Source organism: Leptidea sinapis, chromosome 12 (genome assembly GCF_905404315.1).
Source record: "Leptidea sinapis chromosome 12, ilLepSina1.1, whole genome shotgun sequence".
Classification (NCBI taxonomy): Eukaryota; Metazoa; Arthropoda; class Insecta; order Lepidoptera; family Pieridae; genus Leptidea; species Leptidea sinapis.
Window position 1 is genome coordinate 9931880 of NC_066276.1, and position 68121 is coordinate 10000000.

A 68121-nucleotide genomic window follows, 5' to 3' on the forward strand; every position below is an offset into this window, starting at 1 on the left:
AAACTTTACCATTAAAGTTTGGCATTAGGGAGTCAACAATACAGTTATTAATTTGTTAAAATTATAGGTATTTAAAGTGAAATGCAATGCACTTTTTACTAGTCAAGTAAAGAGTGCATTGCATTTCATTGCATGAATATACTTATTGTGTAAATCTAGAGGAAAGAAGTGGGTTGGAAAATGAGATTGTTAGTAGGATAAACTTAAACACAGACAATACTGATACTGCTAAAATTAGGAGATGTAACAAACATAAAATGCGATTTAACACACAGGTTTGTAAGATGTAAAAGAATATAAAATGCGATATAGCACACAGATCTGTAAGATGTAAAAGAATAAAAATGCGATATAGCACACAGATTTGTAAGATGTAAAAGAACATAAAATGCGATATAGCCGATTTATACAGATTAGTAAGAATACAAGGCTAACAACATACCTGCCTCAGTCCATGATAAAGCGCAAGCCACGACAGCATGACACACGCCAGGAATGTCGTCTGGAAGGTCGTGTCGACGAGCGAAGCGAAACATCCTCCCGATACCAGCCGCAGAGGGAAAATTGGATCTAATACAGAAATCATGTACAAAGTGAAGGGAATCTGTCCACTACACTGTTTTAAAGAAATATGCCATCGTCTACTACACCGATACTAGAGCATATCATTCATAGTTTTGTCGTGCCTAACAAGCAACTGTGTTATTTGGTGATGGAACGGCTTAGTAGATGTCAGTCTCATACTTTTAAAAAGAAATAATCTTGGATTAAAGATTGGTCTCCGCTGCAGTCCAACTAGATACCGCAGGCGTACTCGAGCTAGTCTCAAATAATGTGTGACGTTGTCGTTCCACATGTTCTGTTAAACTTTGCTAATAATTGAAACTAAAATGCCGGGTTGCGAGGTAAAACTTTGTTAAAACAATACTACAAGAAATAAGAAAGACACCGTGATCGCATATCGTCAGTAAGTATTTTGTATTTAAATCATTTCAATGTAAAATAACATGAACCGTATGTTACAAAATTTGAAAGATGCAATTGAGTGTCAAGATGCCACGATGCATCTAATAGTAGCCGTAATAAAAAAGCTGTTGTTCTCAGGCAGTGCGGTAGATTGTTGTAGCACAGCGGAGACCAATCCGTAATCTAAGGAAATAGTATTGTTGATCGAAGCTGAGCGGAACTCCCACCGGGATCATATTTTAATGTTCATGATCTTTAAGCATCAGTTTTTGTACAGACTTAGTTTTCCTCGCTTCGCTCAAATATACGCCGCAGCGAAGCGATACGACGAGCGACTGCGGCATCCTAGTTTACTTATTTTCCTTACACAATCATGGATAGAGGGCAGATACCTTCAAATGTTACTTTTAAACAGCTTTCTTACGCTTTTTGTTTGAAGTAAATATCCAAAATAGGTATATATAGATATTTTATACAAAAACTAACTATTCGTTTTGTAAATAGGTATCAAGGAAATATATTACTTATATAGATATACAATTTGAAACTAAAATTATATAATGCTTAAAATTATTTTTATTTTTACGAATAGGTAGGTGTACTACATATACTTATATATACACTTTTACAACAATGGATTGCAAATATAGTAAGGTACCTACTGTAAGTACTAATTACGCATATAGGTATATTACAAACAGAGGTCCTTAAAAGACAAGATCTAAACAATATTTTTAATAAAGCTTGTTAATCTCATGTCTGAACTACTTCTTTCGATCAGACAGTCGTTACATACTAAGCATATTGTTTGGTATCTCAGATTTTTATAGTACTGCCTAGAAAAAAAAATGCTACATGTCAATAAACCATAGACTAACATCTTAACACCTTAGAATATAGCGATAATACTCTAAGCTTAACACTAATTTGTAAGTCAGATCAAGTTAACATTTAACAAAGAGTAGTTGTAGTATCAAATATGGCCGCTCGGCGTCGTATTGCGTGATGCGTCGCGTCATATTAGGTATGCCACTTGTGATTGGCTATTGATACGGAATCAAAATACCGTTGGATTGTCTTAGAAGAAGCACAGATTACTAAGTTGTCTTACGTCACATATTATTACGTAGAGTTGGTGTTTTTATTTTGTGTTAATCATTACTTTCTCAAAACCTTCAAAAATGTTTGAGTGTAATATATTATACATACCTATGTATTAAGATTTGTTGTTGAAAAAATTGACGGTTGTATATTGGGTATGGTGCAACACTAACAGGGAACAAGTATTATGGCACTTTGATTAATTTGAGACGTTAGTATTTTTAGATTTTGTCGTTATTGTCTGCATGTATTCAAATACAAATACTTTTGTTGAATATTTAATCTATCTTATTATTTAAATAAAACACTTTTAAAGGATTAAAACGCGGGTAATTGTAACGGTTTTACATTAGATGTTTGCGTAAAAAGTTACATTTTTATTTTAGTTAACCCGACGTTTCAAGACCTTTCCAGATCTCGATTTCAGGGGGACTGCAGATGAAGTGAGGCAAAGATAGTATTTGTCATAGTTGTCTTGTTAACTAAAATAAAAATGTAACTTTTTACGCAAACATCTAATGTAAAACCGTTACAATTACACGAGTTTTAATCCTTTAAAAGTGTTTTATTTAAATGTGTAACACTCGCGTTAATCAAAGAAAATACTATCTTATTATTATCAATAAAAGTACCTATAGTTATACCAACCGTTATATAACAGAAGCAGCGGTAATAGTATAGACAGCCACTTTTGTTCAATTGCCCAATCTTGTGTAGAATACTTCCGTAGTGTGTGAGCGAACCAACACTGAAAATGTGTAATAATAATAATAACAGAAATATGACTAATATCGATAAAAATATAAGATTACGTTGCAGGTGCGTTATGTAACAGCCTGGCCACGACCTTGCCGCCAACAGCGGCAGCTAACCGCGGGGCGGTAAGCGGTATGAACAAATCATAGACCAAGTATAGTAACTACACATTGGTTTGGCTTGGCCAACATGAGACAGATAATATCCTATACATATAGGTACAATAGATACATAACATAAAACAAGAGTTCTTTCACTATCACTTTTACATCGTAAAACACAACATCGCACCTTATTTCCTTCGATTCTACTCAGTGGCGGATTTACAGATTTGCCGCCCGCAGGCCATTAAATTTTTGCCGCCTAAAAGTTTTGATATCTTCTGTCCACAAAATCATATCAATTTTCTATCAATAAAATTCCAACTTTATGGTTTATGCTCCATCATTCTCGTTACATCAACTTTTCTCGTATGGTTAGTATCATTGACAACTATGGTACCGTGTTAGACCATTGATTTTTAGAATAACGCAATAGCGATTCGACATTATTTCAGGGTTAACACATTTCTCGTTATCATAGATAGACTCATATCGGATTTAACGAGAAATTGTTATTTTAATTATTAAAGCGTTTAGTAATTGTTTATGTAGAGATATTTATTATTTAGCATTGTTTATAGGAATATATTTCGATTTTTGTGATATATTTTAATTTCTCTCCAATTTTCGAAAATCGTGTTTTGTGTGTGTATAATTTTTTTTTACAATTTGTAAATCGAAATAAAAAATTTATGAACTAAATTTGCCGCTCCTTAAAATTTGCCGCCCTAGGCTCGAGCCTACTCAGCCTGCTGGTAAATCCGCCACTGATTCTACTTAAAATTGTCACTGATTTTGAATAAATAGTGAACACAACAATAATAGCTATTTTTATAGACGCAAATAAAACTAAACAAAATATCTGTGCAGCGCTGTCAAGTTTGATTAGCACACCGAGTGTGCTGACCTTGAAAAAACCGGCACGCATGGCGAAACAGAAAATCTGATCACTCTATCTCATTTCTTTACATAAGACTCGCATAAGTTTTTCTTTTTCTCGTGTGAGTGAGACGGAAGCTATCAATTAGTCTAGTTACTATACTTGGTCTATGCAACAAATGAACTAAAATCACATGAGTAACTAACAGCTCATGAGTACATAAAACAGGTACAGAGGGAAAGCTACCTAAGAGCGGACAAAATTGTAAAGTACCTATTTAGGAAGGGTTGTCACAAAAAGTTAGGAGATATTAAAAAAAGCATTCAGCAGCATAAAGCATAAGCAGTCAATTTTGAATGACGCCTTTCTGCCAGGATAAATTTCTACAAAAACTCTGCGCAAGCGCCGACTAACTGCCCTTTGGTTTCCATGATACTTATATTACCAAATAAATACAAATTGGCCATTAATTCACATCTACATCCCAATTAAGCATACGCAAAAAATCATCTTTAGCCGTAGGAGAAAAACGAGAGTTCATTTAAGAACACACGTATGTACAAAACAATTATAGTTGTATATAAATAAAATTTAATAAAGGTACTTACGGCAACTGAGAATGTTGTCAGCAGGAATATGAATCTGAACCATGTTTCCATTTGTGTGAAAGCAGGATTGTATGTCTTGAACTAAAACAATATTTAAGAAACATAACTACGAATGGCGATTGATTTGTCCAAGAAAATAATGACAATGGCTATAAAACAACCAGCCCTGTCGATTTACGCATTTAAGAAAATAATGACAAGTGTTTCTAATGTTAAAATTTATTATTTTAAATATTTTCGAAGCATTCAATCAATAGGTACGTATCTGTCACAGCCACAGATCTCAGAAACTAACAATGATCCCAGCTTAGCTAAAAAAGCAACCAACCCTGTCTTTTACGCATTAAATTAATTAGACATTTAATTGGACGTAATTCCAGAAAAAAATCCAAACCACAATTATGTCGAAATTGAGTTAAGAACACAAAACAGGTCACGCGACACTTTTTAAATGACATCATGATTTAGTAGCCCAACCCACATGTATGGAATACACAAATATTTATTAAACTTTAAACACTAATTCCTTAAAATGTGATGTTTGGGGCTTGGAACGTTTTTCAGGAACTACGTCCAATTAAAAGTTCATATTGATGAATTTGTAATATTTGGTTGTATTTGCTCAGGTTACTTAAGTTAGTTAGCTAGTTCATGTAATGTTAACAACATTATGTTAGTTAATTCAATCAACAACACAAAATAACATAAAACATTAATTGAATGCTGACATTTAATTTAATGAAGTTTACTGGGTGATCTCACCAGATGGCTATGGCATAAGAGAGGTTCTGAATTGAATAGGTTATTTACAAATGATAATGAAATATGTGAGATTGTATCAAAGTATTTAGCAAAATATCTACAGTATTTCTTAAAATGAAAAACTCACATAGAACACAATTTCCCGGATGAAGTACCGCTTGTGAAACTCATGCAGGCCGTAGAAATGTATGTTGAGCATGTAGTGAGTATATTCCAAAGAACCCAAGTGTAGGATCATTACTTCTTCGCACACCTGTTCTTCGCATTTAAGGTGATGTGTTCTGTAATAGATTTAAATTATTCTAACACAATACTTTTAAAATATCAAAACGATTTGTCCACCTGAAAACGTGAGCCTGCAAATATCATGAAACGTCGGGCTAACTAAATAACAATAAAAATGTTACCTTTAACCTAAAAATGAAAAATCCTTTCAAAAGTATTTTAGATAAAATTGTAACACTCGCCTTAATAAAGAAAATACTACTTAGATTGTGGCGCGTTGCTTTAGTAGCTTTAAAATGCCGAAAAGTAAAAAAGCCATAAAACTCATTTTTTTTTCTTTAAATTTAAAATTGGGTCTATTTAGAATCATTTTTATGTCAGGTACATAGCTATCGCTGCAGAAACAAATGGAGCAAAAGAGAATGGTTTGAGACAGAAGAAATGGCGCATGAATATCTCCCAGTACTCTTATGCACTCCTATAAAAATACTATCTATATTATATTCGCTTCGACTTCGCCTCCGCAATAATTATTTGAGCGATCTGGGGGCATGATTGTAGTGTTTTTAAAGTTCGCTGGTGTTGTTATCCTTAGATACCATCGCATTAATCTAAGCTTAATAGCACTTCTGCTTTAGGCAATAGACCATTTGCAGGAGCGGTAAAAAAAAGGTTGTGACCTGACCCCGATAGGCACCGAGGAAGATGGAATGAAGAATTCCATACCTTGCATTACCAAAACAGCAAGAACTTAAGAAGCGGCATCTGGATTGTCCAACAAAAACCAACACAGCACGATCCCAGAGTAAGGTAAAGGAAACTAGTACGTAGCAAATAAATATTATACAATATTATTACTACTATTTTGGATTTTAGATGTATGACCCGTTCTATTTTTGGGAAGACTAATGTGGCTTCTTTGGAGTGTACACCAGATATAGCCAAAATATGACCGTTTTACACTTGATTATTGCCTTTAATGACGTATAACTAGACCGAAATACCTGTGCACCTGTCAAGTATTATATACATAATATGTCAATAAATCAGAGCACCGGTACAGTTACCGACACAATCAGAATAATTTATGAACGCATTTTTTTTTGATTATTTTCCTGTTATTTATTTATAAATGGATTGTCGACGCCAGATTTCCTATCGTCGACTGGATTAAATTAAATTTTATTATTATATCGAGCCATACACCTAAACCTATCAAACAATTACTCTAATATTACTCCATTTACCCACTCTGCCAATCACACTTCATCTATATGTCAAATACAAAATTCATTCATTCACTCTTCTACTTCGACTACTTGCACACGACACCTCAACTACACAAGAACTATTTTATCTAATCCTGTTAAGACAGACGAAATATAAATCTTTAAGAAGATATTAATCTTTCTTTTGTTCATCGCGAACATGGATAATTAGGATTTTAAGGGTATGACCTATTTTTGTTATGGTTTTGTTTCAATGGTCCAAAATATGTGTAAATAGTAATCATATGTTGTACGAAGTAGTAGAATTGATTGTTTTATTATTTTACTAGGTTGCTCTTATCGAACAGAGCTATATTCGCAAATTTTCCTGCCTTCATTCATGGTCGATTGGGAATAGCGACAACATCTCTTTGAATGGCAAAATGTCTTTCATGTGTATGAGAATCACGTTTCGTTCTTATACTATGTAAAGTTTTAGACAAAAACGAAACAGTAAACAAGAATAAACTTTAACAACTTCAAAACGAATTAGCGGTACGTGTGCTTAAGTGCTTGTGTTGGCGACTGTACTAAAGGATGTGCGTGGGAGTAGTTGTAACATGGGGGAGGGGAGCAGGGAATCCCATCGAGGTCCACAGATATTTCCGACATGTAATACTTAAATAAAACGCGAGGATGTTAGCAAAGGTTTATAGTTGTGTCGATTTTATGTGCTGACTCAGAAAGCCATGAAATGGATACCTAATAAAAAGTTATTTGTACCTGTAACTAATAATCCAAAATATTATTGTTATACCTTCTTAAAAATAAATTAATCACATACCTTAATACTTGAATGACCATAAAGCCAGCGAGATATTTTTCTACCTGTCTATTTCATTACTATGTTTTTTTTTATGATGATGAGGGACGAGACGAAGAAGACGTGCTGATGGCAATTGATACGCCCTGCCCATTACAATGCAGTGCCGCTTAGAAATCTCGAAAAACCCAAAAATTCTGAGCGGCACTACAATTGCGCTCGTCACCTTGAGACAAAATGTTAAGTCTCATTTGCCCAGTTTGCCAGTAATTTCACTAGCCACGGCGCCCTTCTGAATAAAATACAGTAATGCTTACTTATCACTGCTTCACGGCAGAAATGGGGGCAGAGACAGTGGGGGGCTTCTTTGCACAGGAAGCCGGCTAGATTATGGGTACCACAACGGCACCTATTACTATCGTGAAGCAGTAATTTTTTTTTTATGGAATAGTATGACAAACGAGCATACGGGTCACCTGGTGTTAAGTGATCACCGCCGCCCACACTCTCCTGCAACACCAGAGGAATCACAAGAGCGTTGCCGGCCTTTAAGGAAGGTGTACGCGCTTTTCTTGAACGTACCCATGTCGTATCGTCCCGGAAACACCGCAAAAGGAAGCTCATTCCACAGCTTCGTGGTACGAGGAAGAAAGCTCCTTGAAAACCGCACTGTGGAGGACCGCCACACATCCAGATGGTGGGGATGATATCGTAACTTGTGGCGTGTCGTGCGAAGGTGAAATTCGGCGGCAGGAATCAGGTTGAACAGCTCTTCGGAACACTCCCCGTGATAAATGCGGTAGAAGATACACAATGAAGCGACGTCTCTACGCAACGCCAAGTGATCCAGCCGTTCACAGAGTACTGGGTCCCCGACAATTCGAGCTGCTCTGCGTTGCACGCGGTCAAATGGATCGAGCTGATACTGGGGTGCGCCAGACCATAGATGACAGCAATACTCCATGTGAGGCCGGACCTGCGCTTTGTAGAGCGCTAGAATGTGGGCCGGCTTGAAGTATTGCCGTGCTCTATTTATGACGCCCAGTTTCTTTGAAGCCAGTTTGGCTTTGCCCTCCAGATGGCCATGGAATTGGCAATCGCTCGAGATTTCGAGACCCAGTATTCCGATACTAGGCGTAGCTTTAAGGGAAGTGTTCTCGAAGAGCGGTGATACGGCAAATGGGGTTTTTTTAGTGGTAAACGCACAAACTTGAGTTTTCTGGGAGTTAAATTGGACAAGGTTCAACTTACCCCATTCCGTGACCTTCTCGAGAGAGGACTCGATAGAAGACACAAGTTTCTCCCGGCACTGGTCGACGTTTTCCCGGGAGAGACCTGCATGGCCCGTGTATACGGCATCACCAGTGCTGTCGTCTGCATAGCAATGCATGTTGGCGGTGTCCAACATATCATTGATATGCAGAAGAAACAGCGTGGGAGATAGCACACAGCCTTGGGGCACTCCAGCGTTCATGGGCTTGGGATTCGAGCAATAACCGTCGATAACGACCTGTATGCTGCGCCCAGTGAGGAAGCTGGAGGTCCACTTGCGTAATGTGTAAACATTACTGTGTTTCGGTCTGAAGGGCGCCATAGCTAGTGAAATTACTGGGAAAATGAGACTTAACATTTTATGTCTCAAGGTGACGAGTGCAATTGTAGTACCGCTCAGAAATTTTGAGCTTTTCAAGAATCCTTAGCGGCACTGCATTGTAATCAAATACCATCAGCTGAACGACCTGCTCGTGTCGTCCCTTATTTAAAAAAAACTTGTCACATATACTAAACCAATATTCCTGGACTGTTTTTATCGGTTGTGTAATAGCAAGAGACTATCTAGACGTATAAATTATCTATGGTCAAAACAGTTATGAAGACAGCCAATTCCTATCGGAATTCACTAAAGCCCCGTCCAACGATATTATTAGCTTCATAGAAGTTGTTGGGCGAGGGGAGACTCTTTAACATAAATAAGAATACAAAAGTGTTCGTTACGACAACTGTTCTGCTAGCACACAAAAAATAATTTATCTATCTTCGATCACTTTTAAAACTTAGAGTTATATTATAAAAGTGACAACATATAAGACGACTAACGGCCGTTTTCAATAACGTATCTCTAGTTACGGATACATTGCTGTTACCATTTAATGAAAGGTTATTATCTATCCATAGTTATGTTCAGTATAGTTATAGTCAAATGCTTTATATCGATAGGTTATTGAAATGTAAGTAAGCGTAAAAGGGATAGATTTGTCTTACCTCTAGTAAGTTAAACTTAGGATAGATAGGTTATTAAAAACGGCCGTAAAGCGAACAAAACCTTTTGAGTTAGTGTAGTGCTAGTGAATAAGTGTAACAGAATATAAAAATAGTGATATTATAAAAGGCACATGAACAAAGTGACTTCCCCTTAATAGAGACATTAAGAAATGTGTTAATGGACACATTCTTAATTTAGTCTATCTAGCAGTTTAAGTTAAAGTAGAATTACTTATTTGTCTAAGTTAAGGCTAAATTATAATGCAAGTGGGGCAACATTATAATAACTATATTATTATGTTGACTAATTGAAAGAAAAAAAATATTATAACAGTAACTTTCATCTCACCTGTTAGTAGACTCAGATTCTGGTATTAGATTGGTCGTTGTATGATCACTCAAAATTCCATCAATTGATATGCTCACTTGAAAACTTTTGTCGAAGATTTCCTCTGAAAGTAAAGCAAGCAGTTACTCAGTTGATGGGAAAATGGGTCTTATAGTCGATTTTAATATATTCCGATTGTTAACACTATTGTATACTCACAAATCCATCGTAAAATGTGTGTTATATAGCTACTAGTGGGAGGTTCCTTTGTACAGGATGCCGGCTAGATTATGGATACCACAACGGCGCCTATTTCGGCCATAAAGCAGTAATTTTTAAACATTACTGTGTTTCGGTCTGAAGGGCGCTGTAGCTGGTGAAATTACTAGGCAAATGAGACTTTACATCTTATGTCTCAAGGTGTCGAGCGCAATTGTAGTGCCGCTCAGAATTTTTGGGTTTTTCAAGAATCCTGAGCGGCACTGCATTGCAATATTGTTGCGATGTATAATCTATAGTTAAATTATCCGCCCTTTACATTACTGACCCTTGGAATATACGAGATACTAGATGTGGAAAAATAGGCAATGTACCGAACGGGGATCGACTCTAAACCCGTAGCTAGTCACAGGTCAGACATGGTCAGATCAGGGTTACACCCTCAATAAACGGGCTGATAATCTGTTCTGATTGTTACAAGAGTGACGTTTGCAACTATAATGGTAAACTTAAGGCAAGCTTGGCCAGTTAAACTCACGAGTCTTATATAAATATTGGGGTTAAACAGGTTATCAACTGTAAAGTAGATCCTGTAGATGAAGCCACAATCTGAGAGTTGAACAAAGCATACTAGATTTTATGACGATACGTCACTAGAACGATTAGCTCAGTTGGCAGAACACTGGCACGGAACGCTAGAGGTCGTGGGTTCGAAACCGCATCGTTTCATTCATTCGTATCATCAAAATTTTGTTTAAAAAAAATTATTTGTGTATTAATCCTAGAAGCTGGTTATCACTTTAAAAACTTATCAAATTGTCAACATTAATAAAAGTTATATAATACCATCGTTATTGTCAGTGATGATTTCAGCGAATAGCCACAACTGTTGGACCCTCGTGCCCAACGCTGGAGTTCGGAGATGGAACGGTCCGCTGTAAATAGCGCTCGTGTTCCTAATAATATTTGTGGCTGACGTTGATGTGGTTGTAGTTGGCGAAGGTCCTGTAATTGTAAGGAGATAAATAAATTTGCCAACTCAACATATCCTTCTTCGTTTTAGCAAAAGATTTGATTTGCTTATTTGGTTTATTAAAGTAGGCGTTACAATGATTTGAGTTTTTTTTGTGCTAATTCTGCCAATATTTGTCTTTAAGCAATTCGACACGTGTTTCGCCTCTACACGATGCATCCTCAGGAGATGACGAACACTCACGAGAGTCTTGTGCCAGAGTTTGGCGAGTCAACATCTCCTAAGGATGCCTTGTATAGAGGCGAAACACGTGACGAATTGCTTAAAGACAAATATTGGCGGAATTAACACCAAAGAAAACTCAAAACATTTAGATGTTTTATTAATTACAACTTAAGTTAGTTGGACATAATATTAGTAAAAATCGCCTAAATTTGTAGACGTTTTCGTGGAAAAAGAATACCATCATTAGATTTCGGATGTTGCCAGATTTTGGAAAATATAGGCAAAGTTAGCAATATTGTTTTCTCCAAATGGATACTAAATTGTAACCAAAATTTACGTAGTGGTTTGGTCAAGACTTCTCCATCTGAGCAGATGTAAAATTTATCAAATAACGAATATTTTTCATTACGAGTTCAGCGAAAATTTACAAGACTTCATTCGACATTCAAATCTAAAGGAAGGTATAAATTAAAATTAATTCACAAACACACATACACACACACAACACACACACACACTCTCACCAATACCACGTCTTATTATAAATATTTTAAATCCCTTATTAGAAGTAAGTTCTACAATAGTATTATTATAACCTAATTTAAGTTCTGTGGATTTTGTGATGTTTTAAATAAATAAATGATCCAAATAAGTAGTACATAGGTAGGTCTACCTAGTTCGAATTATTTCGTTTACGCTACAGAAAATTAATTTTAGATACTTATACAATTATATATCTACTAAGTAATTATAGGTAGACATGTACTATAATTATCGCAAAGCAAATCTCACCTGCCAATCCTATAAAAACTCCTAGACCGAAACAAGCAAAAAATGCTATAAAAACCATCACAAACTCTCCTTTGTGCATTGAATATATTCTCATTTGAACAGATCTGAAAAAAATATTAAAGTAAACATTATAATATGCTCTAGCAGAAAAATCACTGCTTAGTAAGGCAGTTAGTGGCAAATTATTTATAATTAACATTTATTTATACCTCTCACAGCGATCATGGTGGTACGCAGGGGCAATATACTTATTAAATTCGCTAAATAAATCACTGAACTGAGATAAAGTATTACGAATTTTGTAATTCCACCCTCCACTAGGCAAATGGTACGAATATCCCACATTAGCTGTGTCCATTTTAGCAAAATAGCTAATAATATAAAATAACTACTTAATTTATTAGACGCAATAGCCAATAGGTTGAGAAAATGCTTCGTGCTTCGTGTACAAGTTGTTTACAAGCATTATTGATTTTCGCGCGTACCATAGAGTCGCCATTTTGGATAGATTAAAAATACTTTGTTGAATGTTGGTGCAGTCTTCGTTACAGATTATTTTGTATAATATAGGTATCTACGTATCTAATTTATTCATTTGAGCTATTTTCAAAATCCTTTTTTGCTTTTACGCTGGTATAAAAAGTTTTTTTTTAATGAATATAAGGGACGAGGCGAGTAGGAACAGGCAGGTGAACGTCATTACAAGAAAAGTTAATCTTGGTATCTGTGTCTTTTTTATGACAGTAAGGGACGAGGCGGGCAGGACTTTCTGTTGATGGTAATTAATACGCCCTGCCCATTACAATGCAGTGTCGCTTAGGATTTTAAAAAACCTTTAAAATTCTGAGCGGCACTACAATTGCGCTTGTCTCCTTGAGACATATGATGTTAAGACTCATTTGCCCAGTAATTTCATTAGCTACGGCGCCCTTCAGACCGAAACACAGTAATGTTTCACGGCAGAAATAGGCGCCGTTGTGGTACCCAAAATCTAGCCGGCAACCTGTGCAAAGGAGCCTCCCGCTGGTGAACATACTTCGACCTTTGGAATATACATACTCTATTTATCTGTTCGTGTCAAATAGGAGCGTGGTTGATTTAGGTTTAGAAACAAACAAATTAAAAATCAATCGCTGAATTTCACTATTTTATGATAGTTAAGTCGTCGCTGCATTGAACATAACCAAGTAATCAATCTAACACCAATGCGAATCAATACCTATGTATGTACTGGCCACTTAGCCGGTTCCTACTAGCTAGAGTCCAGAATATTGTTCTATAGACTTCTCTAGCTTTTACGCGTAAAATTATTTATTCCAGCTCAGGAGACATACCTAATACTATAGTGCTAACTCCCGCGCCACCTATTTGTTGTTTTTGGTATAATTTGAATAAAAAAAAAATTATTGGTTCATCTATAATGTGAAGAAGTAGCAAAAAAACTCATTGTTACTCATTTAAGTCAATATTTACAGCTTCATAATTTTACAATATCTGTGAAGCGATGCATAAAAAATACCCAAACGTCATGACTTATTAGTAAATTAAAAAAATGTAAATTAATTTAAAAAAACATAAGAGTTATTAAGTATAGCAGATGTATCATTCCACACTTCTACAATCATTTAATAAATTATTTTTATTATTACGTTATGTTATTTTTACTAATCGCAGTTTCCCCTTCAGGATACAAATACTTTTATTAAAGTAGCTATAATTTTACATAAAACGGGAAAAGCTATTTATTTATTTATTGGTAATTAACAGCGTTACAACTAACGTTAATAAACAATAATATAAAACATAATTCTTAAGGCCATTATAGATTACTCATATTGACAATATTATTTTACAATAGTTTTACAACAAGATATATTACAGAACAACTGCCTCTTGTGTTTCTTATTTACTGTGTGTATGTTTGTGTATGGGTGTGAAAGGGTATGTGTGTGGTTAGTAGATAACAATATGTATATATTTTAAACAAATGAGTAAGGCACTGCTTTAGACTGGTGTAATTTAATAATTTCACTCATCAATTTATCCTTTTCTAACATGAAGATATCTCTAGAATATCATAGTTATTATTGTAATTATTTTGAATCCTGCAAATAATCGAGTCTTATAATAGTTCGTTTTGGCTATTGAAATTAACTCTTTTTTCTACGTTTTTAGGATACCGTACCTCAAAAGGACAAAACGGAATCCTTATAGAATCACTTACGGTCGTTTTCAATAACCTATCGACATAAAGCATTCGACTATTACTATATTGGACATAACTATGGATAGATAAGATTTTGTCATTAAACTGTGATAGCAATGTATCCGTAACTAGAGATACGTTATTGAAAACGGCCGTTAGTTGTCCGTCCTTCTGTCAATCTCGGGAACGCATGAAGGTTTCGATTTGAAAATAAAATGATAATAATAAACTATATTTCACTAAAAACAGTGGTTCACAACACTTAAATATATATGTACTATGTCTTAAAAATTAACTTATCTTAAATAAAATTCAGTGTTGAATTGAAACTCTGATACCCAAGATAAGATCTAACTTGTGTTATGGGTACCAGTGTAAATGATATACTCAAGTCAACAGTCTTTTGGAGTAGCTGTGAAATCAAACTTCTAAACTTAGATAATTTATACGTCTTGATAGATATTATTCATAAAAGTCTGCTAAATAAAGCATTAATTATTCTCACTCTGTCTTCTTCTATTGACCTAAGTCAGAAAAAACACTCCTAAGCGGCTGTTTAAAGCTGGCGGACCATTATGAATAAGGGGGAGAGTCTCTTGCTGTTAGACAACCGATAAAATCAGGCCAGCAATATTTGTTTAGTGTGCGTGACAAGCTACGTCCTACACTCGCGATTTGTATGACACTTTGTGTTAGTGTGTGTGAATTGCTCAAAATAGAAGCTAGTTCAAAACTCAATTTTTTTCGACGTTTTTACAGCTGTCATAGTCTATCTAGAAGTATAAGTGATCTAAGTGATATAAGCCTCTGGTGTTGCAAGAGTTTGGGGTGATCATTTAACATCAGGTAACCCGTGCGCTTGTTTGGTTTCCCAAAAAAAACTCAGTCAATAGAATCACTACCGTTTTTATTGAAGTAGGCGTTATTTTGCGGAAAACCATAATTATACAAATATTTTGAATTTTCTTGAGTGTTAATTCCGCCAATATTTATCTTAAAACAAATCCACACTTGTTTCGCCTCTACACGAGGCATCCTCAGGAGATGTTGACATAAAACTCAAGACAAATCAAAATATTTGGATTACTGCCGTTTAATTAGAGTAAGTTTATAACCCTTTGTGAATAGTTCCTTAAATATGTTTAAGATTGTTGTTTTTATACATAAGGTACTAAAAGGCATTTATTTTCTCAATTTTGATTCCTATAGAATTACTTTTGATGTCATTTCTAAGGTTACCGCTTCGGAAACAAATGGCGCTCTGAGAGAGAAGAAGTGGTGCAAGAAACTCTCCCAGCATTCTTTTTTTTGCGCTCTTTCTAATAAAATATACAATATTGTACTGTCATTGTTATTGCTTTAAAACAATCATAAGCTAATCCCAGGCTCTCCGATCACTTAGATATTCAGCTGTCTAGTAGTAGGATTTACGACAAGAGTCATTTTTTAATCAAACATTTAAATTTATTTATAGATAATGCCTAAACAGTGGCTGGGACTTTATTATAAAAGGGTTTACATTTACCATTAAAGCTATTATGTATCTTATGAAGCCTACTAGAATTAGTTACAAGCAATCCCTTATTTCTAGTGTTATATTAATGAAAATCATCATTAAGAGGAAAAAGGTGACGATTTTTTGAACGTATATTAAATTTTCATATATGTACTGACAATGAACAGTAATAATATTTATTTCTTTAAATTTTTCTTTGAGTGACTGTCTATAACAAAGCCGATATATAGCACGAACAGCAAAATTCCGTACGTACCTACCTGAGTCTATCTTACGATTGGATCTATATATATATATAGTGGGAGGCTCCTTTCCACAGGATGCCGGCTAGATTATGGGTACCACAACGGCGCCTATTTCTGCCAAGAAGCAGTTATGTGTAAGCATTACTGTGTTTCGGTCTGAAGGGCGCTGTAGCTAGTGAAATTACTGGGCAAATGAGACTTAACATCTTGTCTCAAGGTGACGAGCGCAGTTGTAATGCCGCTCAGTATTTTTGGGTTTTTCAAGAGTCCTCAGCGGCACTGCGTTACATGAATTTGATGGACTGATGAGCGAGAAAACCCTGGTGTAACGCCGACAGGCTCTTACCTGAAATACGACACTGCATCCTTTTAGTTTGGATATGCTGTTATTTGGACAGTTTTTCACTGAATACTTTGTCATTGCGTGGCGTTGTATTCAAAGCGCGGTCGATACATAGATGAACGAAAACTCTGCCAAATAGACGCGTAGGCAGAGTTTTGCTAAAGAGAATTTTTGAAAGTGATTGTGAGTCTAGTTGATTATTGTAAGTCAATGACCTGATATCATGACAGATTCATCATTCATCATTCAGATTTTCCAGCCTTATATTATATACAATTACTAACTAAAGGAAAAAAGACAGCCAACAAGCATGTTATAATCGTACTTATAACATTTTTTCAATCTGTTATCTATATTTCTTTTTGAAATAATATTGACACACTTTTAAACAAATAATCTTGCCCCAAACTAGGCATAGCCTGTTCTATGGGTACAAGACAACGATATATTTAATACAATATACTTACTTAAACATACATAAACACATATAAACATCCATGACTCGGAAAAAATCATTCATATTCATCACATAAATGTTTTCACCTACCGGGATTTAATCCCGGGACCTCTAGCTAAGTAGGCTGGTTCACTAACCACTGGGCTATAGGGGTAGTCAAAAATATAAATAAATAAAGTGAAAATAAGTTTCGTTTTCGAGAATCCTCAGAAGTATGAGGTAGTGCTTTGTAATGGGCACTGCGTATAACTTACCGTTAGATGAAAATTTTTCTGGTACAGTTACTTCTTCTCACAAAAAAATAGAAAGCAAAATTAAAATTAAGGTAAAAATAAAAAAAAAAATTAAGGTAATTGTACCTTCAAATATAGCGCTGTTTTTATCGAGAAAAGTTATTTTAATCGTGTTTTTTTATATATAAGAGGGGGCAAACGGGCAAGAGGCTCACGGGATGGGGAGAGGTGAGGCAACCGCCCATGGACATCCGCAACAACAGGTGTCAAGAGAGATGCGTTGCCGGCCTTTAAGAAGGGAGATTGCTCTTTTCTTGAAGGTCCCTAAGTCGTATCGGTTCGGGAAAACCGCAGCCGGTAATTGATTCCGCAAAGTGGCTGTGCGAGGCAAGAAATTTCTTGCAAAACACGTGGTTGTCGAATAGTTAGAATGTCGTGGTTCCGGCTCTTCTAATGTTTTGACTGATATCGTCAAAATTACATTATGAGAGATGGACAAAAAATATTTTTTTGAGTGAAGCTATGTAAAGTTTTTTTTTATGAAAAAGGAGGACAAACGAGCGTACGGGTCACCTGGTGTTAAGTGATCACCGCCGCCCACATTCTCTTGCAGTGCCAGAGGAATCACAGGAGCGTTGTCGGCCTTTAAGGAAGGTGACCGCGCTATTTTGAAGGTACACATGTCGTATCGTCCAGGAAACACCGCACAAGGAAGCTCATTCTACAGCTTTGTAGTACGTGGAATAAAGCTCCTTAAAAACCGCACTGTGGAGGAACGCCACACAAGAGGCCAATTGTACAGTTAATCTCAGTCATTAAAAAAAATTACTTTTTAATTTCTTTATTAACATTAATCATCTTGGGCACATATTCACATTGTAACATAAATTCGACATTGAAGCACCATCATACAAACTCTTTATAAAAATGAGGGTAGTTTTTGAAAAAGCTAACAATGTCAACGTTTTACTTAATAGCTCCATGTATTATTTTTTATTACCTATAATAACAAAATCATATTATTATCAATTCCATTTTGACATTGTTAGTTGGTCCAAAATACCTTTTTGATTTAAAGCTAATTAAGTTAACTGTTGCACTTCAATGTTTAAACTTTAACAGCGTTATTACAAAAAAATATTTAAACATGGTTTAGACACGTGTTTGGTTAAACAGTGTCTAACTATTTAAACGACGTCGAAAATGGAGCTAAACAACAGAAACGGATTTGTTATAGAACTCTTTTAATATAAGTGTTGAACGCATCTTTAACGTTTTTGTAATAACACCGTAACTGTCTTATTAATAAACGCAGTGTAAAGTTACTCCCAAGTTTAAAATTAAATGACAGTAGTAAGGGACGAGACGAGCAGGATGTTCAGCTGATGATAATAGATACGGCCTGCCCATTACAATGTAGTTCCGCTCAGGATTTTTGAAAAAAACCCAAAAACTCTGAGCGGCACTACAATAGCGCTCGTTACCTTGAGACATATTTGGACGTAACTAAGCAGAAAGAACTCAAACCACACAAAGGCACTTTTGAGTTAGGTATTTGAAGTTTCAGCTATAAATAATATTCCATATATCCTTTATAAATATAAAAAGGAAACAGATTCCGTGTACATTTTAGAATTGGGTTTTAGACAGATTCGACTCTATTTTGACCAGTGTGGTTTTAATTTTAATTAAAGTCCTTTCTGCTTAACTACGTCCATTTAATGTTAAGTCTCATTTGCCCAGAAACTTCACTAGCTACGGCGCCCATCAGACCTAAACACAGTAATGCTTAAACATTACTGCTGCACGGTAGAAATAGACGCCGTTGTGGCACCCATAATCTAGCCGGCATCCTGTGCAAAGGAGACTTCCACTTCTCCCTGGCAAGCAAACTGACAAAGGTAAGAGAAAGAGAAAAAAATAATAAAAAAATAAACTTGGCACTCAACACCGCGTTTATTAATAACACAGAAATAGTCTTTGTAGAAATGCTAAAACTCACACTTCAAAAATGGCGTCGATATATTGGTAACAAAATGATACTAATTTACCTTAAAAATAATAAATTACATATTACATAGTGAAGTATTTGGAAAGGAACATTATTAATACATTAAATACTTTCTTTTATAATCTCATTAATACATATTATGCATTAAAATATTTTTTATATGGGCTTATTTATATACTTAACGATTGAGATTGTCTGTGCGTTGAGTTAACTGTCCTGCTTAAACATAGCGTTTAAAATTTTTCATAACTAAGTTCGTGGTTTTCTTTCAAGGTTTTTTTTATTACTCAAATAAAATTTGAAAACAAAATTTATGAACGGTGCTGGATTCGAACGAGCGCTCTTCCAACTGAGCCAACCGTTCGCGTGACGTTACCTTCATAAATTTTGTTTTCAAATTTTATTTGTGTAATTAATCCCAGGTGAACGGTTATCACTTTAAAAAATAAAAATTATTTTCATCTAATCTCTAATTCTAATTTACAGCTCGTAACATTAGCTGAGGCGTTTTTCAGATATAATAATTATAAAACAGTATTCCGTCGCACTATCGCGAGCAAGACAGTAGGTTAAGGATAACCACAGTTCCGACTCGTAATAAATCGTGAGTAATCAAAATGCAGAGATTCGTTCTCGGCAATTTCCTCTTACAAAAAATACCCAATTACAATGAAATTTGAAAACTAAATGGGAAAGCAACTGTGTCCTAATGTTTTAATTTTTTCACTTACTGTTGTTAAGCGTGCAAATTTGTTAAACGAAAAAAAAAACTACGTTTAATTAAACAGTATTTTATTACTATTAAAGGTATAGGTTTGCATAAGAGGTGTATTAAATTAAATTTTTAGTTATTTAATACTTTTCAGTTTGTGAAGTCGGTTTTTTTAAACGTAGTTTTTTTTTAATTTTTACTTTTTAGTCTCAGTTAATAATAATGATATATTATCAACCGGAATGGAAACTCCTAAAACAGCCGTACACAAACTAAACAATTATATCATCGGCGTAGACAAAATTTTTAATAAAAAATCTTCATAAAATAAAAACTACTGGGCCAAACTATGTAAAATTTTTATGGGACCAAATGGCATCTATTCCGCATTGAACTAAAGAAGAATTACGTAAATCTGATCATAAATCTCAGAGTAATCGGTGTACATACAGATACCGAATTGAGAACCTCCCTTTTTGAAGTCGGTTAATAATCATTTATTTAAAAGTGCCATTGATTTGAATCCTCGTTCCAACAGATTACCGGATATACAGGTTTATGGCCACTGTCCCATAGCAAAATTATATCTAAATAGTAGCTATGAAATCTGTATAAAATTATTCAATCATCTATCTCTAAAGATAAAAAACTTACCACAGAAACGATTTACTGGACTCCTGTTTAAATGGTTAATCGACAAATTTTTATAGTGTTAAGGATTTTTTTAAATTTAAATAAACTTTTTTCATGCTAATTTAAATTAGCCGAATAGAAGACACTACAATAAATTTAATATCTATAATGCATACTGTATTCGACTCAATAAATAAATTTCATTTCTTTTCGGAACTATTAGTAAACCAGGCTTCTGTTTGCGGCCGATATGATTAAGTGGTTTTGAGCACTTTCTGAAGTACTCTAGCATGTACAATATTAGAAAAAGCAAAACAGAGACACAGACAATGATCATATTGATTTCATTTATGTCTTAAAACCAATAGAAACAGTATTTACATTCAAGCGAAGCGCTGAGCATGCATAATATGTATGCCAGCATATGCCGAGCTTTTGCGGCTAACGTTCCTAGTCTTTTTAATAAGTATGGTATGTTTTATTTTAAATTTTAATTTAATTTAAGAATTGCTTTATTTATTGTGGTTTTTAGCTGCAAATAAAATATTTTATTATTATCATTTAAAACTTGGTGTAAATTGTAAACAAGTGATTTGCTACTAAAGTTTTTTTTTTAAATAAGGGACGTGACGATCAGGATGTTCAGCTGATGGTAATTGATACACCCTGCCAATTACAATGCAGTGCCGCTCATGATTCTTGAAAAATCCAAAAATTCAGAGCGGCACTACAATTGCGCTCGTCACCTTAAGACATAAGATGTTAAGTCTCATTTGCCTAGTAATTTCACTAGCTCATATATTCACACACTATAAAAACAATATAATCTTAGTTACTGTTGATACAACATAAGAAATATTTAACAAAATATTATAATATTCAAAGAAATGTATTTTTTGAATTCATGATTTTATGTAATATATATATATATATATCTATATTTCTTTGAGAACGTTTTGAACCAATGTGGCTGATATTGCAAAATCAGCTTTATTTAATAAGCACCATGGCACAAATTTGTTGCCTATATACAGGACTTCGCTTATATCACATGCAGACTTATGATAGTTTATAAGTCTAGTTAGAGTCTCTTGCTCTTACTGCCGTTCTCAAAATACTATCTACAGATAAAGATAAATTACTACCTTCTACTGTCAGTAATAAGCTGTCAATAATCTGAAGCTGTCCCAGTATACCCGATAAGTCATTCTTATCGCCTTGTATTGGGACGCATGAATTGCAATTTCCATACAAATATATCGCTATTAAGCTATACGTCATCCCATTGACAGACAGCGTGTGCGGATAATGTGAGTTACCGTCGATAAGTTTATTGGGACAGAAATGTCAATGATACAATTTTTATCACAAGTAAGAGATAGACTGAATATTGAGAACGGCCTTTAGTCAACGCAGCTACGTCTTACACTCGAGAATTGTTAGGCACTTTGTTTTATTGTGCGTGCGTTGCTGAAAATAAAGGTTAACAGTTCGCCGCTATTTTGTCGACGTGTTCACAGCTGTGATAGTCTATCTGACGTAATCTATTATCTAATCATGCAGCTCAATCTAACACGCTTAGTAGACAAATTATAATTAATGGAACTGAAATAGCAGATTATAATGAAAAGAATACAATTATTTATAACAATAATTAAGCTATTTATTTTAGTGGAAATAATTTGGGGGGCGATAAATCAATCTAGCTAGGTTACAATTAAAAAAAATGTAGTTTTATCCGTGTTTTAATGAGAAACAGCTACAATAACATTAGAATACAAAGGTAAATTTCGCCACTATATACAAGACTATAATAGCTCAGATGGACATTGGGTGATCCGGAAAGACCCCGATTCGAATCCAGATGTCTAATTATTTTTGTACATACTTAAAAATCCGAGTAAGGCTCGGTCGCCCGGATATTTATTACTGAAACCCTAAATGTATTTAAAATTATCTATTGATCCATCAATATGTTTCGTATCTCGTGAGCATTTTCGACGATTTGGGTGAATTTTACTATACAGGGGCTTTATATATCACTACTCCTGGGGACCATTTATTATTCCGAGATTTCAGACTGAGCAGATCTTAGTAGCTCAGGTCCTAATAATAATAATAATGAAAAAAAAAAAATGAGCTAACGTGTTGGCAGGACTCGATCTCAACTCTCACAACATAAATTATAATATGACATGGCTGCATGGCGTTGGTCCTTTGACTTCCCAGTACATTTACAATTTACAAGGCAGTATTGTTTTGGATTCAAGCCTGCCTCAGACGACAACGACAAAAAAATCTTATAGAGACCCAGCAAACGTTGTGTTGCGGATATTAAAATCGCGATACAAAAGTAACTGTTGATCGTAGATGGGTGAAAATTTGAAGTTGTATGTATTTTTTAGTGCTGACTCATAATCAAACAAATTAAAAAAAAATGTCAAAAAAGTTAAAAAAAATATTGCCGTGGACCACCCTTAACATTTAGAGGGATGAAAATAAAAAAATAGATGTTGTCTGATTCTCAGATCTACCCAATATGCACTGAAAATTTCATGAGAGTCGGTCAAGCCGTTTCGAAGGAATTTAACTACAAACACCGCGACATGAGAATTTTATATATTAGATAAATTTTTTAATACTAAACGCGATAAATTCAGATGGCACGTATAATTCTTTTGCCTAGCAGTAATTGGGACAGAAAATATAGAACTGCATCAGGTTGTACTTGAAATTAAGTTACTTGATTGATGGAAAGATTACCAAAATATTAAAGAACAGAAATAGATTTGACATGACAGCTGTGAAAACGTCGAAAAAAGAAGACTTTAGAACTAACCTCTATTTTGAGCAATTTACGCACACTGACACAGTGTCATAAACATCGCGAGTGTAAGACGTAGCTTGTCACGCACACTAAACTAATATTCCTAGCTTGTTTTTATCGGTTGTCGAACAGCAAGAGACTCTGTCTAGATCATAGGTTCTCAACGTGGGTGATAACGTGATAACTTGTGGGCGTTTGAGACTTTCGGGGGGGCAGTAGAAGACCCAGAGAAAATTAGGGGGCATTGAGATGGCGCAGATGGGGCTTGGGTAGATTAAAAAATATAGTCTAAAAAGGCAAAAAAATACTCTAGAAAAAAACATATTCTCAATGTCGGCGGTGACCAAAAAAAGTTGAGAAACTTTGATCTAGACGCATAAATTATCTAAGGATTTACTGTTACAACTGTGATTGATTCCACCAATTAAATTTTTCAAGCATTTTTTAATAAATTCATACAAAAATTATCTTAAAGTTTATACAAAAATTCAAATAATATACGCTTATTTCATGTCTTATATGTTTCAAGTAATTGGTATTTAAATAATAATTTACTAAGGTATAATTAATAAGTAACTTTAAAATATTCGAAGGGAATATCCGAATCACGGACTAGTAAAAAAATAATGACTCCGTGTCACCTTACATAACAGTGTAGCACCAAAACAAGCCGATTAACGTGTAAATACATAGCCCCACGCACACACTTACACTACTACAGGCCGATAGGCGGCTATTATGAGAATTGTTATCGTCTGTGAGAGATCAGTTTGCGTCTCAATAAAATATTTAAAAAATGACGTCGTGCGTTGTGTTAAAGTGTAAAAACGATACTATATAAGTATTTGTGGCCATATATGATTATTTAAGGGAGAAAAGATTTTGTAACTAGTATCCCCCGTAACCGCACACACACTAGCATAACGGTGCTTCACTTGCTAATATCACGGCGCGGAGTCCTTCTTTTTTTACACGTCCGTGATTACAATGAGTTTTAACAATATATTGTTTAACTATCGACTAGAATTCGTGGTATTGGATATGCTTATCGTTATGTTCTCTGTTAATCCAGTCTCTGTCGCCGTTGTGGTAGCGTTTCGGTTTGCATGTTCTGAAAAAAAGTAAATAACTTATTTTATATGGCTATACACAATTGTTTTCTTATCCATATATATATTATTTTATAACTCTCGCGTGTTAAAACAGGGACCATGACGTCAGTAGGCAGTCATTTGAAAACGGTACCTATTGGTGATTTTTTAAGGGTTCGGACCTGACGTCACAAAATGGCGGCTTGCCTCATTCTCAACGCGCGGGCATTTTATAGAAACACATATGTATTCGATGAATATATCTATTTTATAGTTATGCCAATCTGTATATGTAAAGCACAGAGGGCGTTGTAAATTTTATTCCTCAGCAACCACAATATGGGTGAGCTTGGGTTTCTACGTGGTCATCATCAAAAGCTATTCAGACTCAAACATTTACCATAGAGGAGCATTGAATAGATACCATACCATTGATGCACCAAAATAGCAAATGATACAATTGCATATGCTTAACCAGGCATGCATACATGTGCAGGAGACACGCGAGGTTCGAGCGGGTCGTCACTAGTTATAAGTACTTATTATAAACAAATAAAGAATTCTTCAAAACACACATTCATTTAAATCAATCGACTGGTTTTATAACTGATGCAGACACACATATATAAATATACGTCCAAGCTCCATTTCACACACACACACACACTAACAAACACATATTTTTTAATGTGCCCAATGAGAAAAAGTAACGAGTCGGGTGCCTCTGTACTCAAAAGCTGGCAACCTGTGCAAGAAAGCCAGGTATAAGTTTCAATACATAATAAAAAACAAACAAGTACTAGAGATATAATGAACTAAACCTAAGAAATAATAAATGAAACTTAGATTTATAATATTTAGATCAAATTTATCAAACAAACTCACCGGCAACAAAATTCTTAAGCGCGCTAATAACATCGTTCAAGTAGCGCCTGTTCCAGTTGATTTTGAGATTAGCGCCATCTATAATCTTCTGAAGCGTCTGTGACATCGGGGTAAGTTGCTCTTTGTGTTGAATTGCGAAGCGTTTCATCTGTTGATATCGAGAAAAAATAATAGTTTTAGCAATTTTTTTTTTGAATAGATCAACTATAATTTTTTTTACTGTCAACCTAAAATAGTGCTGAGTATTTACAGCTTCAAAAGACAAGAGGACGCGCAGATAGAAGGGAAATTTGACTGATCTGCAAAAAGCTGTTTTTTTTTAATAAACATAAATATGAGAGATTTCTTCTCTCTCATAGCGCTATTTTGTTTGCATTCCAATGCAATGGTAGATTTGCCTAAAAATTCCTATTCGTATGGAATTAATTTTGATTCTCGAGTTTTAGAGATTTTCGGAAAATCAATTACCAATATCTAAACATATTGCAAGTCAGATTTTTAAAAGGGAATCGGAAAGGACTTGGGCCAAATAATGATAAGCGACGACGTAGTAACGGAAACAATTAACAGATGGCGCTATACTTAAGAAGAGCTACCTATTTCCTTTTTTTGTTAATACCAATTGATTACTCACCCTATCCAGCTCATCTTGATCAGAAACGTCGCCGAATACCATGTTCAATATGTTGGCGAAAGTAAACGGGTCCATGTCATTAAACTTGGCGTAGACACGTTCAAAATTACGCACGAAGTAGTTGCGTGTGAGGGTAATGGAACTAGGCGAGTCGGAGCCCCACACGGTGGCTGCGTATTGCTTGGGCATGTCTGTAAGACTCTTTTCTAGCAGGCTAGAAGAAAAATAGGACATTTTTAATGTTTTTGTGGGCTCATCAAACTTAGCCCCCCAAAAAAAATTTTTTTTCTATTTTAGAATTTTCAATATCGCATATCGTTAGTTCGTAGTTTGTTCTTAATTGTTCGCTATAAATAATTGTTTGTTCTTTTGTTGTTTATTTAAAAACAATTAATTAAAAACATATCCTTTAGTTAGCCCCCGCCCCCTGTTAATGGGGGGAAACGCCTACTATTTGGTTCTGCCTACGTTGTTTTAACTGTTCTAACATAACCTAACCTAACCAATTTTAATGAATTGCAATTTTTTTTTTAAATAAATAAATCGAGAACAAACAAATGTTTATAGAGAACAATCAAGAACAAATGGCGAACTAACGATATAATAAAAAAAAAGTCTGGGGGGCTAACTTTCTTGAGCTGTTTTTGTTTCAGTTAACTATGGGCTTTGTATGTGTGGTCCTACTAAGTTCAGTCGATAACTGCATTAAAAGTACATAAAATTAAGCTTAATTACACCAACTTTCTGTGTAAAAGGGTTTTTAATCAAGGGTTTTAGCGATTAAATAAACACGATTCTTCTAAACACTCCACTTTATGAGAGCAACAATGACGTAAACCTTGCGGTCTATTCAATACTTAAATTAAAATAAAAGTCGCGTGACTAGACATTGACAGTTTATTGCACTGACTTCCATGATTATAAATCAATCCATGTTTGTCAAAGACAATTGACATTGGCTAAATTATGGTGACCTTTCCGCCAAAGCCACAATATTAAGAATAGAATACTTCTGTATTTCGGAAGGTGTCTCAATACGTAATTAACGATCATGTGTATTTTGTCTTCATAACTGTCTGTAGATACAAAATTTGATCATGCACTTAATAAATAATTTTGTACCAGAAAAATCTCAATGAACTAGTATCACAACATTCCTAAGTAATCTGTTGTATTTTTTAGTAAACGTATAAAGACTTGTTCCAATGAGGGGAAACTCATTCTGTATTATTTATAAAAGCAACGTAAAGTTGTTCCATGTTTAAAATTACTTCTCCCTATCATTTTATTACGTATTGACAAAGGTAAGATAATGACAAAAAAATTTAAATTTGGAATTACATCGCGTTTATTAATAACACAGATTAACAGAATTACAGATAGAGATAAATTACTACCTTCTACTGTCAGAAATTAGCTGTCAATAATCTGAAGCCGTCCCAATATACCCGATAAGTCATTCTTATCACCTTATATTGGGACGCGTGAATTGCAATTTCCATACAAACTTCTATCGCTGGCAAGCTATACGTCGTCCCATTGACAGACAGCGTGTGCGGATAAGGTGAGTTACCCTCGATAAGTTTACTGGGACAGAAAAGTTACGATTTTTATCTCAAGTAAGAGATAGACTGAATATTGGAAACGGCCGTTAGTGTATCCTGACATAGTATTGGCAACACTTAACAGATGGCGCTGTTCGCTTTAAGTACGGTAACAATATATAGTAGCGTGTGAAGACTAAAAAGTAACAACCTTTTATATTGCTACAAAATCTTTTTTTACATCCTTTACTCATAATCCGGTTCCCTGCGTGTACGTATCCGACTCGCTCTGGGCCAGTTTTTATTATTAGGGAATCTTATAATATAATAATAATAATATTCACACAATTTTTACACAATTTATCTTGCCCCAAGTTAAGCATATATAGCCTGTGTTATGGGTTACAAGACAATGATGTATTTAATACAATATACTTACTTAAACATACATAAATTCATATAAACATACATAAATACATTTAAACATCCATGACTCGGAAACACACAACCATATTCATCATATAAATGCTTGCACCTACCGGGATTTGAACGCGGGACCTCTAGCTTAGTAGGTAGGATCGCTAACCACTCGGCTATACAGGTCGTTATCTTATAGGTCGCCCTTTGATAAATAAGTAAACAAATCACAGAAAAGATGTTTTTGTCAGTTGTCAACGTATTTTAATAAGTTGAATGGTGTAAAAAAACATTTAATCCAAAATCTTTTATGCGTGTTACTTACAAAATGGTGAGATGCTCCTCTCTGGTGTTTGGCAATGTGCTGATGATAAGATTCTTCACATTGGGGTCTGAGCTATTCTGAAACACGTTCCAGAGGAAGTTGAATTCCTCGCGGCCTCCATATTTTATCGCCATGTTGTATACTAAGTTTCGGTGGCGACTTGGTATTCTGAAATATGAAAAAAAAAAAACACGACTCAAAACTAAATATAGCTTATATGTTTGCTTACAAAATTGATTCAATAAACACCATGTTGTTCATTTATATGATGAACTAGCTGACCCAACAGACGTTGTTCTGTTCATAGTAAAAAAAAAAGGAATTTCGTAAAATCCGTTCTTAGCTGACCTCTACTCAGTGCAAAGAATATTCCAACCAAATTTCAAGTCTTTAGCTCTAATGGTTCCAGAGATATTGTGATGAGTGACTATATACGTGGAAATCTCTTTTATATATATATACATAATATGTATCTATTGATGTTAAATAATTTGTTATGTTTTTTAAGTGATAACCCTCGCTTCTAGGATTTATTACACAAATAAAACTTAAAATAAAATTTTATGAACGATGCGGGACTCCCGCGATCTCTCGCGCTCTGTACAAGCGCTCATCAACTGAGCCAGGGAAGTCGCAGGTTCGAGTCCCGCATCGTTCATAAAATTTTATTTAAAGATGTTAAGCAATATTTGTTTTGCAAAAAAAGAGCTTCAGGTATGTGTCTGGTGTGGGGTTCGAACCTAATTTCCCTCTCGGGAACCAGAGCTTAAATCTGGCGCCTTAGACCGGCTTAGCGCGGGTCTAAGGCGACGTCCAACTGACTTGAAAGCAGTAGTTGAAATTAATGATACAACTTCACCCCTACTACACTACGGTACTCCGCGGCCTATCGTAACGCGACATGCGATAGATGTGCCAATAATTTTATAAATAAAAGTTTTTATCTAGCAACCCAAATCAAACAATTAATAAATGAATACGTGCACTCCATGCAAGAGAGCTCTTAAACTAAATGTCTCCATTTAGAACGCTAACTCCTATGAAATAGATGTCATATTCGTACGTAACTTTTATCTCCACCTCGACCATACTAGGGAGCTAGTCAATGATAATTTAGACGACGAGCAAGATTTGATTAAATATAAATAAATAAATAATAAATAAATTTCGTTTATTTCAAAGATTACATATACATTTTTTAGTGGTTGAGACTTCCCAGTAAGTTGTCTTGTATTGGGAATATCTCGCAACTTCCTTAGCAGATACATTTTATTTAGTAAACAATATAGAAATAAACAGAAATGATTATAAACCAAATTTTGCAATTTACAATAAATTGTGTGTGTGTGTGTGTGAGTGAGTGTGTGTACACGTGGGTTTGAATTGGACCTTTAATTGGGTCCATCTATACAATGCGTGTGTTTGTCATGTCAGTCTGATCAGAAGATTTTCCACTTCATCATAAGCAAGACATGTTAGCCAATTATTTAAAGCTTCTACATACATGTAATGTCATAGGATATGATTGTGAAGTTCTGACGAAATATGCAACTTCATTAAAACAACAATCTGTTGAACATTCTTTATGACTTCTATCGGCAATCGTCAAAGGTTGCCAACGGTACGGTTAAAACAGAGTATAGTTTTCTTATTTTATGTCGGTGTATTTTATTTTTATTGTATGCAGATGTACTCTATTATCTATATTATAATTATTAATTGAAGAGGGTGGGTTATTTGACTAGTCCTGGAGAGTCCCAGTAACACCGCGTCTAAAATTGAACTATTGCATTCGCCACTCATGTGTAGTCAAGCCCTGCGGCAATTATGAACCGCAGTATCTGCTTGAAGCGAGTATTACAATTAGCATCTGGGAGCAGGGATGGTGTAACGCTTATACATTAGTGGGCCGCAATCGCAGAGGAGATGGAGAGGCGTTTCATCGGCCTCAAGGCAAAATCTATAACAGCAATAGTACTCATTAACTATTAAATGAACCTGAAAAATACTTTAAATTTACTGAACGGAATATAAGCCAATAAAACTCGGGCGTTTTCTGAACGCAGCCGTTTTTGACATACCTGATTTGTCATAATGCCGATGTCAAATTAAATCAAATCAAAACCACGTTATTCATTTAGGTCACCAAAATGATACTAATGAATGTCAAAAGCTTTCTGTTCTGTTAGTTGTTGTAGAAAAAACATATTATAAAAAAAAAAAAAAATTGTTCTCTTTTTTGCCCTCCCTCTTACAAAAAATATTGATATCGTCGATAACCATTCCTTGAACTCTGAAAATTTCATGTATAATAATGTTAACATCAAAACTACATACGTGTTATTATTAGAATCAGCTTGTCTCATCCAGGTATCGAACTCCGCTCTCGCCCATCTAAGACACCGAGGGGACTCGGCGAGACACTCCCAGGAGAGAAGATTATCCACCAGGAATGATTCATTGTCATCTTTCGGTTCGTCGAGTCCGTAATTCAGTTTTTGTAACTGATTACTGATCAGCAGTCGAATGTAGTCCTGTTATTAAAAGCTCTTTTACTTATAATACTTGGACGGAAATCCTAGTGTGGAAGGAAAGATTGAAATAACAGATTGCTTAGTCAAGGCCGCTTGCAGTCCCAATCATTATAAATTTAAAATAAAAAAAAAAACTTTTTTAATTGTGTTTTAATTAAAGACAAATTTATGCAAGTCAGTCAACAGATGTAAAGTTTAAGCGCATCTGTCATCACAGTGAAAGATGTCATTTCAAGAAATTTATATAGGACAATTTTAGATACACGTCTATATAGACTGTGACAGCTGTGAAAACGTCGAAAAAAATTGAGTTTGACAGTTAACCTGTACTGTGAGTAATACACGCACACAAACACAAATATAATATAACATTGACACACTTTAACACAAACTATCTTGCCCCAAACTAGGCATAGCCTGTAACTATGTGTACAAGACAACGATATATTAAATACAATATACTTACTTAAACATACATATAAACATCCATGACTCGGAAAAAAACATTCATATTCATCATATAATTGATTGCACCTACCGGGATTCGAACCCGGGACTTCTAGCTTAGTAGTCAGGGTCACTAACCATTCGGCTATATGGGTCGTCAAAAGGGTACGTACAGATCGGGAGTGTAATCGCTCGTGACGCACTCTAATAAAATGATGTTTTTATCGGTTGTTTAGCAGTAAGAGACTCTATCTAAACATATAAATTATCTAAGATAAAAATAAAACGTGGTAAGGCTCTAGGGTTTTTACGAAAATAAGGAACGAGACGAGCAGGACGTTCAGCTGATGGTAATTGATTCGCCCTACCTATTAAAATGCTGTGCCGCTCGGGATTCATAAAAAACCCACAAATTCTGAGTGGCACTACAATTGCGCTCGTCACCTTGAGACAAGATTTTAAGTCTCATTCGCCAAGTAATTTCACTAGCACAGGCGCCCTTCAGACCGAAACACAGTAATGTGTACACATTACTGCTTCACGGTAGAAATAGGCGTCGTTGTGGTACCCATAATCTTGCCGGCTTCCTGTGCAAAGGAGCCTCCCACTGGTGCTAATAATATAATACATTATTTTTGTCGATTTTCACTACCGATAGCTCCAACATTAACGTATAGCGTCTGAGTCTGATCGAGGGGTAGCTCTGATGTGACAGATGCATCGTACTAGTTAATTTTTAATCTTATAACCCTGCGTATACTATGTGCTTCATAAAGTGTCTTACCAGGAAAGCAGGATATCCAGTGGTGGCTCTTAAATTGGCTCTCAAGAAGCCCATGTTACCCAGCACCATATCCCACACCATGACAGAGTCTTCACCGTCGATCACAAACTCTGTGAGCCCCAGCGCCGCGCTATACTTGAGGTATCCGAACTTGGCAAGGTTGAAGCCATCATCCAAGAGTTGCGCTTTGGTGATTGGAGACTTGATGTCGCCAGATTTAAGCGCTGCACAGAGCATTCTCCAATTCTTCTGGTCGTAGTTTACTCTGTAGTAACCTACGGACGGTGAAACATATTAATCGGAATGTACACAAATCAAAGTGAAAACAAAATTTTATGAACGATGCGGGACTCGAACCCGCGACCTATCGCGTTCCGTGCGAGCGCTCTTTCCAACTGAGGCAATCGTTCGAGTGTTGTATCGTTGATAAAATCTTTTACGCTTTGTTCAACACTCAGGTTGTGGTTTCATCTACAGGATCTACTTTACAGTTGATAACCTGCTCAACCCCAATATTTGCATATTAGGAAATTGACTTGAGATGTCGCTCAGATTGCAAAACTAAACAATATGTTATTTTTTAAAGTATAACCCTCACTTCTGGGATCAATTACACAAATAAAACTGAAAACAAAATTTTATGAACGATGCGGGACTCGAACCCGCGACCTCTCGCGTTCAGTGCGAGCGTTCTTTCCAACTGAGCCAACCGTTCGAGTGACGTATCGTTGATAAAATCTTGTATGCCATAGTTCAACTACTTACTAAATTAGTACCTCTATTTGAACTTGATTTTTTCCTTTGATATTTTGTAGTTAATTTTTATTAACAATATAATATGCACTAAAAAGTAGAAAAATAATCGCGTATTCTTCTACATCTTAATAATCAACTGATTTCTCCAAAGTAAAATGAAATGAATAAATATTAGATTAAGTACCTAAAAGTCCATCAATATATTACGACAATATAATGTAATTGCAATTATTGTAATTTTTGAAATGTGTCCTCCCGCGGCGGCCCCACTCGCCTCTCGCGTCGTCACGTCACACACAAGCACATCTCACTTATAACTATGTATGTAGTTACAAACCTACCTTGACTAACACCGACTTGCGCGTTGCTAGTGCTTTTTTATGAAAATAAGGGTTGTTCCGCTCAGAATTCTTGAAATACCCAAAAATTCTGATCGGCACTTTAACTACGCTCGTCACCTTGAGACATAAGAAGTCAAGTTTCATATGCCCAGTAATTTCACTATCTAGGGTTTTCATAAAAATAAGGGACGAGACGAGCAGGACTTTCAGCTGATGGTAATTGATACGCCCTACCCATTAAAAGGCCTCTCAGGATTCATGAAAAATGAAAAAATTCTGAGTGGCACTACAATTGCCCTCGTCGCCTTGAGACAAGATTTTAAGTCTCATTTTCCCAGTAATTTCACTATCTACGGCGCCCTTCGGACCGAAACACAGTAATACTTACACATTACTTCTGCACGGCAGAAATAGGCGCCGTTGTGGTACCTATAATCTAGCCGGCATCCTGTGCAAAGGAGCCGCCCACTGGTACTAATAATATATTATTTTTGTCGATTTTCACTTACCTATAGCTCCAACATTAACGTATAGCGCCTGTGTCTGGTTGAGGGGTAGCTCTGATGTGACAGATGCATCTTTCAGCCACAATCTCGGTTGGGTCGACCACTGCTCGTCCGGGACATCCGTTGTTGTATAACTGATTGGTATCTGCCATAATTGCTTCTCCATATTCTTGTACGGACTTTTTGCACTTGTGAATAGACGCTGCAATAAATCATAAATACTATCTACACCCATGCTTTAAATCCTCTATTAAAGATTCATAAACAGTTAGCTTATTACCAACATTAAAACACCCAATGTCGTAATAACCATTACATCATCCAAACGAGTGTTGTAATGTTGTACTGAATTTCATAACAACACTCCTTGGTTTTTTTTCGATCCTTTCATGCACAAAGAGTTTTAACAAACAGCCACATTCTTATTGCTCAATGCGTGGTATCTGTATGAATTTCAAAAAAAGAACATTATCGTTTACGCGCGTTCCACACTACCAGAACATGGCGCGCCGTAAAAAAAAGTAGGTTATTCAAAACGCCGCCATTTTTCTTGAAAAAATTAGCGATTCAAGTTTTGACAGCACACCGCCGGATATTTTAAACACTGCAAAATAACATAATATTAAAGAGAATTTTAATAATTACACTATACAAAATGTAAATTACTACTAAAATTAATAATTCTTTCATTAATACTTAGTTTATTTGTATATAATCAGTAAGGGATGTTATTAAGTTACTACTAGGGATGGCTGTTTTAATGTTAGCAGTAAGCTGTTTCACTATCTTTTAGAGGATTCATATTCTGGGTGTAGGTAAAGTCTTGTATGCAACTGTTGATAATTAGGTATTAAAACACTCAAGTGATACTATTATCATATAAACCCACATTCGTGTTTTAATACCCCTTATTACACAACAGTTGCATAAATAACTATTAACTCTTTAAGTGAAACATTTTTATTGGGATAGACACGTTAATTAATGACATTTACAATAATTAATATTATAGATAAAGAAATAAAAATGTAGGTGGAGTGGACACACCATAAAGAAGAATATTGAGTTGGAATTGTAACAAGGAGTTCTTATCCGCATATAAGAACTCATTGTTCTATGGTTGGCCGTCAAGCTAAAGTTATAGAATAAATGATTCAAAATTTGAATATTGGCGCGAATGAGAACATAAGCGAATAGTAATTGAATAACGAGACAAAATAGAAATGATGAAACGGTCAGCCTTTAGTCTAATATTTAATATTTATAATTATAATTAGTATGCTTAATAGAAAGTGAAAGTGAATATAGAAGTATTAGATGTCGATTGTGAATACAGTGACATCAGTTGACATGAATTCGTTTTATCGAATATTTCCTTTATTAATTTATTTTTGGGAAACAAAACATTTACAAAATACACATAAAATTGTGCACACACACTTATAAATGTTCCACTAATATACGTTTATCATGCGAGCAGCCAAAATAGAGGATAAACAAAAATAAACTTACAAAACTTTTGAAGAAAAAAAAAAAACAAACGGATTATTGCTAACTTAAATGAAAGTATATGTACAAGTATTCTCTAATATATTTCTTAAATTATGTGATCTAACAAGTATGTAAATAAAAATTATTATTAAATATTATATTATTAAAGAACAACGTCGCGGTCGTTTCATTCCATAATGATCTCGCGTGTGAGGGAGGACCCACACGCTACAGTATCTATATATTGGCAATATAGTTCGAAAGGTGAAAAGAGGAAATAAGACTAGAAGTTTGAACAACCTGGGCCTCCTATGGCCTCTAGCCATTCTGATGTTAGAAAACAAACAGAGTGAAAACAACAAATAAAAAAGCTGGTGTGTCGAAAGGAAGAGTATTGGGAGTGGTACCTTTTATATACCAGCAATATCCCAAAACAAGAAGATTTACCCCCTTATTCATAATGGTCCGCTAACTTTAACAGCCGCTAAGGAGTGTTTTTTCTCATTCTGACTTAGTTCAATAGAAGAAGACAGAGTGAGAATTAGCAATGCTTTAAGTTAGCAGACTATTATGAATAAGGGGGTTAACCTTTACAGACTACAATGTTATATAAGTATTTTACGCAGAACCGAAAAGGTCCTAACAGCTGGTTAATTAAATTTATGACAAGACAATGAAGAATAATCGGGTGTATTGCCTACAAACTTTGCCCTAGTATCATATATTAGCGATATACCCGTTTGTAAAACAATGTAACAGCTATTGAACTAGAAGCCAACCTGTTCAAAAACAACATATCCAGTGCTGTAGTCCCTGGTGACGTTGACGACGGGATAGCCAGCCTGTCGGGTCCAGCTGTTCATATACGCCACTATGGAGACATCCTTTAATGAGGGCTCGTCTTTAGTAGCATTCGCCATCGATTGCCATAGGTCATTCTCTTGGGCGTTTTGGTATCTCCTTAAATTAAATTGAGAAGTGGTTAACGGCCGTTCCCAATATTCAGTCTATCTCTTACTTGAGATAAAATCAAAACTATCGTTGACTTTTCTGTCCCAGTAAACTTGACGGTAACTCACCTTATCCGTACACGCTGTCTGTCAATGGGACGACGTGTAGCTTACCAGCGATAGAAGTTTGTATGGAAATTTCAATTCACGCGTCCCAATATAAGGCGATAACAATGACTTATCGGGTATATTGGGACAGCTTCAGATTATTGACAGCTAATTACTGACTGATAGTATATTGGGGACGGCCGTAAGTTACGTATTCAAGTACTTTCGTGGCAATTATTCAAAATATTTTAAATAATAATTATTTAATATAACTTCCATAAGAATATTTTAAGCCTTTTTTTTTTCTATACTTAAGCTTAATTTAAATTATATAAAATATTATTAATATAACTAGCTGACCCAGCAAACGTCGTATTGCCATTTAACATATTGAAAATAATCAATTATTAAAATTTTGATGCAACCGATTCTCAGACCTACCAAATATAATACACTTATTGTGATCGATAGCCATCTTGCAACCCTATATCGGTTTGGTGGATGGAACAGAATATTAAAATCGTGCTACAAAAATAGTTGTAGATCGTAGCAGGGCGAAAATTTAAATTTCTATGTATTTTTCACTGCTGAATCATAATAAAATAAAATTGTCAAAAAATTAAAAAAAAAATTTGGGTTCAACCCTTAACATTTAGGGGGATGAAAAATATATAGTAGACGATTCTCAGAACAACTGAATATGCATATAAAATTTGGTAAAAATCAGTAAAGCCGTTTCGGAGGAGTAAGGTAACTAAAATTTTGACACGAGAATTTTATATATAAGATTTACAAAAGGGCAAATGTTATCTCTCTTTCATTTACCTTAACAACAGCAGCTAAACGATTCTGTGGTAGTTTAAAAATTAATTTAACGATTCAAAACATTAATGAAATATTTGTTTGAACACTAGATGAATACGAAAATCTTGTAAAGCCAAATGTGAGATTTTTTACCTATTCCATCGCGTAAAAGTTAACTACGATTTGTGTGGCGTCTATAATGTTTTCCTCTACTTTCACTAGATGGCGCTCTTTCGACAAATAAGTTTCAAGAGTGAGATTTTTTTTTGAGAGGCAGACTGGCAGTCTCACACTGGCAAAAATAGTCTAAAACTTAGAAAACTATTATATTAAAACAATTTCTTACCATGTATTCAAATACATAGCCAATCCTTTCAAGAACAGTTCCCTCGATATGGTATGGTTGAGCATTCGTATTAGGTTTGCACCCTTGGAGTATGATATCTCATCAAACTTCTGTGAGATCTCCGACGCGTCCACGACCTGCCGGGAAACTGGGGAAGTGTTCTTGAGCGCGTCAATCTTGAGCAGATCCATTTTGTCTCGCGAAAACGATTCTAGCATGTTCCATTTTGGTTCGATCTGGAAATAATAATAATTTAAGTCTTTAAGATGGTATACAGTTATAGTTATTTAACCTTTATATATAAAAATAATGTTCTATGAAATAAATATATACACGTAAACACTCAACAAAACGTTCTGAGGAGGTCTTAAGGAGAGAAAAGGAGGAAAAATGAGTGCACGGGTCATCTGATGTTAAGTGATCACCGCCGCCCACATTCTCTTGTAAAAGCTGTGGAGTCCCAGGAGCGTTGCCGGCTTTTTAGAAAGATTTAACTGATTTTTTTAAAGGTACCCATTATCGTTCTGGAAACACCGCACAAGGAAACCTTGAGCTGATGGTATAAAGATACCATCAGGCGTTTTTGTATTGTTGTAACAATGTTCTAAATAAAAAAGTGTGTGTGTTATAGTGTAGGTATACACGTAAGAAGTGAAACTTACAATCAATAAGTATCTGAGGTAATTATACATTTTTATCCATTGAAATTAGCAAGTTCCTATTGATTATTATGACTGTGAATATAGTAGACATTATTTTTATAAATATTTTCAGCTTCAAGTTGTATTCAAACAATGGAAAATAGTATATTACGCACCTAGGGAGTGACAAGAAATTAAGTGACAATCGCGGGTGTCATGTCCTAACTTATCTCATGTATATGTGTAAGATTGTTCCCTCGTACCGGTGACTAAAAGCGAGCTCTTCATAAGGATGAGAAAAAAAACTGTATTTGATGTACCGTATTGGAACGAACTTCAAAACACCATCTTTGAAAAGTACACCTAAATAATATTCTCTTCTATTCTAAGAAACGGAAAAATTATAGCGATTCAATATTTATTTCTCTGCGCATTATTTTGTACTGGCTTAATACATTCGAGCAGCGGCCGGAAAAAGTTGTATGAAAATCCATAATATACCCATATTTATAAATCTATACTAATATTATAAAGCTGCAGTGTTTGTTTGTTTGTTTGTTTGTTTGAACGCGCTAATCTCTGGTACTACTGGTCCGATTTGAATGATTCTTTCAGTGTTGGGTAGCCCATTTATGGAGGAAGGCTATGTTTTTTTTAAAAAATTAGGGATCCGTAATAAAATTGCTATTTTGTAACACAAGGTGTAAAATAGAAAACCTATTTTTGTGTGCGCTGTAAAAACTATTGACAATAGAACAAAATGATGTACAGGCTATAATATAGGCAATATTCTATTACTTATAAAACTATCGCGTGAATTATACTTTATATGGCAAAACAACGTTTACCGGGTGAGCTAGTAAATTATATAGTTAACTCACATCTGTCGTGGAATTTAAAAATGTAACGAACTTTTTTTCGACACAAAGCAATCAAGGAGGTACTTATCAAAGGTTTTATTTAAATTTCGAACTGGGTTGCAAATAGAAAACTGTTTTTTTTTAAGTGAAATTGAAGTACACTTTCTAACAATTTGTCTAAATATGTGTAGATGTACTAAATCTTTCAATGCAGCAATGAACGTAAGCGCTTTACAATTTGATTACAGATAGTTGGAAATTCCGGATAGCATAAAAAAGATTCGGCTGAGTATCGTTATTTTGCTCCTAACCAAACTCTCACAAAACTACCTTTGAAGTATATCTTTACAATAAAAATAATTATCGAAATCGGTTGGCGCTATATTGAGTTATTTTTAAATTTGTCGCGCACATACTTGTAGCAAAGTTAAGACTTTTATGGTTTTCTCATAGTTGCTATTGTAGATCTTGACCACCAGCACCGGCTTTCAAATAAAAAAAGAATTATCAAAATCGGTTCACCCAGTCGAAAGTTTTGAGGTAACAAACATAAAAACAAACATACCGACGAATTGAGAATCTCCTCCTTTTTTGAAGTCGGTTAAAAAACAAATGATTAATTAAACCGGGACAAACTATTGTTGTTCGTTGTTTCGTAATTGATTCGTCAAAGATTGTTGCAACTTTCCGATTGATATATTTTATTTAAAAAATCTGTTTCATAGCCGATATTGCTCCATCGCAAATGTATCTCGTTTGTTTTTTTTTTTACAATAAACAGCTTTCTATTTGCAACCCAGTTCGAAATATAAATAAAAACATTGATAACTACCTCCTTGGTTGGCTTGTGTCGGAGTAAAATATCATTCCGTTTTTAAATATTATATATATAATTATATATATATATATATATATAATTTATTTATATACATTATGGATATTCATACAACCTTTGCCAGCCTTTTGCACGCATGTATTTAGCCAGTACAGAAAATTAATTTTTTCTCAAAGAAGGTTAAAGGAAGGAAAAAGAATAAAAATAAGGAACATTCTGCTCATATTTGCAAAAGACAAAGACTAATTAATAAACAAAGCAATATGTATGTATTAAACATAAACTTAATAATAGCATGAAAATTAGTTTACTATTAAGTTTCCTTATTTGCCTCACCAAGCAGTTCTAATTAATGCTTGCATATTATAAATCTAATATATAAAATTCTCGTGTCACGGTGTTTGTTAACAAACTCCTCCAAAACGGCTGTAGCGATTCGTATGAAATTTTCCGTGCATATTGGGTAGTTCTGAGAATCGGCCAAAAATTTGTTTTTTTCATTTCTTTTACTAATTTGTGTGGCAATACAACGTTTTTTGGGTCGGCTTGTTGCATATAAAATAGCAAAGTGTGTTGAAAATATTTCTGTCTATTCTAGGTTAACAATTAACATATCTTAATATATATAAATTGCGTGTCACGTTGTTTGTCCGCGACGGACTCCTAAACTAATGAACTGATTTTAATGGAGATCACTTCATGGAGTGCAGTTTATTCCAACTTGAGAGATAGGATAGTTTTTATTTCGATTTGGGACCCACAATTATTTTTATTATTAATATTTGTTTTGTATAGACATCATTTCTATGAGATAATTTACTGCCGTTCCCAATATACAATCTGTAGATAGAGAAAAATTACTAACTTCTACTGTCAATAATCTGAAGCTGTCCCAATATACCCGATAAGTCATTCTTATCGCCTTATATTGCCGGACGCGTGAATTGCAATTTCCATACAAACTTCTATCGCTGGTAAGCTATACGTCCTCCCATTGACAGACAGCGTGTACGGATAAAGTGAGTTACCGTCGATATTTTTATTGGGACAGAAAAGTCAACGATAGTTACGATTTTTATCTCAAGTATAAGAGATAGACTGAATGTTGGAAACGGGAATTAGTGACGCACGGTTTGACAGTTCCACTGTGAAACAATTTCATTATAACAACAGGGAGCATTTTTTACGAAATAATTATTGATGTTTTGAAATATTATTGGCAAATTCCTATAAAACAGTATTTTTTTATTATCTATAGAACATCTGTCGGGTCAGCTAGTAGACCTATATATATTATGTTTAGTTTCAATAGCTGTTGTTATTCGGCATAGTATATACTATATATATATAAACTAGCTGACTCGACAGACGTTGTACTGTAATAATTAATAAAATACTGTTTTTTATGTATTTGTCAATAATTATTCATAACATCAAGAATTATTTCGTAACGTATGCTCCTTGTTGTTATAATAAAATTGTTTCACAGCAGAACTGTCAAACCGTGCGTCACTAAATTCTCTCACAGAAAATATGTCCATACAAAACAAATATTGGAAATAAAAATAATTATGGGTCCCAAATCGAAATAAAAACTATCCTATCTCTCAAGTTGGACCAAACTGCACTCCATAAAGTAATCCCCATTAAAATCCGTTCATTAGTTTTTGTCCATCATAATCTAACAGCATGTATATTTGTTTCAGGTATAATAAGAATATAAATCTGTTTTGATTCTGGGCACCGGTCATTACTATAATCACTTGTAAATTCGTTTACACCGATCAAATGACACACTAAGCTTGTTGGTCTACTGAAACGTGACATTGGCGAGTTGTGGTGCCCCTTCCACAGAAGCCACTAGAAAGAATAGAATAGAATAGAACAAATATTGGAAATAAAAATAATTATGGGTCCCAAATCGAAATAAAAACTATCCTATCTCTCAAGTTGGACCAAACTGCACTCCATAAAGTAATCCCCACTAAAATCCGTTCATTAGGAGTCCATCGAGGACAAACAACGTGTCACGTAATTTATATATATTAAGATTTATTTATTTATATATATAGTATACTCACATGATCAACACCAACATATTCAATGAAAGTAGCGAAGCCCTCGTTGAGCCACAGATCATTCCACCACTTCATGGTCACCAGGTTACCAAACCACTGGTGGGCTAACTCATGTGCTATATCTATCGCTACATTTTGTTTATCACGTGGCACTCCCTCCTTATCATCAAAGAGAAGAGCTGTTTCTCTGAAAAGTGAAAAAAGTAACTATAAAAAAATTATAGCAACAGTTGGTTATGAAAACAGTTATACAAATGATTTTTCTTTAGTGTTAATTCCGCCAATATTTGTCTTTAAAATAATGCGACACGTGTTTCGCCTGTTCACGAGGCATCCTCAAGACGTGTTGACTCGCCAAAATTTGGCAATCTGATTCTGATAAAAAATTTGAAGATTTTGATTTTAAAGACAAATATTGGCGGAATTAACACTAAAGAAAACTTAAATCATTTGGATAATTATGGATTTCCGCAAAGTAACGCCTAATTCAATGTATTTTCTTATGAAAACAGTTGTTCCGCTTCCGCGCATTTTATAGTAATTATTTATTATTTTTAGATCCAAATGTTTTGAGTATTCTTTAGTGTTCATTCCTCTCGCTTCTCTGTCGACACAGACGTCTTGAGACATGGCTCGTGTAGAGACGTAACACGTGTCGAATTGTTTTAAAAGTTGGCGGAATAAACACTAAAGAATATAACTCAAAACATTTGTATAATAATTATGGATTACCGCAAAGTAACGCCTACTTCAATAAATTTTATATTTTTATTGAAACAACAGCACATTAAAAGTAAACTAATTAAAAAATAAATTATGCGATGGCCGAATGCACATTACAGGTTCACATTATTTAAGATACCAACTGCTCAAATTACATTATTATTATTGTCGTTGTATGTCTCTCTGTGTGTGTGTGTGTATGTGCATATCTCTTAAGTAATTATCAATTATAAAGGCCATAGGCCAACTAAAATTCTAATATAGTTACATAAAATAACAATATTTTTAGCCTCAGCAAATGGAAAGCGACATTCACCCATCGGTTTAATGGATGAAATATTATTTTATATCAAATTTAATATTTTGGAAAATATATTTGTGAATTATCTGAAAAAACTTTTTCACTTTTGAGAGAATGGCGTTACGGGTCAGCTGGAGTGATGACCAAATGCCCATATTCTCCTGCAACAGCAGAGGAATTAAAGGAGTGTTTCCAGCCATTTAAGAAATTGTAGGTACGCGTTTATTGAAGGGACACATCTCGTATCATCCTGGAATAACCGCGCAAAGAGGCTCGCTCAATAGTTTCCCCACGAAAATCACACGGAATAAAAACAGTTACACAGATACAACAATATGAGAGAATTTATTGACGTACGTTTTGACAGTTCTGCTGTGAAACAATTTCATTATAACAACAGGAACGATATATATAATAATTCTTAATGCTGTGAAATATGATTGACATATTAAAAAATGACATATAAAAAAAAATTAATGATGTCTTCCTTGTACAACTTTATACCTCCTGAAATCCCCCGCCCCACCTCCATGAAATGCCTCCTAACCTTTGTTTTCACTCCTTTTGTAAATACTTTATGTAAATATATTAAACAGAATAATATTAAGTTATAACTAACACAATAAATGTTTTATATAAGTAATATTATCAGTGTTTGTCCATTATAATCTAACAGCATGTATATTTGTTTCAGGTATAATAAGAAAATAAATCTGTTTTGATTCTGGGCACCGGTCATTACTATAAACACTTATAAATTCGTTTACACCGATCAAATGACACACTCTAAGCTTGTTGGTCTACTGAAACGTGACATTGGCGAGTTGTGGTGCCCCTTCCACAGAAGCCACTAGAAAGAATAGAATAGAATAGAATATTTATTATGTACAGAACAAGGTCTGTCAGGTCAGCTAGTAATAAATAAAAACAACAAAGTTTTATATTTTATTAAACAGATGCGGTGAATTTCTAGTATTTACTTACATCTTTCATAGCACAAATATATTTAAATCCAAAAGAATATAACTTATAAAATCTATATATTTATTACTTACTAGCTGACCTGGCAAACATTGTTTTGCCATATAAATTATATATGTAAACCTTCCTTGAGATTCAACGAATCTATTACAAAAGATTTCATTGAGATCAGTCCAATAGTTTAGGAGTTATTAGGGAACATACAAACATACATTCTCTTTTATATAAATAGATAAAAATCTCACCTAAACGTAATAAGGCCCCAGTTCTCCATAGCACCACTTGAAAAGTCAGGAATCGCAATCAGATCCAATTTCTCCAAAACATACGGTTCACCAAATACATCTTCATAAAATGCTAAAAGTTTGGGTGTTATACTCAATGCATAGTTTGCCTTTGAAAGCAAAGCTGGTTGCGTCCACACCTTAATAATTTTTGTGGTATTATCTTTGCTTATGTAACTTGTTTCTAAGCTTTGGAAGTTGGAGAGAACATATGCTACTAAATATGTTGACATAGTCACTGAACGATCAAAGTGTGTCCATTGCCAATCTGGTTCTTCAATCCTGTAAATTGTTATAACTTATATACTCCAAAATAATTATCAAATGGGAGACAACTGCACTTGGATGGAATTTAATCTTTCTTTTGCAACACTGCAAATAACTATACTACCATAGCACCTCACTATTTACCAGTGGGAGGCTCCTTTGCACAGGATGCCGGCTAGATTATGGGTACCACAGCGGCGCCTACTTCTGCCGTGAAGCATTAAATGTGTAAACATTATTGTGTTGCGGAAGGGCGCCGTAGCTAGTGAAATGACTTGGCAAATGAGACTTAACATCTTATGTCTCAAGGTGATGAGCGCAATTGTGGTGCTGTTCAGAATTTTTGAGTTTTTCAAGAATCATGAGCGGCACTGCATTGTAATGGGCAGGGCGTATCAATTACCATCAGCTGAACGTCCTGCTTGTCTCGTCCCTTATTATAAAAAAAAAATTAAAAAGAATTTAAGCTTAGGAGTTAGGAATAAATATCTTAGTTACATAAGAAGTGCTTACATTGATTCTTGTGTTGCAATTTTCATGTTAGATAATACTGAAATATTTTTTGGATGTGCAATGCTTATTTCAAATTTGGCCTTAAATGCTGGCTCATCGAAGCAAGGGAACGCTGCTCTGGCTGATGTTGGCTCAAATTGTGTTACTCCAAGCTTTCTGTAACATTAATCAATTATTATTGTTAATTTTCAATTAAACACTCATACACACTATAGGGATAAAACCATTCTCCTTGAGGGGTAAGTATAGATTATAGACCTTTAGATACATTTATAGCTTTCTTGTCTCACATCTACTCTTTCATACAAGCTTTTAAATTTTTAGTAGTTTTAATAATTTATTTTTTAATATTTATTTTATAATTGTCTTGATAATATTGTCTGTCTATTCATTCTATAAAACTGTTTAGTTAATTTACTTTCATCCATCTTCTATATCATAGGTTCTCAATGTGGGCGATAACACCCTCTTGTGGGCGTTTGACACTTTCGGGGGGGCCGTAGAAGACCCAGAGAAAATTAGGAGGCATTGAGATGGCGCAGATGGGGTGTGGGTAGATTAAAAAATATAGTCTAAAAAGACAAAAAAATACACGAAAATACTCTAGAAAAAAGCATATTCTCAAAGTGGGTGGTGAGCAAAATAAGGTTGAGAAACTATATTCTATATTAATGAAGTCTAAAATTATAATTTTAGTATTTACCTGACTGTGTTGTTAGCATCAGTATAAGTACTTTGGTAAAATCCATTCAATGAATCGGATATTTCTCCCTTAAATCCTAACTGTAAGGTATAGTCAACATCAGGTGTAAGTGTCCCAGCAAGAGTTAACGCTAGTCTATCTCCAGTTCTCTTTGAGATTGAAATTATATTGATGTTTCTCACTTGACTATGAGTGACTTGAGTGTAGTTAACCATTGGAACTGATGTCACTTCATTATCAATTATATTTGTGACATTATCACTACTGTTTGCTACTATAACAGTACTGTTTTCTATTTGGGCAGTTTTATTAAGTTCTCTTGTTACCCTTTGTATAGTATCAACCTCTTCATAAATCTGTTCAGTTAAAGCTGCATTATCATTGATTGTTAAATTCTTCGCATGTAATATTACTTCTTTGACCTTTTTGTTCGCACGGATTGTGATGTACACATCACCACTAAAGGTTGATTTTTCTAAGTCCACTTTTAATTTTAGTCTATAAAAGCTGGGGACTATCGAAGTTGGCAGTCTTAAGTCTTGTGACGGAGTATTACTTTGAGCAAATGGTTCAGCTTCATCGTCCCAATACTCTGTTTTTTGTGATACCTGAATTATAAAAATTATAAATATTATGATACATAAAGAAAGTGCGCAATCAAATACTTTTAATTGAGTACTTACACTTTTATTTTCAGACAAGACGATAAAAAATAGTAGAAAATATAAATTAAATAACATTTTAACGAAGTTTTAAAAAAATATCAAATTAATAAAGAAGGCACAGCCTTATATATACTTAAAGCTAATGACTAGACTCAATATTAATTGCCTAAAACTAAAGCTTATAATATGTTCATGTTCATTGAATTATTTGGAATAGTTTCAACTATCATAAATAAACGAAATACGAATTTCAAATGTTGTTTATTGTCGTTTGACCAGCATTTGACAACGACAGCATCAGCTGTTCACAACTTCATGAATCACTGTTACAGAGTACCTTTGCACTATAATCACTGTCACTATTATTCTGTACTGACACTTTTAAATATCTAAGTATCACTCTCTGGCATAAATCATATTAGACAAGTCTATTTTTAAATATATAGATAGAACATAGAAGTCGAACGTAGATAATAGCTACTAGGTATTTATACTTATACCAAAACTTTTATACTTTTTCACTATCACACAAATAGTATCACGAATTTGATGGTGCGCTTATTGTAACTGACTAAACTACACAAATTATATGTAACTAACTATTAACCCTTTATCAAAATTACTTATCAAAGAGTCAGGAGCCTTAACCTTAGCAGGCACTGCTTAGATTATAGAAACTTATAAATACTCTACAGAGTGTATCATAATATGAAACCAAAGTTTAACTACTACATTAGACACTACTCTCGATAAATAAAAATATAGTAGGTACGTAGGTACAGGTCGGAGATAATGTAGTCTTGCATCATAATTATAATATGTACATACCTATAAACGTGTAATAAAATCACTGGTCTTAGCTGGTTTGAATTTCATTTAAAAGAATAAATTAACAAAATCTTAGCGAAACTTAACTGAGAGGCTGACTCGTAAGTAACTCGAGCCGAGAAAAAAAATTGTAACGTTTATGGATGGATAAGCGTTTTTAATCCGGGATTTTGAATGTCCAAGATGCATTTTGACCCATTTGAAAAAAGGTAGTTACGTAGATACATTAAAAAACTTTAAATTTGGGTGCCACATTGCAAACCTTTTTTGAAGAGATTGATAAATAGTGACGAAAAGCGGATCACGTATGACAAGGTCGTCCATAAAAGGTCGGTCAGGCTTCACAGACTATCGAAACCCAGGTTAACTCGCAATAAGAGATAATGCTGTGTGTATGCTGGGATAAGAAAGGGCATTGTTAGCTTTAACCGCCGGGCAGAAATATTGATGTGGATCTCTAGTGCCACAACAAATGATAAGATTAAATCGAGAAGTTGCAACGAAGCGGCCGTAATTAATTTATAGAAACGGTGTGGTCTTTCATCACGAAAACGCTAGACTACACATCTTTAGCCACTCTGAAAAATTAAGAGAGTTTGGCTGGGAGGTGTTATTGCATCCAACATACAGCCCTGACCTTACAACTTCTTCCACCTGTTTAGGTCTTTTCTGAATTCTAAAAAACCATCGAACAAAACGACACCTTATATATTCAAAATACTAAGGAACTAATGCCAAACGTAACTGTATATTTGAGACTTGTCTATCAAAAATCGGTTAAGAATAGATTCGCTTTCATTTTCTATCTTGCTGTATCTGCGTTAGAGATGTTCTTGTCTTTCGCACGCTTTTTTTGTCTATACGTACCTACTACCTATATTGTAAGTCTCTAACTACAACTTAAATTAAATCTTACTACCATCTCGAATGTGGTATCTATTTAAAATATTTACTTTTTACTATAATATTACTTACCTACCAATGAAAATCTAAATCTGTTAATAATATACAAAATTATATAAATTAAATAACTTATAATTTACAATTATAAATATATTACTACACAATTATTGCTAGTGTATTTTTAATACTACCAGATGAAATCATCATAATCCTAAATGAAATTGTTCAAAACAGTAATATAACGAACTATTAGGAACGATTATGATATCATTTGAATAACAATCTAGGATGTGACTTAGTGTCCCGTAGCAAGAATTAGAAGTTAAAAATATTGTAGTTGATAGAGCTTTAGTCCACGATTATTATGAAACCACTCTTATTACAACGGAATGCACCGTTTTCAATAAAATAACGAAAAACATCTAACCTCAAAACGATTTGAGGTTAGGTTATAATGCTTTTTTTCTGGAACGGTATATTAACTTGTAATGAGACTAGTATCAGGGGTTATCCTCCTGCTACGGGATAATAAGTTTTAACCACAATCTATTCTAAGTTGAGATCAGTTATACTAAGGTATGACTATCAACCTTGGACTTCATGAGAATCACTATAAGAAACTCACCTTAAAAAAAGTGATGTAGTACACAATAATACCGACAAGAACAGCAACTAACGCGGCACAGATCACAAAACTGACGCAGATGAATGTAGAAATAAATATTCCTCCTTTTCTTTCGTAATGTATTCCGGGATCACCATGAGTCTCGCAAGCCAGGAACTGTTGCCGGCTGTGTGACAGTGACATATTGCTAAATCATTCTGAAAAACAAAATAAGTTTTTTTATATAAACAGCGTAAACATATTTCGTTAAAGGTATCATAACCTCTCAGTGTTGTATTAATAATGATTATCGATGATACCTACCGACTTAATTTACCTTTACTTCAATAATTATTATATTGCCCACTCAAAACTAAACTTTGTTTTCACAATGAACACAGTAATGTCACCGATTCCATCAAACGTGTGGCAGTGAGCACGACACTTAAAAACATAGGTCGTGGGGTAAACGGTCCTGTAGTGGAGACTTTGGGTAGAAAAGAGACCTATTGGAATACTACAGATGCGAAGAATGAATGACGTCAATAAAACTGTAGAGAAAAACTGATGTAGCGCAAACTTGGGCTAAATAGAGCCACCTGAAGAAGGCCTAGCTCAATGTTATCCTTCGTAAAACTAAACTATGAGCTTCCTTGCACGGCGATTCCAGGTTGATAAAAGAGCAACTTCAAAAAAGCAACTACACTCACCTATGCTGCTGCCAACACCTTTGTGATTGCTTTGGTATTGCAAGAGATTATGGGTGGCGATGATCACTTGCCATTAGATGACCCAAACCCTCGATTGCCTGCTATTTATAAAAATAAACTCTATATTTCAATAAGGCTGAATAAGAAACGGTAATTCCTCAACCGGATTATTATTAATTATTATCGACAACGTGTCTACTGACGGACACTAATAAAGAAAAGGTTTTTATGATTTGTTAGTGCATGTATTTGTATTTCCTCCTACCATAGGCATTATATATATGCGTACGCCCTATATGCGCGAATCAGATTACACATGTCCCTTGTTTTGGAAGGGTTTGTCATATCGATATAGAAAATTGAAAAAAGTTTGAATCGATTTAACTAATAAAAAAAACTTATGCAAAATCGTCTCTTTGGTTAATCTTACCAATTGGTTTTCAGATATTGCTAATAAACCAGCATTATTATTTACTTAATTTCATTCCTATTTTTTATTTATATACTATATTAACTGGTTCCTAGTAGTTGGTAAAATTTATAATGTTGTTCTTGGGTTTTTAATGACCGCCAATCAATCTGTAACGAATCGTATGTAGAGCGCGATAAAATAACATTTCTTGATATTACACAAAAGTATTTCCAAGCAAAGCCAAAGTGGATTCAAAAATACCTTCGCTCATGAGGAATAAATGAGGAATATTGACATAACTGCAAAATTTGCGGGTTTTCAATAAGCTCTAATAAATAATTAAGTCAACACTTAAATATTCTTGAATTTTGATTAGGTAGGTACCTATATGACTAACGATTTATTTTATTATTGTTACCTATGTAATTCTTTGGCGTGAATAATACAATTAAAATTTTTCTTAACAATAGGAAGCCAAATATTTTAAGAGTGTCTTATGCTATATTATATTAACCCGAAAAATGAAAAGACTTTTTCATGCTCGTGTTTGTCGGCTTTAAAAAGTAAGTCTGAGAAAAAACGGTCGTACACTAAAAATAATTCATATGGCAAAACAACGTTTGCAGGGTCAGCTAGTACAATATATTTTTTTAAAGTTGTTGTTCATAAAAATATATTCTTTATTTGTGACGTTATGTAAGCCTCAGATAAATGAAATAGTTTTTGTGTAATCAAAATAATTCTGCTTTATTAGAATAGAAATAATGAGAAACAGGGGATATATTACGTCTTACTTATGTGTACTTTTGGTTTGCACAAGTTGTATGGGTACTGAAAGGAGTCCCACCAAATACCACTCTCTTTTTTGTGAACTTAACATCTTTACTATTATCTTTCGTACCTACTCAATTGTTTAATCTTATGTATTTACTATTAGTGTTCCTAATTTAAGTTTATCCACAATAAAATGTTTGCCATTTCGCATTTATTACACAGATAATTTTTAGGAATAAAAAATAAATATTAATTTCAGGTTAGATAATTCATAAATACGTCATAGTTATTGGCACAGATTGTTAAATAGTTAGTTGATTGCATTAGCTGTATATTTTATACCAAAAAGTTCGGAATAACTATTACAAAGAACATTATCCTGAATTCATATATATACGTATTGGTTTATTAGCCAAATATAGTCTGTAGTCAAATAAAACTGCACCTACTGGATCGAAATCATAACAAAAATGGTATGTTGTCGATCTAAAATAATATACTTAGCACAAATTTACAACTTAGAATATTAATTATCTAACTATAAAATTTGGAATTGTGTCTCTTTACCCACAGACTAATGTATGAACTATAATGACTGTAAAAACTAAAAGTACCCACATCTCGCAATTCAAAATGATTCGGCAATAAATGTATTCCGTGTCGCGAAGCAATTTAAAGACTAGTAACATAATTATGAAGTAATTAATATTTAATTTTTCTCGTCATGAAATAAGAATAAGTAATTACTAGAATCGTGTCGATTCGAATGAACAAATTATTGTAATCGACTCAAATATTATTTAATTGAATACCAATAAAATTGTTGTGGTACATAATGTCAAATATCATTACAGCTAATTGCTACAATTAAATATGGTTTAAAGTTTCTTTATGCCCTTTGGTGTCGAGACACTTGGCCCGTGGGGGTCAGAGGTGCGGAGAATGTACAAAGTACTATCTTCCTTCCTGAATAAGTCTACTGCAAACCCAAGTGCTAGCAGCTATTTCAGTCACGGATCAGCCTAGGTATCCAACGCGGAAATGCTGCCAGTATTCTTGTTACGCTTCCCGTAATGATAGTTTTAATTTAATATAATCATAGTATTGTAAATACAGTTATAAGATTCGTTTTGTTAATTTACAGTTTAATGAAAATATGTGTACCATTGCGGTATTTTGCAACGTTATAAGTTAGCAGCTCACTTAAAAGTTTTGAAAATATAATAGACCAGAGGACTTGACGTAGCTGCAGAACTAATTTTTTATATCAACAATTTTTTTTAGATTATTTATACGTCAAGATAGAGCCTCTCGTTAGACAACAGGCTAGTTTTATTACGTTAGTGTGCATGAAAGCTACGTCTTAGGATGACAGGTGACTTTGCTTAAACTTAACTTATGCAAAACTTAGCTGTGTTTGAAAAAACGCGAACGTGACTTTTGCATTGTGCTGTCTTAGTTTAAGGCGAGACTAAATACCAGCGACCTTGAGCGATTTGAGCTCACGACTGCCGGCCCGCCATCTATTTAACAAAGCCAATATTTTCAAAATTCTTGGGTGGAAAACAGTTTATATGCTTACAATCCTCGTTATTCAATACTAATCTGAATAAATGAACTTACACAAAAAAGTACAAGCTATAAGAATAACTTTTCTGAGAAAAGTACCAAAAAAAATGCGTCACGCCATGCCAAAAAACTTGTTTAACTTCAAAGAAAAGTGGTAGTTCAAAAAGGCTCGGCAGTGTTAACTATAACCAACAGCAAGCATTAGCAACCTACAAATAAGACTTAAGGATATGTGTAACAGGATTAAGTAGTGTTCATAGCTCTAATTGCTATACTTTCGCCACAAAACTTGTCGAAATACACCACGTTTGCGTGTTTTCTGCTTACTCTTCGCCTTAAGCTCTGCAGAATTTCAGATGTCAAATAATTATAAAAGCTGAATCAAAGATCATGCTAAGCTTACACTCAGCGAAGTTTTAAGTAAGTAAATCTTGATGGATCTGTTAGTCACTTAATTGTCTTTATGCGCTTGCTGAAAATAGAGGCAATTCGTCGCTATTTTTTTCGACGTGTTAGATATCTAAGCAAAATATTATATAGTACTTTTTAAAGCCAACTATCGTTATTTTGAATAATCCTGGTGAGCATTCATCACGTTCGATCATTTTGCAACAAACACTCATACATTTCTATTCTGCTAATCCTGATTACAAGGTCAAATTAAAATAATATTGTCATCGGTCCTATAAATGTGTACAAATTTGCAACTAAATCGGACATTTTGAATTGGGTGAAAATGACATTCAAAGCCATAAAAGACATAAAAGGCATTTATTTTCTCAAAATTGATTCTTTTAGAATTCTTTTTGATGTCATTTCTAATATACTAGACACTACTACCGCTTCGGAAAAAAATGACGCTCTGAGAGAGAAGAAGCGGTGCAAGAAACTCTCGCACCTTTTTTTTCCCCCAGCATTTTAGCAAATATTCCTTATCATACATGGACACAACCGTTGACAAACAATTTGGAACCCGGCTCGATTCTGGCCCATCAGTTACTTATATTGACGTTCATTCGACGGTCGGCAATGATCTTGTCATTCCTTTGGTCATGCTGCGGTGATCACTTACCATCAGGTGACCCGTATGCAAGATTGTCCTCCTCTTATATAAAAAAAATTACGGGTTGCACTCCGGGAGTGCCGACAGAAGTGAAAACTTATTTTGGGCGCGTTAGACATTTATTAAATGGGACTAGGGTTATTTTTTTTATGAAAATAAGGGACGAGACGAGCATGACGTAATTGTAATATTACGCGGATGGCAATTGATACGCCCTACCCATTACAATGCAGTGCCGCTCAGGATTCTTGAAAAACCCAAAAATTCTGAGCGGCATTACAATTTTTTTATTTATATATTATGAAAAATAGAATTACAATTTATTATTATATAACAGGCCAAAAACCACAGAGGTTTGTCCGGCATGTTAGAAGAAATAATATTATCGCCTACAATAAATATTAATATTAACTTATTTAAAATACACAATTTACGACAAATTGCGCTCGTCACCTTGAGACATAAGATGTTAAGTCTCATTTACCCAGTAATTTCACTAGATACGGCGCTCTTCGGACCGAAACACAGTAATGCATACACATTGTGGTACCCATAATCTAGCCGGCATCCTGTGCAAAGGAGCCTCCCTCTACTATTGGGTTATGAATTGGTTTTTATTTATCTTTAACAATTTCGACAACTCTTGTATCATCATCATTAGAATTAAAATTACTACAATATGAAATAGAAACTATAGGTTTATGGTAACTAAAATAGGAAAAAAATTTTTTGATGCGAATAATATATAATAATAATATATCTACATATTATTTATTTAGACTCGTTCGGTCTGCTATATGTACATGCATATATGCACACACTATAGCTGCGTCTCGTAACGGTGTCGCGAGTCCAGAGATTATATTATATTATATTATCTCATCTATAAAAAAACCACGTCTAAAAAAACTGAAAATAAAACTACTTTATATACACAGAAAACAATTATCTCATCCAGGTAGACAAAAATTTTCATATAAATGTTCATAAAGTGAAAACTACTGGGCCAAACTGTGTAATGATTTTTATGGGACCAAATGGCATCTATTTCACATCGAACAAAAGAAGAATTACGTAAATCGGATCATAAATCTCAGAGTAATCGGTGTACATATAAAAAAAATACCTATCGAATTGATAACCTCCTCCTTTTTGAAGTCGGTTAAAAAATATGCGTACCGCGCTAAAAGTTGAAAAATACAGAACGAAGAGCAGTTAAAGTTTAATGCGAAAAAAATGAACACCCTAGTATAATATCATAGACGAAAATACTTATCAATATTTAATTACGTAGAATTTTAACAGCGTACTGATAAGTTACATCATCAATTAATGATAATTTGAAGAGACCGAGATAGAAGTGATTCATTTTTAATTATCATTACTGTATGAGCAATTAGCGTTACTTTTGGTTTTTATGATATGAGCACAACTCTTAGTTTTCTCTGGTATGTAAGAAAAGTTAATTGTTCAACAAGAGAGCAAAGTTCGTGTTTGTTGTGAGTGCAAATTTCAATCCCAAGCAAGCGAATAATCCTAAGGGTGGGCTTAGCTAATATATACATCAAGATAGAGACTCTTGCACTAGAAATAACTACAAGCTTATAGTGCCCCCTACTAGGCTCTGTAAAATAAACAATTGTTTTGCATGCGATAGTATTAAATTTTACAATAAATTACCAAAAATTGTATCTGAATTATCAATAAATAAATTTAAATCTTTTATTAAACGCAGACTTATGTCGAAGGCTTATTACAGTATTGAAGATTACGTAAACGATATTACAATGTGGAATTAAATAGTATTATAGTTGTTTTTTATGGATTATATGGTTCAGCCTTGTGTTGTTTCACTGGTTAGCATTGTTTTGAAAATATGTTTAAACTTTTATGTAATTAATATGTCTGTATCTGAATTGTAGTTTTTGTGATTGACGTTGACAAGCAGTCTTTTGATTTTATGTCAATAAAATATTTTGACTTTGACTTTGCTGTTAGACAACCGATAAAATCAGGCCAGGAATATGAGTTTAGTGTGCGTAACAAGCTACGTCTTACACGCAATTTGTTTGACACTTTGTGTAATTGTTTTTTTTAATGAAAATAAGGGTCCAGACGAGCAGGACGTTCAGCTGATGGAAATTGATACGGCCTGCTCATTACAATGCAGTGCCGCTCAGGATTCTTGAAGTACCTACGCAAAAATTCTGAGCGGCACTATAACTGCGCTCGTCACCTTGAAACATAAGATGTCAAGTCTCATTTGCCCAGTAATATCTACGGCGCCCTTCGAATCGAAACACAATAATGCTTACACAGATGCTTCACGGCAGAAATAGACGCCGTTGTGATACCCATAATCTAGCCGGCATCCTGTGCAAAGGAGTCTCCCACTGGTATAGTGAATTGATCAAAATAGAAGTTAGTTTTAAACTCTATTTTTGAGGTTTTCACAGCTGTCATAGTCTATCTAGACGTATAAATGACCTAAGGGAGGAGGGAAGGAGACTAATCTCGTTCAACACATAACGTTTCACCTCACTTGCGAAAACGGTGTAAGAATAATATTTAGTTAAACATATTATTAAGTTTTTCCTTCTTAATTTATTCTCTTTAGCCACTGGTCGGTAAAAGAAAATATAATATCTCCTTTGCCCGTCTTCTAAACAAAACATTTTTCTATTTAATGTGCACTTTGACTCACTTTATTTTGTCTGACAAATCAAATCAAATCAAAATCACTTTATTCATGTAGGTCACGGAAACGACACTTATAAATGTCAAAAAAAATATATTTTTCTTATTGAATCTATCGCTACTTCGTAAAGCGTTGAGCTAATGAGAAGAAGTAGCAAGAATTTACATTTTCATTGTTTTACAAATCATTTCAATTACAATGTAATATGTAACGTGATGCAACAAACATACTCAAACATCAAATAGTCCGACATATAATCTGATCCAGTCAAATGGAGCAATTATTTATCTTCTTCGTCGAATCCGTTGCTGATCACTTCCTTACGGGGAAGTTTCTCGCTTTTGCAGTTGGTCAGTCTGTCATGGTCACTAGCTACGGCGCCCTTCAGACCGAAACACAGTAATGTTTACACATTACTGGTACACGGTAGAAATATGCGCCGTTGTGGTACCCATAGTCTAGCCGGCATCATGTGCAAAGGAGCCTCCCACTGGTATACTGACTTAAGTAACCTCTCCATTTTCCAATATTTTGTCGCAGATGTATTTGTCGTGACTTCATTTTGAGGTCCGACAGATTAGACTGATTGGTGCACTTGCCGTTCATGGTTTTCTCTGCATCAAATCTTAAAAGCATCAAGTCGCTGTTTATTTCTGCTTTTGATGATCTATATTTCAGCTCCATGGTAAACAGGAAAACATGGGCTTGATAAGTCGTTTATTTAATTCTCGTCCGTTGGTTGTGGTTCTGGTAGACATATCAGTTACAAGAGGCTTATTGTAGCTGAAGTATTATAGAAATTGTCTACTTGACCAACTAACGTTAGAGTGTCGAATATACGTGACGGTGTGCACGCGCATCGTACAAATTCACTGTGATAATTTTTCCTTAAGGCGAAGGGTTAAGTTTTAAGACAAGTTCTGTGGTGAAAATATAGCATTTGGAGATATGAACACTACTTAATCATGTTACAAATACCCTTAAGTCTTATTAGTAGGTTGCTAATGCTTGCTGTTGGTTATAGTTAACACTCCAGAGCCATTTTGAACTACCACTTTTCTTTGCAGTTATACAAGTTTTTTGGCATGGCATGACTCATTTGTTTAGTACTACTCTCAGAAAAGTTATTCTTATAGCTTGTAATTTTTTGTGTAGGTACATTAATTCAGATAAGAAATGAATAACGAGGATTGTAAGCATATAAACTGTTTACAACTGTTAAAATGTTACGGTTAAATTTTGGCTTTTTTGCATAGATGGCGGCCGGCAGCCGTTAACTCATATCGCTCAAGGTCACTGGTATATAGTGTCGCCTTAACGCGCCAATGACTATAAAATCATTAATAATTATTGGCTTATACAATATAAAACATTGTAAGTATAACCCGCGTGTGGTGAGGTACGGACTGGTTACCTTTCTTAAAGTGGTTATAGTGACACACATTCATTCCTAAAACATCTAATTGACGACTTTGAGTCATATACGTTTGCATACTGAAGTTTGCCTGCTGTCGTCACAGATACAATAAATAACTGGATAAGTTTCTATCCTTATTCTACGCGTGGGTAAGATTTTCGGTTACTGCAGAAGGTATTATTTATATACGGCTCTTTTGCACAGGATGCCGGCTAGATTATGGGTACCACAACGGCGCCTATTTCTGCCGTGAAGCAGTAATGTGCAAGCATTACTTTGTTTCGGTCTGAAGGGTGCCGTAGCTAAAGAAATTACTGGGCAAATGAGACTTAACATCCTATGTCTCAAGGTGACGAGCGCATTTGTTGTGCCGCTCAGAATTTATGGGGTTTTTCAAGAATCCTGAGCGGCGCTGCATTGTAATGGGCAGGGCGTACCATCAGTTGAACGTCCTGCATGTCTCGTCCCTTATTTTAATAAAAAAAATCAGCAACCCTAATACACCTTGAAAAAAATTCAAACTACAGTATCAAGGTGTATTTTTCTTTAAAAAAATATGTCAACTTCTAAAATGTCACTAGTGGAGCTATAAATAAATTGTTCACATTATATCTCACATTTTTAACTACCTACGAAAATACTAAAAGAACGGTTTACCTACATCCTAATCTATACATTATTATAAATTGAACATTCTTTCGATAGAAAGTATTCATAAACTGAAATATTTCTAAAACCTTTGATTGAGGATTGGTCTCCGCTGCGCTCCAACTCCAACAGCAGACGGAATCGCAAAGTGCGGCAACTAATACTAGGTACGCCCAAATGGGCGTACTCGAGCCAGTTTCGAACAATGTGTGACGTTGACGTGTCTGTTGAACTTTGCTAATAATTAAAACTAAAATGCCGTGTTGCGTAGCAAAACTTTGTAAAAATAATATAACAAGAAATAAGAAGGACACTGGGACCACATATCATCAGTAAGTATTTATTAATTCCAGTGTAAAATAACACGAAGCGTATGTTACAAAATCTGAAAGATGCCATTGAGTATCAAGAAGCCTAATCTAAATCTAAGTCTAGAACTTTATTAAGGCGAACGGTAAACAGAAAACATGCAAACAAGATGTTTTTAGACAAGTTTTGTGATGAAAATATAGGATTTGGAGCTATGAACACTATTTTATCCTGTTACACATACCCTTAAGTCTTACTTGTAGGTTGCTAATGCTTATTGTTGGTTAAAGTTAGCACTCCAGAGCTATTATGAACTACCAGTTTTCTTTGCAGTTAATCTTTTTTCTCGGCATCATGCATTTGTTTAGTATACTACTATCATAAAAGTTGTTCTTTTAGATTTTACTTTTTAATGTAGGTACATTTATTCAGATTAGTAATCAATAATGAGGATTGTAAGCAATTAAGCAGTTTGCGCCTGTTAAAATGTTACATTTTCGACCCAAGAATTTTAAAAATATTGGCTTTGTTACATAGGAGTCTTGAACTAATATAGCTCAAGGTGGCCGGCATTTAGTGTCGCCTTAACATATTCCTATGCATAAAAATTAAATCCAGCTGTTCGCCAGTTCTCTCTTCCTTCAACTCCTCTTTTGACCAAATGAGATGCGGCTAAGAGAGAACAAAAATTGTATAACGTCACACGGATATATGCTACGATTGATGACAGATAATGTTTTGATAAATTTGAACAGGCCATTGGCTGTTGGGCTAGCTAGATCATCAGATTAATAATAAAAAACATTACAAACGTTGTTTAAACGTTCGGATCATAATAAAATTAACATACATATATATTTTTTTAATGATAATAAGGGACGAGACGAGCAGTACGTTCAGCTGATGGTAATTGACACACCTCGCCCATTACAATGCAGTGGCGTTCAGGATTCTTGAAAAACCCAAAAATTCTGAGCGGCACTACAATTGCACTGCTCATCTTGAGACATAAGCTGATAAGTCTCATTTGCCCAGTAATTTCACCAGCTAGATATTAATGTTTACACATTACTGCTTCATGGCAAAAATAGGCGCCGGTGTGGTACCCATAAACTAGCCGGCATCCTGTGCAAAGGAGCCTCGCACTGGTAATACAATTTGAAGAAAGAAAAACATTTTAAATCATTTTATTCATATATTATCATTTGAAAAGCTATTTATGTGTATTCAAAATGTCGGTTTTAAGCTAAACTATTATATAAACTAAAATAGAATCCAACATACGACCTTAATGTCTTTATCCTTTTGAATTGAAATACCCACATTTTTTTCATGTAACATTGAGGAGGTAGGTACTAATGTTAAAAAAGATATTAAAATGCTAGAATCGTATATATTTTATCAGCCATGAACAAGTGTTCATATGTAAATAAGTATTTACAGTGTAAAGGTGGTTTGTAGCAATAAATACATTGAAGTAAATAATATTATACTAATGCTTTTCAATATGCAATAATAAGCTATTACATAAATTTACGTAAGCAACCGCGAATTGAAAATGAAATTGTATCATTGAATGGCATTGCACCGTGAAGGTTTGATTAGAATTTCTTACTGGCTGATAATGGTTATCAGTTTTGAGTTAAAAACAAAAAAACGATCGAACGGATAAAACCAAAATACATTTGGATATCTATGTAGTGTCGTTTGAGTTAATAAAGGTATCTTATTATATATATACCTATTTTATACGGCGTTCAAATTCAAATTGTTTATAATTGGAAGTCACATTTGAACAAAATCATATTAATAATTAGTGTAGTTTGTAACGGTTTTTATTAAAGGATTAATATTCATATTGTTTAACTAAATATTTTAAGGCAATTAGTAAAACAGGAAGGTTGCTCTTAATTTGAATAGAATTTAGAATAATATAAAAATTTAATTACATATGTGGTGGGGCCTAATAAAATGAGTGATATACAATATATTTACAGAAAATTTCATTCAAACAGCGTCAAGACATGGAGATAGTTTTTTTTCGTCGTTTTAAGGTAGTTACAATTTCGGCGATACCTTCTGATCGCGAGGCGACAAATATTTCAGGGTATTTCTGATGTTGCTGGGAGCATATCCATGATAAGTTACAAGAGGATAAATGGTACACCTGCTCATTCCAATGTGGCACCGGTAAGGAACAAAATGTTCGCATAGAATAAGGAGACGTCTCTTTTCCTTAGCCATGTGGGTATTATTAAATGAAGTATTAAATTACTCTTAATTATATTAAATTATGGAGTGAATATGATGCTAGCCACAAGGACGATATCTGTAGGCAACGTGTGATTAATAACAGCAGCTGTAAACTATGACAAATGCATATAATCGCGAATTGCTGAAAAAATCCTTGAAAACTAATTCGATACGCCCACAAAATTACAATGAATATGTATAATATGTAATAAAAACTCACCGTCTGTATTTGCACAATGAATTAGGATTCCAAATTCAAAACAAGAAGACAGGCCACTAAATTCACTGCACAATAATTAAAAAAAATAAGGATAATAGTACTATTGTGTCAAGAGTTGCGCGCGCAATACCACTTCATGAAGTTATGCGTAACAGTGACTACTTAACCTGAGCGCGGCAGATTAATGTTGAACTATTCACAAAGGAATATAGGCCTTATTTTAAGCGAATAGAGTTTAGCAATTGCTGTATCGCGATACCTGTTAAAGCAGTTAGTGCATGACGTTTTCAAACCGCGATCATAATATGATTTTAACGGCTACGTGCAGTAATTATTATTATTGGAGGGTTTTCTTACACACGGAGTAAGGTTGTAAACTTATTATTTTTTATAATATTATAGTAGTGAACTTAAGAAAAGTGTTGATAAAATAACTAATTGTTGCATTTTGTTCCCAGTACTTACCTACATTGAGATGAATTTTATATATCTCAATTTAGGTATTTCTTATTTTTCACCAGTGGGAGGCTCCTTTGCACAGGATGCCGGCTAGAATATGGGTACCACAACGGCGCCTATTTCTGCCGTGAAGCAGTAATGTGTGAACTTTACTGTGTTTCGTTCTAAAGGACACCGTAGCTACTAGCTTGTGAAATGCGACAAATAAAAGCGGTCAAATGCGACTTAAAATCTCATGTCTCAAGGTGACGAGCGCAATTGTAGTACCGCTCAGAAGTTTTGGGTTTTTCAAGAATCCTGAGCGGCAATGCATTGTAATGGGCAGGGCGTATCAATTAACTGCAAGCTGAACGTCCTGCTCTGGTCCCTTATTTTCATTAAAAAAAATATCCACTGTAATGAAAATCATAAAAAGGTTAAATATAAATGTTTTTAGATAGATTTGTCGTTTTAATTTTTATCTGTTGCCTTTTTTTGGTTAATCTCCAAACAGGGAGCCATATTGATGGGACTTCAATGGCAGACGCGTTAAAAACATTTATTATATTCTGTATTTGGATTCCATGCAATAATTTAACTATGAATACATATTCACATGTTTAAATGATCACAACTGATCGAGTTGTGATTATATTATAAACACTAGAACGTAGAAGATAAAATCATGTCACAATCCCATGCTAACATAATATTAATGTGTTTGATAGTCATACAAGTTTGAAAAAGGCAGGCCTGTCTTGTCATGAGTGCCAATTTTGGCCTTATTAACTAATTATAGTAACGTGGAATTCTTGAAATATTTTTAGTTTAATTTACGTCACTTCTTTAACTAAACCAATTATATGAACGACATCAACAATAATTATTAAGTACATCTTGCCAGAAATGTGGTTCTAACTTGAACAACTTGATTTTTCTGGCATTTGGTATTCCTATTAGGACATATATTTTGAAATAATATACACATATCGCCTAATTGTGCTACCTTACATAATTTACGTTTATATGTCTCTTGCTGTTAGACAACCGATAAAAACAGGCCAGGAATAATACTTTAGTGTGCGTGATAAGCTACGTCTTACACTCGCGATTTGTATGACACTGTGCTAGTGTGCGTGAATTGCTCTAAATAGAGGTAAGTTCTAAACACATTTTTTTCGACGTTTTCACAGCTGTCTATCTAGTTAGACGTATAAAAGATCTAATTGTGATACCATAACTATTACATACAAATCATAAGTTTTTATTATATATTTAGTGCACTAGATAATTTTCATTCATTCATTCACTCATACGTAAACGCGTGTATTTTGTTGAACCTGCCGCCGAATTCCACCTTCGGACGACTCGCCACGCCACAAGTTAAGATATCATCCCCACCATCTGGATGTGTGGCGGTCCTCCACAGTGCGGTTTTCAAGGAGCTTTCTTCCAACTACTACAAAGCTGTGGAATGAACTTCCTTGTGCGGTGTTTCCGGGACGATACGACATGGGTACCATCAAAAAAAGCGCGTACACCTTCCTTAAAGGCCGGCAACGCTCCTGTGATTCCTCTGGTGTTGCAAGAGAATGTGGGCGGCGGTGATCACTTAACAACAGGTGACCCGTACGCTCGTTTGTCTTCCTATTCCATAAAAAAAAAACTTTGACATTGATTGATAATATCATTATTAAATTACCAAATTGAATATTTGGGTGCTTAAAAAAATAAAGCCCTGCAACGCCTAACAACGTGGATTGTTGGTTATTTATTATCAACACATTTCACACACTTTGACACAAATTATCTTGCCCCAAACGAGGCGTAGTCTGTACTATGGGTACAAGACAACGAAATATCTAATACGATATACTTACTTAAACATACATAAATACATATAAACATCCATGACTCGGAAACAAACATCCATATTGATCATAATATAAATGTTTACGCCTACTGGGATTCGAACCCGGGACCTCTAGCGCAGTAGGCAGGGTCACTAACCACTGGGCTACATAGGTCATTTATATAATATATAAGTACATATATTGTACTTATTCACAGATATAACAATATTTCCTCTGTCGAATACCAAAAATAATAGAGGTGGCCACGTTCTCTAAGAATCACATGTCAGGGTACATGGAGTAACGAAATCCTTTATGAAACAAATAAAACTATCATAAGAATTTTTGAAGATTCTTGCTAAGAATCTCTCGTGTGCTATAAATTGCCTGCTCCTCGTCATGATAAAAGGAATATTCATAGCTCTAAAGAAGCTTCTCAAGTGGCTGGAAAGGTGCACATCATCTGCGTCATTCAGTTTATAAAAACGCATAAAAGGCATTTATTTTCTCAAAATTGATTCCTTTAGGATTATTTTTGATGTCATTTCTAATATACTAGATAACACTACCGCTTCGGAAACAAATGGCGCTCTGAGAGAGAAAAAGCGGCGCAAGAAACTCTCCCAGCATTCTTTTTTTGCGCTCTTTTCAATAAAAATATACAATATTGTACAGTCATTTATATCGCTATAAAATAATCATAATCTAGTCACAGGCTGTCGGATTACTTAGATTTATTGCGGGATAGTATCAATAAGTTGCAAAACATCATCTCTACTATGAAAATAGATTGAAGTCTTCAGTTAAAATGTATGAAGAGACGTCTTAGGCCCGATTTCACCATTGAAGTAAAACGCGATTAGAACACTTTTAATTAAGCTTACGACTGTAAATGAGTTTACATATCGAAATAGAAACAGTGACATACAATATTTTCATACTTATCGATGACAGTTTTGACAGGTTTTTGATACATTCTATTCCTTATGACATTTAAGCTCAAAAGTTATTGGTCAAACCACTTTGTGTTTAATCTCTGGCATTTTAACTCGTTTACGTAAAACTGAGTTTTCTAAACTCAGATTGAAGTGTGATTGGTGAAAGCGTGGCTTAGATGATATTGTGAACAGAGTTCAGCAAATTAATTTTTAAAACCATTATATGTGATTCCCTTGGATTAGACTTAATAAATATGATGAATGATGTTAAGTGCACTCCTCTGGTACATCTGCAGATGCTTCAATTAACTTTAATCATAAAATATCTACAAAAAACTGCATCCATATTTAATTTAATAATTAAATTACTTTTACTTCTATATTCTTATGTAATACTTAATATTCTAGTAAGTCCTAAACTGGTCTCAAAACTTTCTTTGGAAATTATTTTTAACATGGTCACCAGTTTCTGATCTTATACTTAAAATAATGATCATGCTGCAGCCTACCAGTGGGAGGCTCCTTTGCACAGTATGCCGGCTAGATTATAGGTACCACAACGGCACCTATTTCTACTGTGAAGCAGTAATGTGTAAGCATTACTGTGATTCGGTCTGAAGGGCGCCGTAGCTAGTGAAATTATTGGGCAAATGAGACTTAACATCTTATAGCTCAAGGTGACGAGCAAAGTTGTAGTGCTGCTCAGATTTTTTGGGATTTTTCAAGAATCCTGATCGGCACTGCATTGTAATGGGCAGGTGGTACCAATTACCATCAGTTAAATGTCCTGCTTGTCTCGTCCTTTATATTCACAAAAAAAAGCGCTTTGTTCTGCTTTCGCTACAGAAAAAAAAATGGAAGGTGAGATATCATGATTCACTGTTAAATCTCACATGGCAGCCTAGCGAAACTCTCAAAGAATAAAGCGATTCACTCGATTGTTTGCAACGTGCAGTCAATGATAGAATGACAGATGACGGCTATAACCTTGTAAAAAGTTATAACCAAGGTTAAAACTGTTTGCTTTCAAACTTAGCCGGATTATACTTCGTCGCCAATCGCTATACTGTAACTGTTTCAAACTTATGTCAAATCACTGAAGTCCCACCTCTTTTTACGTAGTATTTACATTCTCTTTGTCAAATAGTGTAAACATACCAAGATCACCAATAGCGTGATAGTTATATTCCATATAGTCTGATCTTTTACAATATAATATTATGTCACATGTAAACACGTAAATAAATTTTGTATTAACCTCTTAAATCTGTAATGGAACAAACATGCGAAAATTAAATGTTGTTACGGTAATTATGCGTCTGCCCCGCGTCGATAAGTGTTGTGAAAATAGGGTTGACAGCATAAAAAAAATCCTCTTTGATCAAATCAAAGGAATCTAAGGGTATTTAATCTATGTATTATTAATGTAGCGGTGAATAAAATAAGGACACTAAATACTTAAAATTGCTTAAGATTTTTTTTATATAAATTTTTATTTTTAAGTCTGTATGGTATGCAATAAAGTGTCTATCTATTTATTTTAAAACTGTATTTTGAATTAATTATGCTGACAATAACTATTTCTAAACAATGTTTAATGGCACGTGAAAGCATGCTCAAAGAACTTACTCAGATATTGGAAATATTAATATTAATTATTAACCGTTTTACTATTTGAAGTGACGCCTAGCCTGCGGGCTACCCCTACATACTATTTACTACCCCTACTCTTCAGACCAAAACACAGTAATGCTTACACATTACTGCTTCACCGCAGAAATATGCGCCGTTGTCGTACCCATAATCTAGCCGGCATCCTGTGCAAAGGAGCCTCCCACTGGTAAAAATTTTTTGGCTAATTGTTCTCTTGTGCATTTGTAATATCGACAACCCTAGTTCATAACGAGTGTAGTGAATTGTGAAACAAAGGCCAGTACTGCACGCAAAAGATATTGTTGTATCAGGAACTGTTGTATGCATTGAATTGTGGAATAACTTTTCAGAATTAAGGAGATAGCTTTTCTGGAATTGCAATAATGATTCTCAGCGAGTTCCATTCTAGAAAACTGTATTTTGGAATAAATTAATTCAAATAACAACATACACGGTTAAATATAATTTAGATTTTTTTTTTTTTTACCGTTGGTTAGATCTTAGAACATTTCCGGATATGTCCAAACTCCTTTCTTAAAGTTCTAACTAGAACACAAAATGTTAGGGACCTAGTGCATGAGTACCTAGTCAAATAGCTTGTTAGATTTTGAAGATAATATGTCAATATATAGAAAAACATTTCTTTTTTTTTCTTTCAATTAGTCAACATAATAATATAGTAATAATAATGTTGCCCCACTTGCATTACAATCTAGCCTTAACTTAGACTAATAAGTAATTCTACTTTAACATAAACTGCTAGATAGATTAAACTAAGAATGTGTCCATTAACACATTTCGTAATGTCTCTATTAAGAAATCACTTTGTTCATGTGCCTTTTATAATATCACTCTTTTTATAATGTATTACACTTACTCACTAGCACTACACTAACTCAAAAAGTTTTGTTCGTTTTAGTCTTCTTACTATATCAGTGTTGTTAAGGAGCTGGATTGCCTCGACGTTAACGTGATGGTGAAGTCTATGTTGATGAGCTTCAGCATATTTTTGGATAACTTTGTCAACAAACTCAATGTTAAGGTCCCGATGGAGTTCGCTGTTTCGAATGTACCAAGGTGCGTTCACAATACTTTATTCTGGCTGGCGTTGTAAGATTTTAATATTTGTTTGTTTTGTACAGCCCCACAGCTGGATCCCATAAGTCCATACAGGCATAAGGACTTGCTTGTACAATAAAACTTTATTTTGTACTGACATCTTAGAGTGTTTTTTAAAACGAAGTTCTAATTGTTTTCTTTTTTTCTTGACGTGAGCCTCTGCATCAAGAGTCATGCCCAGATATTAGCTGTATTTTCGTATGGTACTATTTTTTTATTAAAGTGGCTCGTAATCTGGTTTCTTATTACTAAAGTTTACATGAACAGATTTACTTTCATTAAGTTTAATTCTCCATTTTTTAGTCCACTTAACTACTGTGTTAACCGCTCTTTGAACTTTATCTGCTGCCTCTTTATGGTTACAACCCACGCTCATTAGAGCAGTATCATCAGCAAAGGTCGCAAAATATTTGTTGACGTGAGACTCGAACTGTATAACTCCAACCTACATTTTATGACAGTAAGAGATGAGACGAGCAGGACGTTCAGCTGAGGGGAATTGATACGCCATTACAATGCAGTGCCGCTCAGGATTCTTGAATAAAAAAAAATTCAGAACTATAATTGCGCTCGTTTCCTTGATACATAAGTCTCGTTTGTCCAGTAATTTCACTAATTACGACCTTCAGACCGAAACACAGTAATGCTAACATATTATTGCTTCACGGCAGAAATAGGCGCCTTTATGGTATCCATAATCTAGCCGGCATCCTGTGCAAAGCAGCCTGGCATTTACAAAAATAAAAATATCAAAAAAATAAAAACAGACAGACACATATTATAATGATGACATTGACCTTTTTTGAAAGGGCTTAAAGGAGCTTAAAACCAAGGACAAAAGAGTCGAGAACGTTTGTATGGCAAAATTAATAAAACTTAACGAGCGTAAAATCATAGCTACACCAGGGTTTCCCATTTGCCTGGTCGCAACCTGGTACCGGGCCCTCCAGACCGAAACACAGCACTGCTTAGAGATCACTGCTTCACAGCAGAAATAGGCGCGGTTATGGGACGCATAATCTACCCGGCATCCTGTGCAAAGAAGCCTCCCATTTAAACTTAGTAAATATATAAAATTGTGAAATATTTCTTTTACGAAATATTATTTCGAATCTTTACTTTATTATTAACCTTGCATTAAAATTGGTATCTTCACACACATAATTATATAAATACATTTTCTTTTAAGTTAATAAAACTTGCAACGGAAAACAAAATGTCAAAACTTAACCTTAAAGTTGACTTTTACTAATTGAGCTATGACGAGAATAATAATAGGTCAATATTATATTGAAATGTCAAATCAAATTAAAATCACTTAATTCATGTAGTTCACGGAAATGACACTTATGAATGTCATAAAAATATTTTTCTTATTGAATGTACCGCTACTTCGTAAAGGGTTGACCTGATGAGAAGAAGTAGCAAGAAACTCATTGCCACTCTTTTATGTCAATATTTATATTTCCATCGATTTTCAAATAAT

The 68121-nt window shown here is 34.4% G+C and overlaps 2 protein-coding genes and 1 non-coding gene across 4 annotated transcripts in view; all 3 read right to left on the minus strand.

Annotated features, from left to right (window-relative positions):
- Positions 1-12675, minus strand: part of LOC126967178 (transmembrane protein 181) — a 17305-nt gene extending 4630 nt beyond the window's left edge. The window contains exons 1-8 of the mRNA XM_050811653.1: positions 12439-12675; positions 12230-12333; positions 11086-11244; positions 10042-10144; positions 5302-5455; positions 4413-4493; positions 2716-2815; positions 443-570 (exon numbers count right to left, since the gene is read on the minus strand). Coding sequence (XP_050667610.1) covers positions 443-570; positions 2716-2815; positions 4413-4493; positions 5302-5455; positions 10042-10144; positions 11086-11244; positions 12230-12333; positions 12439-12587 — 978 coding nt within the window. The 5' untranslated portion in view covers positions 12588-12675. The remainder of the gene's footprint in view (positions 1-442; positions 571-2715; positions 2816-4412; positions 4494-5301; positions 5456-10041; positions 10145-11085; positions 11245-12229; positions 12334-12438) is intronic.
- Positions 12676-18054: 5379 nt separating this feature from the next.
- On the minus strand, positions 18055-60747 carry LOC126967143 (aminopeptidase N-like). 2 transcript variants are annotated; one of them, XM_050811580.1, is made up of 15 exons: positions 60635-60747; positions 48583-48779; positions 45562-46169; positions 44859-45014; positions 44040-44360; positions 41793-41976; positions 37376-37611; positions 35947-36127; positions 33680-33878; positions 32074-32348; positions 30646-30842; positions 28309-28476; positions 26023-26236; positions 25389-25536; positions 18055-24523 (listed from the first exon to the last, which is right to left on the minus strand). In XM_050811580.1, the coding sequence occupies exons 2-15, from the start codon at positions 48763-48765 to the stop codon at positions 24426-24428; spliced, it is 3168 nt and encodes a 1055-aa protein (XP_050667537.1). In that variant the 5' UTR covers positions 48766-48779; positions 60635-60747; the 3' UTR covers positions 18055-24425. The 2 variants fall into 2 exon arrangements, with proteins under 2 accessions (XP_050667537.1, XP_050667538.1); XM_050811581.1 differs by lacking the exons at positions 48583-48779; positions 60635-60747 and adding an exon at positions 46245-46435.
- Positions 32715-32788, minus strand: Trnas-uga (transfer RNA serine (anticodon UGA)). The gene has a single exon. It is a non-coding gene; the product is annotated as a tRNA-Ser (tRNA).
- Positions 60748-68121: the final 7374 nt, after the last annotated feature.

Bases quoted from the DNA above. Each gene is read 5' to 3' on its own strand.
- LOC126967143 (XM_050811580.1), bottom strand. From the start codon at position 48,765: ATGTCACTGTCACACAGCCGGCAACAGTTCCTGGCTTGCGAGACTCAT. The intron at 30,843-32,073 runs GTAAGACACTTT...TTTTAATAACAG, and splicing joins CTGGATATCCTGCTTTCCTG to GACTACATTCGACTGCTGAT. The intron at 26,237-28,308 runs GTAAGTAACACG...TTTTTCTTCTAG, and splicing joins GAGGAGCATCTCACCATTTT to CCTGCTAGAAAAGAGTCTTA.